At 42.0% G+C, this 72,089-nt stretch overlaps 1 protein-coding gene across 1 annotated transcript; it reads right to left on the reverse strand.

Moving 5' to 3' along the window:
* Positions 1 to 19,928: 19,928 nt before the first annotated feature.
* On the reverse strand, positions 19,929 to 47,076 carry NLRP4 (NLR family pyrin domain containing 4; the record flags this gene model as incomplete). The annotated part of the gene is made up of 9 exons (XM_080941762.1): positions 19,929 to 20,022; positions 24,417 to 24,587; positions 25,230 to 25,400; positions 34,800 to 34,970; positions 37,417 to 37,584; positions 40,072 to 40,236; positions 40,634 to 40,792; positions 43,519 to 45,091; positions 46,800 to 47,076. 9 exons carry the CDS (start codon positions 47,074 to 47,076, stop codon positions 19,929 to 19,931), a joined length of 2,949 nt encoding a protein of 982 aa, XP_080797888.1.
* Between the last annotated feature and the right edge of the window lie 25,013 nt (positions 47,077 to 72,089).

The raw sequence follows: 72,089 nt of genomic DNA on the forward strand, positions 1-72,089 counted from the left end.
CTCTCCCCTTAACCTTTTCCCTCAAGTCTTAACTTCTCATCTCATTCTTTGCTTTCTTGGAAAGCATGAAGAGGGTCTGGAGAGATAGCTTAGCAGTTAAGAGCACTGACTGCTTTTCCAAACTTCAATTCTTAGCAACCACATGGTGGCTCACAACCATTTGTGATAGGTTCTGATGCCCTTCTCTGGTATGTTTGAATAGAGCTACAGTATACTCATGCATAAAGAGAGAGAGAGAGAGAGAGAGAGAGAGAGAGAGAGAGAGAGAGAGAGAGAGAGAGAGAGAGAGCGAAATAGACAAAGATAGAGACAAAGGGAGGCAGAGAGATGAACAGAAAAGACATGAGAACAGAACCAGACACAAAGAGTCAGAGGCAGGGCAGAGAATGAGAGAAGTGGGGGGCACAGAAAAAGATAGGCTTGGGGCAGAGAGAGTTGGGGCAGGAGGTTAAGAGAGGGACAGGAGGAGGAAGAGGGGGACATGAAGGGGACCAAGGGGGTAGAGGGGAACAGAGAAGGGAAAAAAGGGTGGAAAGGGACAGAGAGGGGGGCCCCAGAGCGGGGCCCGGGGGGGCCGGGGGAGCCGCAGGGGGGGCCACAGGGGGGCCACAGGGGGACCGCAGGGGGGCCACAAGGGGGGCCGCAGGGGAGCCACAGGCGGGGAGCACAGGGGGGAGTGCAGCAGGGGAGCACGGGGGCCCGCAGAGAGGGGGGCCGCAGAGAGGGTGGCTGCAGAGAGGGGGGCCGCAGAGAGGTTTGGTTTCTCATCAGATCTAGCTCTGTTGGTGTACAGTCTTATACTTCCTCTCACAACCTCTCAATGCCTTTGATGACAGAATAGCATTCATAGGAGGTATGTCACCAACATCAGAAATTACCCTTAACTCTACAGGGTAACTGAGCCCATGCCCATGACACAAGGCTGCATCTTCTCTCCTGAATTGGAGATTGGAGCCCCACTTCTCTGAAGCCATCATAAGCAGTAATTGAAAATAACCAAAGGGGGGCTGCTGGGAGTCAGCACAGACTATTTTGAGACAAGAGTCTCACTATAATCTTAGCTGCTCTAGGACTTGCTGTGTACGCCAGGTTGGGCTCAAACTCACTAGATCTGCTCACCTCTGCCTCTCAGTTCAAGCATTAAGGGAAGTATGACCATACATGGCTCATCATGAGACTCTTGGAATCCTGCTACTCAAAAATAAAACAAACTAACGATACACTTAAGTTTGTTGCTGTGAGGACTTGGCCTGGGGGCCTTATAACTAACTACTCAGTGTCTGAAATGCAGCACAAAGGAGACTGACAACCAATAGAGTCAATTTATTAAACAATAATGAGTTCATTAAAAAGTCAAAAGTTTATAAGTGCCATTGAAGCCAGAGCCTCATGAACACACCATTACTAGAGTTGAACACATTACCCTTGCATGCTAAGCACACAAGCCTCCCAAAAGTGAACTCAGCGCCTAACACATGTGTAAATGCAACCCCGATACATTGAAGTCAGAATCTCACATGTGCAAGCACAACCCCTAGAAACTGAAGTCACGGTCTCACACATGTGCACACACAACCCCTAGAAACTGAAGTCAGGGTCTCACACATGTGCACACACATCCCCTAGAAACTGAAGTCAGGGTCTCACACATGTGCACACACAACCCCTAGAAACTGAAGTCAGGGTCTCACACATGTGTACACACAACCCCTAGAAACTGAAATCAGGGTCTCACACATGTGTACACACAACCCCTAGAAACTGAAGTCAGGGTCTCACACATGTGCACACACAACCCCTAGAAACTGAAGTCACAGTCTCACACATGTGCACACACAATTCCTGGAGATAGAAGCCAGGGTTCTGTGAATGCTAAGCAAATACTACAGCCATGAGAAGCTCACCTCCACACTGTGCACACACTAGCAGAGACTTAAGTCAGAGCCTTATGCAGGCTGCACATACAGAACCACTATGGATCACCAGTGTCTAGAAAGTGTAGAGTGGGGGACAGCAATGACACTCAGATGAAGAGCAGGTGGCACTTTTGAGTAACAGGTGTGGTGGTGCATGCCTTTTAATCCCACCATTCGGGAAGCAGAGGCAAGTGGATCTCTTAAAGAGTATGAAGCCAGCTGGATTACATAGCTAGATTCAGAACCACCGGAGATACACAGCTCTATTATAAAAATCAAAACAAATCTAGCTATTAAAATATCAAGTTGAAAGGGACACAGATTGAGGAGCCTCATGGGACATGGAGAGTGTTAGGATTCTTACAAATTATACCCCATAGGTGTAGTGCAATGGCCAAGTATGCTCTGTCCTAAAGTTATCTGGCACTATAAAGGGACTGCTTGCCCCTCCTCTCTTGTTCTTCTCTTGCCCTCCTGCCCTTACTTGCATTGTCCCTTCTCCCCCCTTTTCACGTGATCATGGCTGGCTTCTACTCCTCTACTCCTCCTCTCCCCAACTACTACCCTCTTAACTCCATCCCTGCCCTGGATAAACTTGATTCTATACTATACTGTCGTGTGGCTGGTCTTTCAGGGGGAAGGGATGCCCAACATGGGTCCATCAGAGACACCCTCTTCTCCCATACCTCAGAACACCTCCATAGAACATACCCTCCTCTTTTTTCTAACATTGGTGCCAAATCCCAGGTTGTATTTTTTTAATCTTTTTATATACAGAGATAGTGGGGGATAAATATGAACCAAAAACAGAGCAGACTTATGTAAAATATTCAAAGAATAAAATAATTAAGGAAAAAGTTGCTGTTTATAAGTTGAAGACAACAGATCTAAAACAGTGGTTCTCAACCTTCCTAATGCGGAGACTGTTTAATCTATTTCCACAAGTTCTTATGCCCCCCCAACCATAACATTTTTGTTGCTACCTATTAACGGTAATTTTGCTACTGTTCTAAATCCTAATGTAAATATCTGTGTTTTCCAGTCTTCATAGGCGATCCCTGTGACAGGGTTGAGCTCCAAAGGGTCACAACCCACAGGTTGACGACCACTGCACTAGAGTTTAAAATGTTTGTATTCCAAATTTCTATATATCTAACTCCAAAATAACTCAGATAAAATACAACATCAGAATTTTTCTTCTTTTTAAAAATATTTCTTTTATGTATAGGAATACGCTATAGCTATCTTCAGACACAGTGGAAGAGGGCATTAATCCCAGGACAAATGGTTGTGAGCCACCATATGGTTGCTGCAAATTGAAATCAAGACCTCTGGAAGAACAGACAGTATCTTTGACCACTGAGCCATCTTTCTAGCCCAGCATTTTTTAAATGGTACCTCATGTATTGAAAACTGGGTTTGAACTTGGTATGGAGCCAAGATTATATTTGAACTTCTGATCGTCCTGCTAAATGCTGGGATTATAAGCTAAGTGCTGGAGACAAACTCTCTACTCTTTGAATTGAATCACCAGTCTAACATCTCAATCTAATACAACAACAAGACAGTTTACATGAATCTAATTCACTCCCTTCATTCTGAAAATATGAAGTAATTAAGGGTCACTGAACTTTGAAGCTCCCTTGGAGTTGGGGGAATGAACAGAAGGGTAGGAGCTGGTGAGATGATTCAGCAGGTAAATGCTCTTGCCACCAAGTCAGATGAGCCTCATGGTGGAAGGAGAGAGAAAGCTGTCCTCTGACCTCAGTATGAACAATGTCTCTCATATGCCTACACATACCAATCCTTACACCATCTCCCATCCCACCCTGTACATTTCAGTAAATGCTACTAGAAATAAACACATTTACCTAGATAGTTTATCCATGCTCATCTATGAAGGAACAATCCAAAGCACTGATAACCGTGACCATCAAACCATGACTCTAGCTAATCAGAACTGAATGTCAGCTGAGGGTAGAAGCTCACACCTGTAACCCCCTTAAATTGGGAAAGAGGCAGGGTGGGTGCTGAGTTTCACACAACATTTTGTCTTTAAAAGCCAAACTCAGCACCTCACTTTGCCTTCTACAAAACTGACCATATAACTGGTCACAAAACAGGCCTCAAGAGATACCACAAGACTGAAATAATCCCATGCATCTTATCAGATAACTATGGCCTAATAATGGTCTTCAATAATAAAAATAGAAAGCCCACATACACATAGAAGATGAACAATGCTCTAATCAGTAATACCTTAGTAAAGGAAAACAAATTAAAGAATTTTTTAGAATGTAATGAAAATTACGGCACAACACACCCAAACTTAAGGGATACAATGAAAGCAGTGCTAAGAGGAAACCTCATAGTTCTAAGTAACTCCAAAAAGTAACTGGAGACGGCATACACTAACAGCTTGACAGCACACCTGAAAGCTCTAGAAAAAGAAGCAAATGTACCCAAGAGAAGTAGATGGCAGGAAATAAACTCAGAGCAGAAATCAACCAAATAGAAACAACAACAATAACAAAAAACTGTAGAAAGAGTCAACAAAAACAGAGGCTGGTTCTTTGAGAACATCAACAAGATAGATAAACCCTTAGCTGAACTACCCAGAAAGAACCAAGACAGTATTCAAACAAAATCAGAAACAAAAAGGGAGACAAAGACAGAAACTGAGGAAATTCAAAAACTCATCGGATCCTACTACAAAAGCCTATATCAGCAAACCTAGAAAATCTGGAGAGAATGAACCAATTTCTAGACAGATACCTGATACCAAAGCTAAATCAGGATCAGATAAACCATATAAACAGTCTTAGACCCAAAGTTATAGAAGCAGTCATTAAAATTTTCTAACCCAAATAAAGCCCAGGACAAGATGAGTTTAGAACAGAATTCTCTCAGAGCTTCATAGAAGACCTTATACCAATATTTCCCAAACTCTTCCACAAAATGGAAACAGATGGAAGACCACCCAACTCATTCTTCAAAACCACAAGTATGCTTGTGCCTAAAACACACAAAGTCTACAAAGAAAATTTCAGACCAATTTCCTCAAGAACATCAATACAAAGGTACTCAATGAAATTCTTGAGAACTGTATCTAAGAACACAACAAAACAATCATTCACCATGATCAAAAAGGCTTCATTCCAGGGATGCTTCAATATATAGAAATCCATTAACTTAATCCACTATATAAACAACCTCAAAGGAAAAAACCACACATGATCATCTCATTAGATGCTGAGAAATCATTTGCCAAAATTCAGCAACCCTTCATGATAAAAGTCTTGGAAAGATGTTTTACAGAGAATCAGGTTATCCTATTGAAAGACAGGGTGTAAAACTAAGCAAAGAATTCTCAATTAAGGAATATAGAATTGCTGAGAAACATAAAAATAATCAACATCCCTAGTCAGAGAAATATAACTCAAAACCACCTGGAGATCCACCTCACATCAGTCAGAATTACTAAGATCAAAAACAGAGGTGATGGCAGATGCCTGCAAGGATGTGGAGAAAGAGGAACACTCCTCCATTGTTGGTGGGTTTGCAAACTGGTACAACCACTTGAAATCAGTCTTTCAGTTCCTCAAAAAATTGGACATAGTATTTACTACCCGAGGATCCAGCTATTCCACTCCTGAGCATATACCCAAAAGACACTCCAACATTTAAGAAACTTGCTACACTATGTTCATCTCCCATCTCAGCCTTATTTATAATACCCAGAAGCTGGAAAGCACCTAGATGTACTTCAACAGAGAAATGGATACAGAAAATAGGGTACATTTACACAATGGACTACTACTGAGTTGTTAAAAACAATGAAATTCTGAGGTAAATGGATGCAACTAGGAGCTATCATCTTGAGTGTGGTAACCTGGTCACAAAGAACACACTCACTGAAAAGAGGATACTAGCCCCAAAACTTGGAATACCCCCCCAAAAAAAAAAACAATTCACAGACTTTATGAAGTCATAAAGAAGGAAGACCAAAATGTGATGTTTCAGCCCTTATTAGGTGGGAGCACAAACTACTCATAAGAGGAAATACAGGACACATAGTAGAGCTGGGACTGAAAAAAGTTGATCTAGAGACTGCCATATGTGGGGATACATGCCATATACAGCCACCAAACCCAGTCACTATTGCTAATGCCAAGAGGTGCTTACTGGCAGGAGCCTGACATGGATGTCTCCTGAGAGGCTCTGCCAGAGCCATACTAATACAGAGGAGGATGCTTGCAGCTAACCATCTGACTGAACCTGGGAACCCCAATGGAGGAGCTAGGGAAAGGACTGAATGAGTTAAAAGGGTTTGGTACCCCATGGCAAAAAACAGTGTTAGCAAACCACACCAACCAGAGCTCCCAGGGACTAAAACACAAACCAATGAGTGCACATGCAGAGACCCATGGCTCCGGCTGCATATGTAGCAGAGGATGACATTGTCTGGCATCAATGCGAGGAGAGGCCTTTGGTCCTGTGAAAGCTTATGTGGGATCTAAATACACAGAATATCCAATAAAAACGATACAAAGAAACCCCATGATAAAAAATAAAACAAAAACAAATAGAACAGATGAGACCAAAATAATCAGACAAAGGGAAACCTGATGAAAACCTGAAGGCTAGGAAGAAGTAAGCTTTTTTAATGCATCTCTCTGTAGAAACAATTTTCCAGATTGATATTAAGAAAAAATATTACCTGATTACAGTGGCTCGAGCCTTTATTCTCAGCGCCTGGGAGGGAAGGCAGGTGGATCTCGGTGAGTTCAAAGCCAGTGGGGCTACAGAGACATTGTTTGAACAACCTCCAGCATAAAACAAAACCAAAGTCCACTCAAAATATGAGTGCTTTCGAAGGGTTAGAATTTTCTAGAGATTTGTAAATATGGAGATTGAAAAGGCTAAACAGGAAAATAAATCTCTCAACCGCTGGGCTAAAGGACAAAATTCAGACTGAGCTCTAAACATTATATTCACGGGATGAAAGTCTAACATTCCATGTATCTTGCCCCAGTCGATTCCCCTGAAGGGCTGAAGAAGCTGGAGATTGAAGAGAAAATGCCCTTAGGCTAGCAATGTGGAGGGCAAGGGCTTTTTTCTCTTCTTTCAGAATAAAATGACCAACAATGTCTCCCAGAGAAGCAACTGTTGCTATTTCCTTTGTTTGTTGATTTTGAAGGGTAGGGGTGTTACAGCACCTCAATTTCACATTAAGCACTTAATAGAATTTGGTCCTACATTCAGTCCCCAAAGCTGATGTTCTGGGAAGTTAAAAACGTTGTCTTGGGCTGGAATACTTTAGGATATTCCCGATTCTCTAATCTATTAGAATGAAAGCATCAGCTCCCCAAAGCCAAGAGTCAGGAGGGAACAGACTCAGCTGAGAGCTGTTTAGCAAACATTAGGGTAGGAGGGGGTTGGGGAGGTGTAAACTGCCAGCAGCTGAGGACTGTTTTCTGAGAATCAAGTGTTTTACAAAAAATGCAGAGAGCAAACAAAAGCCCCAGCACTTTTTCCTTCTGCCTGTATTTCCACTGTCATTTCTGTCCCACATCCCACACACCATTTATCCTCAAGTATCTGGGCATAAAATATGCCCAAGTATCATATCCAAAGTATATTATACTTTTCATTATTTCTTGTCCTAAAGGAGCTTTCTCTCCCTTCTCTTCTACCAGTCCCCCTTCCAATGACCTTTACTCCTTAGCCCAGAGGAGGCCTCCCATGGGTATCAGTCTGCCCTGGAATATCATTGTAATAGGATGAGATGCATCTTCTACTGAGGCTAGACAAGGCTGTCCAGTTAAGAGAAAGGGATCTGAAGGCAGGCAACAGAGACAGCCCTTGCTCCCCATCAGAAGCAGAAGGATTTGATAGAAGCAGGAAAGACTGAAGGGCCTAGTGGGTAAAGGGACCTGCTACCAAGGCCCAGGACCCAGGTTTGATCCCCAGAGCCCACATGGTGCAAGGGGAGAAGTAACTCTTGCATGCTGTCTCCTAACCTCCACAAGGTGCTACACTGGGACCTGCACACAGAGGTAAAAGCAAATTGGACCCTCTTTCAAACTGGTAAATTTGCTCCCTGCTTCTTTACATAAATAAATGACCCCTGACTGTTTCCTCATTTGGCAACCACACCACACAATGTTGCAACTCCTATAGTGTCTCACTGACCATAGTCACAGTAATTAATGAGCCACCAATTAACTCAGCAATAGTCCACACTTCCTCAAAATGGTGCATCGGTTTTACCATTGTGTCCTCTGCTCCTGGTCTGCTAACATCCAAGTCTGGGATAGTGAGGGACCTTCCTTTTTTTTTTTTTTTTTTTAAAGTAGCAACAAAACTAATTTTATGATTTGGGGTCACCACAACATGAGGAGCTGTATTAAAGGGTGGAAGCAATGGGGTAGTTGAGAACCACTGTTCTAGAAGAAACACTTTTCCCAGGGTCTTCCAGTCCAGGGCACCCTTCCTCCAGGTCTCAGTTAGATCACCTAGACCCTGGAACGGTGCCTGGTACAGAGCATTGAACAAATGTTGATTCTGTCCAAGAATCATCCATGAATAGGCGAAACCACTAAAATAGGTAGTCCCCAAAACCTGTTAAACCCGTTTCTTTTTTTTTCTTTTTTCTTTTTTTTAAACAACTTTATTTGGAAAAACAAAGATAAATGTACAGATTTTAAGCATTTTTTGCATGAAACTATACGATACATTTTTGTCAGTACTTGTTATTTTTTTTTTAAAGGTTTGATAGTGTGATTAAGATCTTACTAGTTACAATGAGCATAAAGTACATGTAAAACAAGACGCAACCTGGAAATAGTCAAAGTTTTCTTGGTGTGTAAAGATTTTTTTTTTTTTTTTTTTTACAATGAGCAAACAGTACATGTAATACAGGGGGTAACCCAGAATGTCAATGTGTTCTTGGTGGGTAAAGATTGAGCAAAACTTTTTTTTTGTTGTTGTTGTTTTGTTTTGTTTTCTTTTTTTCTTGGACTTCACACAGTCTGTGAGTTATTTCTGGGGCAGTGCGAGCCTCTGGGGTTAGCATCCCACTATCAGTGACTGCATATTATGTCTGTTTTTGTGACTGGGTTATCTCACTCAGGATGATATTCTCTAGATGCAGCCATTTTCTTAAGAATTTGGTTAAGTCATTGTTTCTGGTGGCTGAGTAGTATTCCATTGTGTAAATGTTCCACAATTTTTGTATCCATTCATCTACTGAAGGACATCTGGGTTCTTTCCAGCTTCTGGCTATTATAAATAGAGCTGCTATGAACATTGTGGTGCATGTATCTTTGTTGTGTATTAAAGTGTCTCTGGGGTATATGCCCAGAAGTGGAATAGCTGGGTCTTCAGGTAGTACTATGTCCAATTTTCTGAGGTATCGCCAGACTGATTTCCAGAGTGGTCATATCAGTTTACAACCCCACCAACAGTGGAGAAGTGTTCCTCTTTCTCCGCAACCTCGCCAGCATCTGTTGTCATCTGTGTTTTGGATCTTGGTCAATCTGACTGGTGTGAGGTGGAATCTCAGGGTTGTTTTGATTTGCATTTCCCTGATGGCTAAGGATGTTGAGCACTTCCTCAGGTGTTTCTCAGCCATTAGATATTCCTCAATTGAGAATGTTTTGTTTAGCTCTGTACCTCATTTTTTAATAGGGTTGTTTGATTCTCTGGTGTCTAGCTTTTTGAGTTCTTTGTATACCTTGGATATTAGGCCTCTATCTGATGTGGTGTTGGTAAAGATCTTTTCCCATTCTGTTGGCTGCCGTTTTGTTTTCTTGACAATGTCCTTAGCCTTACAGAAACTTAGCAATCGCATTAAGTCCCATTTGTTAATCTTTGACCTTAGAGCTTGAGCCATTGGTGTTTTGTTCAGAAAATTTTCTCCTGTGCCTATGTGTTCTAAGGTTTTCCCTACTTTCTCCTCTAATAGTTTCAGTGTATCTGGTTTAATGTGGAGATCTTTGACCCACTTACACTTGAGCTTTGTACAGGGAGATAAAAAAGGGTCTATTTTCATTTTTCTGCATGCTGAGTGCCAGTTGGACCAGCACCATTTGTTGAATAGGCTGTCCTTTTTCCATTGAATGTTTACGGCTCCTTTGTCAAAAATCAGGTGACCATATACGTGAGGGCTCATTTCTGGATCTTCTATTCTATTCCATTGATCCACATGCCTATTTCTGTACCAGCACTATGCAGTTTTCAGCACAATTGCCTTGTAATATAGCTTGAGGTCAGGGATAGTGATTCCCGCAGATGTTTTCTTGTTGTTGAGGATGGATTTCGCTATTCTAAGTCTTTTGTTGTTCCATATGAAATTGGAATAGGTAGGGGGAGAGTGGGCAGCCTTGTCGAGTTGTGACGGACCTTCCTAAATGACCCCAGATACTTGCACACTCTGCAGGTTAACTTTTTAAAGAAATATTGGGGTGACTTTTTTCATAAGTATTTCTGCCCCTTTAGCTCTCACTGGTCTAAAGAAAAAGGGGGTGGTGGTGGGAGGCAGGGGTGGTGGTGACGGGATTGTCTTTCATATGAACTGGCTGGAAAAAGTGGTCCCTAGCTAGTGAAGAGAAGGCAACCAAGAGATCCGGCAGGGAATAAGAAAGAAGTTACCCATGAGCTCACCTCTAAGTGCAGGTAACCACTGCAAAAAGAGATCCAACTCTGCCTCTATTCCACACCAGACAGACAGCCTTTGAAGACTCTCAGACAAGCATGTGCTTAATGCCAATTGGCTGCAAGTTCTGAGGAGCTCTTCTCCAGTAGACAGGGAACAGCTGTGCCTGCCTGCTATTGGCAACTAGGCACAAACGGCCCTCAGGTGCACAGGGGAGTTTCACTCTCTTCTTGTCCCTCCCCCTAATTAGATTGGATTCTCAATATTTTTTTATTTAGAAAATTAAAATTATGTGTATATATATGTGTATATATGTGTGTATGTGTGTATGTGTGTATGTGCGTATGTGTGTATGCAGGCATGTACGTAAGGCAGCAGAGGGCATGGGACCCCTTGTGTTGTGTCAGGCTGCTGTGAGCTGCCCACTTTGGGTGCTGAGCATTAGTCCTCTGCTAGACTCTATGCTCATAGCCAGGGAGCCATCTTTCCAGCCAAAGGCCCATCTTCCTGTCACGTGTGGTAGGACCTAACACAACTTCTACCTGGAGATCCTGAGCAGTATAGATTCAGGGTCTTTACATTTAAAACAGTTAGCCAGGAAGTGGTAATTGGCATTTAATTTTTAAAAACTTTTACTAGGAGCTGACCCATCATAGTTCTGTGTATGTATGGCTTCCAAAATCAAAATTAAATAAAATCGCTGTGGAAGGGCTATGTTAAGGCATTTAAATATTTTGGGGGAGATTTGATATTTAGCAAATTTTAAAATCTTTTCTTTTGGGGGGTACAGGGGACATTCAAGACAGGGTTTCTCAGTGTAGTCCCGGCTGTCCTGGAACTAACTCCTTAGACCTGGGTGAACTTAAACACAGAGATCTGCCTGCCTCTAAAGTACTGAGATATAGTATTATTCGTGTGTGTGTGTGTGTGTGTGTGTGTGTGTGTGTGTTCCCAGTTGCTATTCACCTCTATGTTTTTGTTTGTTTGATTTTCTCTGTGGAGCCCTGACTGTTCTAGAAGTCAATCTGAAGATAAACTTGTTTTGGAAGTCAGAGCTCAGTCTGCCTCTGCCTCCTGATACTGGAACTAAAGGTATAGGTCACCATACCAGCTCTTATTTATTTTTTAAAATAATTTATTTGTTTTTATTTTATATGCATGAATGTATTCTGCCTGCATGTATGTCTATGTGTCCATGGGTGCCAGAGTGTGTCAAATAGAGTGTGGATAGTTGTGAGTTGCCTCATGGGTGATGGAAAACCAACCCAGGTCTACTGCATATATGTAATATATGTGCATAATATATATTTTTAAATATTATTATTTCTTTACAGTTCAGATGTTACACCTCCCAGTATGCCTTCCCCTAATTCCTCATTTCCTTCCTTCACCCCCTTTTTCCAAGACGATATCCACACGCACTACCAGCCAGAACTACCCATCCCTTGGGTCTTAAGCCTCTAGAATGTTAGGTGCACCTTTTCTCACTGAGGCCATGCCAGTCAGTCTTCTACTGCATATGTGTCTGGGGCTTCAGACCAGCTAGTGTATGCTGGTTAGTGGCTCAGTGTCTGAAAAAAATTATGGGTCTGGGCAGGTTGAGAAGCTGGTATTCCTATGGGGTTTCTGTCCTCCTCAGCTTCTTCTAGTCTTTTGCAAATTCAACAACGTGGTCCCGACTTCAGTCCAGTGGTTGGGTGTAAGTATCTGTCTCTGCCTCAGTCAGCTGCTTGTGGGGACTCTTGAAGGACAGCCATATTAGGCTCCTGTCTGTAAGCACATCATAGCATTGGTAACAGTATCAGACCTTGGAACCTCCCCTTGAGATGGACCTTAAAATGGGACAGTCTGTGAAACTTCTTTCCCTCAGTCTCATCTCCATTGTTCCCTGCAGTTCTTTTACACAGGGACAATTGTGAGTCTGAGATTTTGATTTGTAATGGCAACTCCTTCCCTCCACTTGGGAGTCCTGTCTTTCTACTGGAGGTGTACTGTATGAGTTCCCTCTCCCTACTGTTGAGCATTTGCCTAAGATCCTTCCCCTTGAGTCCTGAGGGTATCTCACCTCCCAGGTCTCTGGCACATTCTAGAGAATCCCTCGTCCTCCCACACCCCCAAGGTTGCACATTTCCATTCATTGTACTGGCCCTCAGGGCTTCACTCCTGTCCCCAATCCCATATCCCAATACTTGATCATGTACCCTTTCCCTTCTCTCTCCCATTTTCTGCCCTCTCTCTGCCCCCTGTGATGACTTTTTCTCTCTCCCAAGTGGGACTGAAGCATCCTAATTGGCCCTTTGGCTTGCTAACCTTCTTGAGTTCTGTGGGTTGTATCTTAGGTACGCTGCATTTTAAGCTAATATCCACTTACTAGTTGGTACATACCATGCATGTCCTTTTGGGTCTGAGTGGCTTCACTCAGGATGATCTTTTCTCGTCCCATCCATTTGCCTGCAACACTCATGTTGTCCTTGTTCTTAACAGCTGAGTAGTATTCCATTGTGCAAATGAACCAAGTTACTTCTTTTTAATTTATTTCTAATTTTTATTAAACATTCTGTTAATTTACTTCTCAAATATATCACACTTCCCTGTTACTCCTCCACAAGCCCCCCATTCTACACCTTCCTCCTCTCCTTTCCCTTTGCCCCTATGCCTCTTTGCTCCCCCACCCGCCTACCTTCTGCTGACCCACCCCTAAAGCATTTCCCTACTCTGGGGACTCAAATTCTACAGGACCAAGGTCCTCCTTCCAGCGGATATCAGAGAAGACCACCCTCCTTATGAATCTGGAGTCATGGATCCCTCCCTGTACATTCCGTGGTTGATGGTCTAGTACCTGGGAGCACTGGGTGGTTCAACCAGCTGATGTTGTTCTTCCTATGTGGTTGCAATCTTCCTCAGTGCTCTAGTTCTTCCACCAGCTCACTGACCAGCCTCCCTGAGCTCAGCCTAATTGATGGCTCTAAACACCCACACCTGCATTGGTCAAGTGCTGCCTGAACCACCCAAGGAGCAGCCACACCAGGGAACCACTTTTTCTGTATCTATTCATCCATGGTGGGAAATCTGGTTTGTTTCCAGCTTCTGGCTATCACAGATAGGGCTGCTATGAACATAGTGGAGCACATGCCCCAGTGATTGATGGGATATCATTGGGTATATGCCCAAGTATTATATACTTGGGTCTTCAGGTAGTACTATGTCCAATTTTTGAGGAGCCTCCACATTGATTGTCAGAGTGTTTATACCAGTTTGCAATCCCACCAGCAATGAATGTTCCTCTTCACATCCTCACTAATATGTGCTGTTACCTGAGGTTTAGATCTTAACCAATCTGATTGGTGTCAGGCAGAATCTCAGGGTTGTTTCGATTTGCACCTGCTGATGTCTAAGGAGTTTGAACCTTTAAGTGCTTCTCAGGAATTTGAGATTCCTCTGTTGTAAATTCTGTTTGGCTCTATACCCGATTTTGATTAGATGGTTTGTTTTTAGGAGGTTATCTACGTGAGATCTTTATATTTTGGATAGTGGCCAGACTTTTGATGCCTGGGCTCTCATAGCTGGAACTTAGAACTTTCTATGAAAAACAGGATGTTTTGAGAATCTAATAAGGATTTTATCCACAACTGTTGAGTTCAGAGCTCATACTCTGGCCTGTGTTTTGTATTTTCAATAGTGGCTGACAGGGCTGGTTAAACTCTCAGTGTAAGGAAATAATTGAGAAGATGATAAAATGGCATAGAGCACCCACCCTTGAAAGAAATCAGACTTCTCAGTTCCTCCCAGCAAAACCTATCTCCCAAAGCACACTGGTTCCTCCCCAATCCCTTATGGGTTCTGGGAGGCCAAGCCCATGACATCACCCCTCTCACTGGCTGGGGCTGGCTCACAATTCTCTACCATGGAGCAGCAACAATTGGAAAGTCTTCAAAGCCTGCTCTTAAAGGTGCCCTAAGCACTTACAACCCAGAACAAGCTATACAAAGTGACCTACTTGGAGAACTCCATCTACCCGAAATGTACTACCTACCCTTGCAGCCACCTCGAGGCACTCTCAAGGTGATCTTTCTTGCTTGCTTTTCCTTTGTCTTTATACAAAATAAAATTGTATTGGGTAGAAGGAGGGTTGACAGTCCTTCACAGAGCTGACAAGATGGATCATGGGTGAGGGTGCTTGCTACCAACCCTGACCCCTAGAGTTCCATACTTAAAGCCCACATGGTGGGAGAACACCCATTCTCAAATGCTGTCCTCTGGCCTCCCTCCACAGGAACACTGAGGCAGGCAGTGTCCCCAACAAACAAATCAGTGTAAGAGACATACATCATAATTATGTGCAAATAGATTCTACTTTATAATGCTGCTGCTTTTTCCAACCTTTTATGATATACCTTTTATATAGAAGGTACATTTGCATGGGTGTGGATAGATACATTAGTCATTTGGAGAAAGACACCTTTGCTCTCAAGGATTTCAGAGTGACTGACTCTAAGGGTAACAGAGAAAATACCTTATAAAAAATATTTGGTTTTCAGATCCTCCTACCTGCCATGCTGAAAGGAGATTAAGTGAGCTTAGAAAAGGGGATGGGGGAATAAATAAAATAATTAAAAAAAACTAAATTAGAAAATAAAACATTTAAAAATACAGTGAAAGAAAGAGAGGAAAGAAAGAGAAAGAAAGAAAGAAAATGAAGGCAGGAAGGAAGGCAGGAAGAAAGTAAGGAAAGAAGGAAGGAAGGAAGGAAGGAAACAAGCAAGCAGGATGGATATGAAATGAGTCTGAAATTCCAGCCCTTGGGAGGTTGAGGCAAGGAGATCTTGAATTTTAGCCAGTGTGTATTTTGGGGTGTAGCAAAACCCTATCTCAAAAATAATTTTGGAACCAGAAAGGAAAAATGGAGTTTTATAAAGGTAAGATGGGAAAAGCCCATGTTAGGATGAGGTGTTTAGTTTTAATTGGGCATGCTAATTTGGTGAACCAAAATGGTCTTTTGATGGCCGAACTTCTAAACTTCGATACCTGAACCTTGGTAGTCAGCTCAGGAAGAAGTTGCTTGCATTAGAAATAAATTCTAAGGGTTTTAGCAAGGCCAAAGGAACTGGGGAGAAGGCAAGGCCAAGCAGAGCCATGCTTCTCCTGCTCCAGCTGACCAGAGTCCCTTCATCAGGTTAGAAAGTAAGGGTTAGCACAGAGAGCAGCCCTTGAATATTTATTACTTCTTCCAATATTTTGCAGTGTGCTTTGTGATTAAAAATCTGCCACCTTAGAGAGAAACACCGTAAAACTCAGGATGTGAAAGTGAGCTGAAACAAGAGGATCTTTTAGGACAGGATTTTTACCAGGAAGTGACACAAGAGAGTGTCTATGAGGAGCTGAAACACCAGTCAGCAGCTCCTCGAGAGAAAGTAACTCACTCAAAATAGTTCCAGAAAGGCCCAGAAATTTACCAGATACAGTAGTGTCCCCTCCCCCAGTGAAGAGTAACAATAAAGACTATGCAGAGGCCAACCCCTGCCTGCCAACCTGCAAGCTTCAGAGACCAGCAGCTCGGGACAGACACCAGCAGGACTGCCTGGAAGAGACCAGCTGGCTGTCTGGGAAACACTCTAACCTATAGAGCTGCCTGCAGGCTGGCCATGTGATCCAGATCCCTAGCTTTGGGATGTGAGTTCTCACCCATGCTGGGATGGGCTTTGATGATGCAACAGGCTTTGTGTCATTTCTGCTCTTTTCAGTAACCCCATTAAAACTCACTGGCTCAGCCATATTGGACTCAAGTGGTACATTCTTGGTTCTGTCATTAGTCCCACTCTGGAGTGAGTAGGACTAGTTCATGTCTCTCTTAGAATGGTGTCACCTAACACTTTGCCACTAAACTGTATCCAGCTTTTGAATAGCCTTAAGTACAGTTTGTGCTGATTCCCCATACTTTTGGATGTTTGCCTTCTACTGGAGTAGGGTCAACTTACCAGTGGCCACACCTTTAAAGAAATTCTACTCTCAGGAGGTATCAGTTGCCAATAGATCCTTAGCTGGAGGGGGGAATTCATGCCTCCTCCTCTATGTTGGAATGTTGCTTGAGACAGGGTCTCATGTAGTCCAGGCCAACCTTAAACTCCTTATGAGTTCAAGGATAATCTCATAACATAACTCCCGAGCTGTGTGCTTCTTTCTCCAGAGCACTGGGATCACAGATGTGTGACACCGTACCTGGTCACATGAACTTATTTTTGCATGTTTATTTTGTGTGCATACTTGTATTTGTCTGTGGTCAGAGGCCTACTTTTGGGACCGAGTTTTCTCCTACCACGAGAATTCAAGAGATGGAGCTGAGGTGATCCATTTTGGTAGGAAACCCCACTGAGCCAGGTCACCAAGCCCACTTTAAAACATCATTGGGGCTGGAGAGATGGCTCAGTGGTTAAGAGCACTGACTGCTCTTCCAGAGGTCCTGAGTTCAAATCCCAGCAACCACATGGTGGCTCACAACCATCTGTAGTGCGATCTGACGCCCTCTTCTGGTGTGTCTGAAGACATCTGAAGTATATATATATAATCTTTAGTTTGTATTTGGTTCTCAGTCATTTCAAATGCTAAGCAATTTTATTTGGAGCTAGTTTTTGAGGCCCAACACCATGGAGTGTCTGTCAGAGAAAGTCAACCCAGTTGTGGATCCAGAAACTCCTCAAAGCTAACGGAACCCCAGCGCCAAGCGGCCAGCTTGTCACGCAGCCTCCATCGCCATATTGAAAGCAGACCTGCGGAGAACAAGTGAGACAATCTTGAGGGACGTTCAAAGCGCCTTTCCCAAGAGAAAGGTCTGCACACTGCTGTTGGTGCTGAAGGATTCCAGAGCTAGGATGAGAAGACTTGTTCGGATTGAGCAGAGACCAAAAAGGCTTGAAGGAAAGCAGTTGGAAGGGATCCCTGAACCATTCAGATGTCTCTGCACTTCCTGGCATTATCAAGGATGGGGTCCTTCTGAGAATGCTACAATCGGCAAGAATTTGGACTGTCATTCCTGTTAGTTATGCCACCCAGTAGATGTGGAAGCTTTTTTGTTTAAGATTAAACTTATCCTGGTGTTGGGGAATCTTCTAACTTGTTAATTAACCTTTAAATTATATAGGATGTGTGATGTTTGGATTCATGTAAATGACTTAAATTTACCCCCAAAATGGAGACTGAGTCAAAGCATCCTGTGGACTTTAGAAGCTTCAAGCCCAGGGCTGAGAATAATGTGAATAGAATTTGGAGTAGTTTGGTTTAGAAGATAATTGGAATAGATCTTTGGATTTTCTGGTTTGCAGAAATTTGTAATAAAGGCAATTTTGTTTAAAAAATCATCGAAAATGGCATTATCTGTGTACATATATTTATATTTACTTTTGCTTTTAGTCTGGCAACACAGGAATAGATATATGCACATGTGTGTATTACACATTTAAGCATGTTGTCTATGGTTTTCCCCACTCACTGTCTGTGCTGACAGGCACATACAAGCAGCTATAGGTCCAGACTAACAATGCAGACAACATAAAGATGTGGTTTCTTCTACATAACTGAAAAAAACCTCAATGCTTTATGTCATTGGAGGACTTGGTTAAGTATATATGAATGTAAGATCATCCATTTGTCTTATGTCAGGGTTAACAGGCTTATTCCCTCCCTCAGTAATTCAGATTCAGGCAGATGAGACCAAATGAAAGTAGATAAAGGCAGGTTCACTAGGAGGCAGCTCTTAGGTGGGTTCACTGTTCTCACACTCAGGCTACAGCAAGGGGGTTTTAGAGCTTAGGAGAGGGGTGATGATGAGCAGCTAGGAGCTGCTACTGTGTCCATACGTGGTCAGAACCTGAGCCCCTTGGAGGGCACTCTTAGGGTGGTTGCTGGAAAGCAGAGACAAGGACCAATGACAGGTTAGTATGGAGTTTTGGGGAAGGAGGGGAGGTGGAGCTTCCCAGCTTGTACAGGGTGAGCAGGGGTTCTAGCCAAACAAGGATTACCTGTGGAATTTAGAGAGAGGGGAATAAGATAGGGGATGATTAAAAAGAGTATTTGCCCATGTTTGTAGGGTTAGGTATAGGTGCTTTTTACAGGCACAAGACTTAGTTGTGCCCAAATAAAGACCAAATCCCAGCATGGAGAGTGGAGCTGAGCATGAAGTTCCACCCGTAGCTGAGGAGCTGTAACCATTAGCTACTGAAAGGAAGGGTCAGGTTTTGTCAGTGCAGCCCCTGGTCATGCTCCAGTAAAAGAGCTCAGATCCAAGAATGCTTGGATAACACATACTGGCGTTGATGTGAGAGATTGAGGGATGACACAAGCTCAGTGAAGAAGAAGGAGGATGGATCTGGGAAGAATCAGGAGGGAGGGCAGGGGATTATCAAAATGCATGGTATAAATTTCTCATAGATACAATAAAAACATAAAAATGTGCTTTTAAAATTGCTTCATCCAGAAAGAGAAAAGGAAAAGTCCTAATTAGGTTGCTAGTAGAAGTAAGAATCAAGTCAGATCAGCCTTTCTCAGGTGCTCAGTTTGGCCATTATCCTTCTAAACCGAAACAGATGGGAGGTTAGAGATGGCCCAGCAGTTAAGCTCACACACTGCTCTTGTTGGACATAAGTTCAGTTCCTAAAACCTGTGACAGACAGCTCATAAGTGCCAGAAACTCCAGCTCCAAGGGATCTGATCACACACACACACACACACACACACACACACACACACACACACACTGAGATGCACATATGTGCATGCACATGCACACACATGCATGTATGACTATGTATGCATTGACATTTGAAATTAGAAGTCAGTAAGTTTAGAATATGCCTAAATTATTATTTAATAAAAAACACAAAACAGCAACAGTTTCCATTGTTCTTCCCAACACCTTTCGAGGGTACCATTATTGGCTGGATCTATACTATAGGTCCAGTAATCCACCTGCAGGCAAATCTCATCTTAAGAGATTTCCAAAGCATTCAAAGATGCTTTTATCTTTAAAAGTAGAGAGACATTTAAAGCCTTTATTGGGTGCTTATGATACCAGTGTGGGGAAAAATGTCATCATAAGCCAGTCATTTTAGCATGAATGTCTTAGAATGGCCTGTCTGAAACTGCAGTTCAAACAAAAAAAAGCCACATCTATCTCGCAAGACACATCTGAATGGGGGGCAAAGAAACCATATCTCATTGGAATGTTAGTGCTCTGTAATTTTTGTATACAATGGGTCAAATCAAGAATCCTGATCTCCTTCTTTTATAGTTTGAGGTAGTTTTAGGTCAGAATACAGCCATGTTTCCTACACCAAATGTCCACCCTTGTTTTCTCCTTCTGCTTACACACTGCTAAGGATGCTCAAGTATGGATTTTTCTCTTCCTCAGCAATCAGGAACTCCTGGGTTTTCTTATCAAAGTCAGTAATTCGAAGTCTAGAAAGGAAAAAAAAACAGCTTTAGTTAATTCACTCTTAAGATTTAATTTTGTAAGATCATTTATGTATGTGCATGTGCCTGTGTGGATCTCCGGGTACCACGTGTGTGCAGGTGCCTGTGGGAGTCAGAAGTCACTGGACCTGCTGGAAGTAGGGTTATAGCAGTTGTGTTCTGCCTTGTTGGGTGATTCTGGGAACTGAAGTTGAGTCCTCTACAAGAACAGCAAATGCTCTTAATGGGAAAGACATTTCTCTAGACCTTCTGTTTGCTTTCTAATACCTGTTTCCCTCCATAAGTTTTCCCAAGGCCAAGTTTAGGTGACTCTGATGTTACCTCTAAATGGGGTGACATACCCATACTATGAGATGGTGTATTGATACATGTTTAGCATCCAGACTCTTCCATAAAATGTGATTTAGAGACTGGAGAGGTGGCTCAGTGGTTAAGAGCAGTGGCTGCTCTTGCAGAGGACCCAGGTTCAATTCCCCACATTGCAGCTCCCAACCATCTGTAACTTCAGTTCCAGGGGATCTGACACCAACTCTGGCCTCCAATCTAGAATATATATGCAGGTGAAATATCCATAAATAAAACGTGATGAAAAATTAATGAAATAAAAATAAAAATAAATGAAAAAATAAAATAAAAAATTAATTGATTTGTTGGTGTCCTATGCATGTATGTGTATATGTGTGTGCATGTCAGCCTACTAGAGGCCAATTTTGGGTGTCTTGAATTGTTTTCCACATTATCTTTGTGCGACAGGGTCTCTCACTGAACCTGCCATCGCTGGACTGGCTGACCAGTGAGCTTCGGGGAGCCTCCTATCTCCATCTTTCTCCTGGCCCTAAGGTAACAGACACATGAGCCACAATCACGTTATTAGGAGGATGGTGAAGATCTGGACCCAGGTCCTCTCACTTCTGCTGCAGGTGCTTTACCTGACTGGTCCTCTGCACAGCTCGGCTCTGACCATCTCTATGCTGTGAACTCTACAGCCAACTGAGGTTTATTTCAGTTTGGTGCCAACACCCAGAGTGGTGGTACTTTCAGTGCTTCCTGCAAGTACCAAGTCCTTCTGAGCCTTAGGGGTTTGCACAGAAGACTTGGAAAAGACTTGAAGGTTTTTTTAAGCTCCAACAATATCCTGACTGTCTGTTCTTAGCCTTCTGGCTAATTGTTCTTATGCATGTGTGCACGTGCTCGTGCGCGCGCGCACACACACACACACACACACACACACACACACACACATGCGGACACATATAGATGCACACACCCTGGTTTCTGTTTCTGTTTTTAGTCTATGTCAGTTACTTTTCTATTATTGTGATAAAACACCATGACCAAGGCAACTTCCAGGAGAAAAGGTCTTTTTGCCTAAAATCCCTACTGCAGAGTGTCTACAGGACCTGGAAGCTGAGTGCTCACACCTTGGACTCAAGCATGAAGCAGAGGAAGCTCACTGGGTAAGGTGTGAGGCTGTCCCAGTGACACACTTTCTCAAGCAAGGCCACACCTCCCAAACCTACAGAGAAACAATAACAACTGCAGACCAAATATTCAAACGTCTTAGCCTATGGGAGGCATTTCATTTAAACCCTCGTGTTATGTGTATTTTTGTTTAAGTAGGTTTGTCCTGTAGGAATGAACTGTACTCCTAGGGCATATATTAATTGCAGTATATGTCTTTCTGAGACTTCCATGGTAGAGTAGGAGGACATCATAGAAACTTAAGTTTCATAATACCATCACATTATCTGACACCTGTATATATATATTTTTAATTTCTCCTGTGAAATAACACCACTTACTTTGCAGATTAAATCACAGGGATGGATACCTTGCTCCAGAGAGTGAGTAAACATGGCTGAAGTGTAATCAGAGGCAGAGCTGGTGGCTCAGCAAATGACAGATAAGTCACCTCTTTCTGCTTTCTTGTGCATCCACCCTCACTTGGTACCCTCTCAACCTCTAGCCAACACCGTGTAAGAAAGAACCCTTGCAGGCACTCAACATTTTGATGGAGCAGGGGAATTTGCAAGAGTAAATCTTAAGGAACGGAGCCCCTGTCTTCTAGGAGAGACAACTAGAGTCAAACACACTTTATCCCAACATCTTGTAGGTATATTCAACCTCTGGCCCATGGGCCGCGTGGAGAATGGGGTAACTGTGAAAAGGTCCAGCACAAAAGTATAAGTTTACTCAAAATATGGGGGTTTTTGTCTTTTTTTTTTGGTAAACAAACTGGACAGTTTTTGAGTGTGAATTCTGTTTGTGCCACATTGTAATGTTGCAATGTCAACATGTTGGACACCTCGATAAGGTTTCAGCTTTCTAGAAATGTGTGGCTTAATAACTCCCTAAAATGACCCGATTTTGAGAGCTTGGAGAGTCAGTCCTCCCAGTGAGGTTTTTGCTACACACGGACCTGAGGGTAATTCCCAACACCCACATAAAAAGCTGGAAATAGTGGCATTATGAATGTGGCCCAAGAACCAGTGAAGTGAAGACTGACAGGTCCCTAGCACTTGGTGGCTCCCCAGCCTTACAGAATTCGTTAGTCCTGGGTTCCAGTGAGAGATCCCATCTCGGAATAACTGAGGTGGATGGCAGCTGATGACAGAGAGGCTGTTCTCTGGTCCTCCACTTGTGCACACAGTCCGTACACACATGTGCACCTGACTCACACACATTCACAGAAAGAACTTTGATCTCATATGGGTTTGATGACCATAGCAGGAAAAATGAACAACAGAGGTAAATGCTGAAGGTTTTAAACATAATGTTATATAGTAAATATTGTACTTATAAAATATCTTATGCTTATATAAAGTACTCTGAATCACATATTTATATGACAAATGCACACTATAAACCTTTAGCTCACTTAGCCTATTTACTTGTTTAATGTATGAGTGCTCTATCTGCATGGACACTTGTGTGCCAAAGAGGGTATCATATCTCATTACAGATGGTTGTGAGCCACCATGTGGTTGCTGGGAATTGAACTCAGGACCTCTGGAAGAACAGTCAGTGCTCTTAACCACTGAGCCATCTCTCCAGATTCCACTTATTCTATCATAAATGTTCTTGAGCATATTCACATTAGTCTTTAGGCGGGCAAAAACATCAAATCACCAAGCATAAAGACCATATTATATTAAAATATTGAAATGTTAAAAATGCTATATCATTAATGACTATTGTGTTGAAGAAAAAAGTGAATGACTAGGTATACGTTTATATTGTATACCTAAATAATCTTTTTTGCCATTCCTTATTATTATTATTATTTATTTAACATTCTGCCTGCATTTATGCCTGTAAGCCAGGAGAGGGCAGCATATGGTTGTGATGGGAACTGAACTCAGGACCTCTGCAAGGTCAGTCAGTGCTCTTAACCTCTGAGCCATCTCGCCAGTTCAATGACATCCACTACATAGATGGTTCCTGTGGTCTTTTTTCTTTTAGGATTTATTTATTTCATGGGAGTACACTGTAGCTGTTTCCAGACACTCCAGAAGAGGACATCTGATTCCCTTACAGATGGTTGTAAGCTATCATGTAGTTGCTGGGAATCGAACTCAGGACCTTTGAAAGAGCAGTCAGTGCTCTTAACCATGGCGTCATCTCTCCAGCCCCCAAACAAACTTAATTCAGGACTGTCTGCACAAATAAAGTGATGCTGATAAGCATATTTATGTCTTATCCTTATAACAGTACCAAGTATCACCCGTACCTGGGCACTGAGCAGTCAGAGGGCAGGGAAGGGCTTTATACTTAATGCTCCTGTTACAGCATCCACAAGAGAGAGAACATTACTTGAATGTATTTTAACTTTAATTTTAAAAATATTTTTGGTGCTCCTTCCCCAAACACCTGTCACCTGCCCATAGTCCCTCAGTGAGAGGTAGGGTTTCATGACAATATATACTTAATGGCAGGATTATTATTGGTATGATAATCTTATTATCGAGTTACTTGCATTGTGTGTGTGTGTGTGTGTGTGTGTGTGTGTGTAGGTAGGCAGAGGCCAACATCAGGTATCATCTGTGATTTCTGAGGTGGGGGTCCTCTCATTTGACCTGGAAATCACCAATTTGACCAGAATGGCTGACCAGTGAGTGGTAAGGATTCCCCCTGTCTTTACCTCTCCATTACTGAGATTGTAAATACAAACCCTAGGCCTGACTTTTTTCATGTAGTTTCTGGGGATCAAACTCTGGTTCCTTATGCTTGTGTGGCAAGAACTCCATGGCCTGAGTCATGTCCTCAGCTCTTATTTCTGTCTTAAATTATCATATTATTGGCAGCACATTTCAGATCTCAGTTTATCCCTTCTTATCCCCAAGGACTCTTCCCACCACGGAGAACAGAGGCCACCTCACCCAAGTACATGCAGGGTACACTTTTGCTGTTTCAGAGCCTCGAACAGCACAACCAACCCACTGTGGTCCAAGGTGTTCTCCAGCAGGTTGATCCCCCACAGGGTCTTACAGTGGGTAAAAGTAGAAGCAAGGTCCTCACAACAGCCACCAGTTAGCGCACAGGCTTCTAACCTGCAACCAGAAAAGAGTAGTTCTGTGTCATGGTGAGAAGGCATGTGGGCAGTGACTGAGCCATTTAGACTGTGCTCACTCCAGCCTCTGAGGACAGGCTCTGAAAGGCCCAGTGTTCACGACACCAAATTTTCCCTTTATTGGCAGATGTGGCCACAACTGCTCATTCTCAGTACCCATGTCTGTGGTGACCTAACAGTCCCACTAATGGCCTGCTGTCCCAGCCCTTGCAGCTGGGATGAAACTGAACCTCACACTAGACTAGCAACCAGCCAGCAGTAAAGGCTCACTGCTTTCAGACTTGATGTTTCGGAGAGGCGTATTAATATAAGTACTGCTAACTGCTATGTTGTCCTACGCAGTTTTAAAGATTGGTTTATTTTTACTTTATGTGTACTGGTATTTTGCTTGTATGAATGTCTGTTTGAGCATATCAGGTCCCCTGAAACTGGAGTTACAGGCAGTTGTGAGGTGTCATGTGGTTGTTTGGAATTGAACTTGGGTCCTCTTGAAGAGCAGCCAGTGCTTTTAACTGCTGAGCCATTATTACAGCCCCCCATGAAGTTTTAATTTACTTTCTGCACATTAATTGTCCACCTTTTGCTACCCTCAAAACACAGCTATGACCGCGGTGACACCCACCCAATATTCTCTAAGTGGCAGTTGGGACGTTTTAAAGCATCACACAGCAGCTTCACACCAGCATCTTCTATCTTATTGTTTGAAACCTGTAGGCTCCTCAGGTTCTGGTTAGTCCTCAAGACCTCAGCCAAGTCCTGACAACCACTAGTGGTGATGAGACAATATCTCACACTGTAAGAGAAAAATCACAATACAGCGGTTACTGATCTGAAAAGGACACATTTCACAAGGTCCAGTGATGTCTGCAGACAGCAATCAGTGATTCAAAAAACCTCATGTTCTCAGTGGTCTGTCGACAATGACACTGGAGTGAATCAGGCACACTAGAATATTAACAATGGTGTAGAAGATGAAGTGCAGTACATTGTAATGAAAGTTAAAACAAGGGCTGGAAAGGTGACTCAGTGGTTAAGAGCATAGTTCTCTTGCAGAAGAACCAGGTTTGTTTGCTAGAACCCATGCCAGGCAGCTCACAAGAACCTGTAATTGCAGGGTCAGGAGATCCAATTCCCTCTTGTAACTGTCCCAGGCACTTGCACACACAACACTCATAAACACACACACTCATAAACACACACACATGCACACACACACTCACGCATAAACACTAATAAACACATACACACACACTCATAAACACACACACACTCATAAACACACAAACACTTAACACACACTCATAAACACACACACACACACACTCATAAAACACTCTCCTTCTTTCTCTCTCGCCCCTTCTCTCTCCCTCACTCCCCACCCTCTTTCTCAGAAGCACACACATTAAGTGAAGCAAAACAAATCTTTTTAAAGGTTAAAACAATACTGTGTTAATAATACCTTTGAGAATGACTAACTATAGCGAACTCATATGAAAATGGATTGGGGTACTATGTATAACCCAAACTGTGGATGATGCAGGGGTTGGGGTGGCTACTGTTCACCTTTCAAGGTTTATGCTTTGCACGAAGGGAAGAAAGGTGACATGGGATCCTTCCACGTTCCGTCTGTGCCTGGAGCTGACCCTGTGCCACTGCTCTCTGTACCCAGATCCCACTGGGACAGAGCCGGTCCTCCAGTAGTACTGACACATAGGCCTACAGGAGGAACGAGCAACTGTCAGAGACAGCAAGACCAGCTGACACCAGAGATAACCAGATGTCTAGAAGCAAGCGCAAGAATCTAAGCAACAGAAGCCACAGTCACATGGTGTCATCAGAAACCAGTTCTCCCAGTACAGCAAGCTCTGGATACCCCAATACATCAGAAAAGCAAGATTCTGATTTAAAACCACATTGCATGGTGATGTTACAGGACTTTTAGAAGGACATAAATAACTCCTTTAAAAAAATAAAGGACAATACAGGTAAACATATAGAAGCCCTTAAAGAGGAAACACAAAACTCCCTTAAAGAATTATAGGAAAATACAACCAAACAAGTGAAGAAAATATACAAAACCATCCACAAACTAAAAGTAAAAATAGAAATAAAAAGAAATCACAAAGTAAGAGGACCCTAGAGATAGAAAACCTAGGAAAGAGACCAGGAGTCATAGACACAAGCATCACCAACAGAATACAAGAGATGGAAGAGAGACTCTCAGAAGTAGAAGATACCAAAGAAAACATTGACACAATAGTCAAAGAAAGTGCAAGACACAAAAAGCTCCAAATCTAAAACATTCAGAAAATTCAGGACACAGTGAGAAGATCAAACCTAAGGATAATATGTATAGAAGAGAGTGAAGATTCCCAACTTAAAGAGCCAGTAAATATCTTCAATAAAAATATAGAAGAAAACTTGCCTAACTTAAAGAAAGAGATGCCCATAAATATAAAGAGTCTTCAGAACTCCAAATAGTTTTGACTGGAAAAGAAATTCCTCCATTCACATATTAGTCAAAACACTAAATTTGCAAAACAAAGAAAGAATACTAAAAGCAGTAAAGGAAAAAGGTCAAGTAACACATAAAAGCAGACCTATCAGAATCACACCAGATTTCCCAACAGAGACTATGAAAGCTGGAAGATCCTGGGCAGGTGTCAGATATACCCTAAGAGAACACAAATGCCAGCCTCGACTAATATATCCAGCAAAACTCTCAATTACTATAGATAGAAAAACCAAGATATTCCATGACAAAAATAAATTTACATAGTATGTGTCCACAAATCCAGCCCTATAAAGAATTATAGATGGAAAAAATCCAACACAAGGAGGGAAACTACACTCTAGAAAAATCAAGAAAATAATCTTCTTTTAACTAACCCAGAAGAAGATAGACACACAAACATAATTCTAACAACAAAAATAACAGGAAACAACAATCATTGGTCCCTAATATCTCTCAACATCAATGGCCTCAATTCTCCAATTAAAAGACACAGACTAACAGACTGGATATGTGAAGAGGACCCAGCATTTTGCTGCATACAGGAAACATATACATCAGTGACAAAGACAGACACTACCTCAGAGTAAAAGGCTAGAAAAAAGTTTTCCAAGAACATGGTCCCAAGTAACAAGATGAAGTAGTAATTCTAATATCTAATAAAATTGACTTTGAACCAAAAGTTATCAAAAATGATAAGGAAGAACACTCCTTACTTATCAAAGGAAAAACCCACCAAGATGAACTCTCAATTCAGAGTATCTATCCTCCAAATGCACGAGTATTTACATTCAAAAAAGAAACCTCACTAACTCTCAAAGCACACATTGCGCCTCACACAAATATACTGGGAGACTTCCACATCCAACTCTCATCAATGGAGAGGTCATGGAAAGAGAAACTAAACAGAAACAGTGAAACCAATAAAAGTTATTAACCAAATGGATTTAACAGATATCTAAAGAACATTTTATCCCAAAACAAAAGAATATACTTTCATGTCAGCGTTTAATGGTACTTTCTCCATAATCAGTCTCAAAACAAGCCTCAACAGATACAAGAAGACTGAAATAATCCCATGCATTTTATCAGATCACCATGGTCTAAGGCTACTCTTAAATAACACCAAAAAAAAAAAAAAAAAAAAAAAAACAAAAAACCAACAGAAAGCCCACATACACATGGAAGCGAAACAATGCTCTACTCAATGATAACTCGGTCAAGGAAGAAATAAAACAATTAAAGACATTTTAAATTTTAATGAAAATGAAGCACAACATATAAAACTTATGGAACACAATAAAAGAGAACTCAAAGCTCTGAATGCCTCCAAAAAAAGAGAGAGCATACACTAACAGCTTGACAGAACACCTGAAAGCTCTATAACAAAAAGAAGCAAATTCACCCAAGAGGAGTAGATGGCAGAAAATATTCAAAATTAAGGCTGAATCAACCAAATAAAAACAAAAGAACTATACAAAGACAACAAAACAAGGAGCTGGTTCTTTGAGAAAATCAACAAGATTGATAAACCCTTAGCCAGATTAACCAAAGGGCACAGGGACAGTATTCAAATTAACAAAATCAGAAATGAAGAAGGAGACATAACAAAAGAAACTGAGGAATTTTAAAAAAGAATCACATCCTACTATAAAACCCTATACTCAAGCAAACTGGAAAATCTGGAAAAAATGGACAATTTTCTAGACAGATACCAGGAACCAAAGTTAAATAAAATCAAATAAACCATCCAAACAGCCCCATAATCCCTAAAGAAACAGAAACAGTCTTCGAAAGTCTTCCAACCAAAAAAAAAAAAAAAAAAAAAAAAAAAAAAAGCCCAGAGAGGTTTAGTGCAGAATTTTATCAGACTTTCATAGAAGACCTAATACCAATACTCTTCAAACTATTCTACAAAATAGAAACAGAGGGAACACTACCCAACTCATTCTTTGAAGCTAAACTATGCTCATTATTAAACCACACAAAGACCTTACAAAGAAAGAGAACTTCAGACCAATCTCCCTCATGAACATTGATGCAAAAATACTCAACAAAATTCTTGCAACTGAACCCAAGAACACATTAAAATGATCATTCACCATGATCAAGTAGGTTTCATTCCAGGGATATAAGGATAGTTCACTATATGGAAATATATCAATGTAATCCAATATATAAACTACATCAAAGGGAAAAAACATATGATCATCTCTTTAGATGCTGATAAAGCATTTGATAAAATTCAATACCCCTTTATGTTCGAAGTCTTGGAAAGATCAGGAATTCAAGGCCCATACTTAAACATAGTAAAAGCAATACTCAGCAAACCAGTAGCCAACATCAAACTAAATTGTGAGAAACTTTAAGCAAGCCCACTAAATCAGGGACTAGACAAGGCTGCCCACTGTCCCCTTACCTATTCAATATAGTACTGAAAGTACTAGCCAGAGAAATTAGACCACAAAAAGAGGTCAAAGGGGTACAAATTGAAAAGGAAGAAGTAAAAATATCACTATTTGCAGATGATATGATAGTATACTTAAATGACCCCCAAAATTCCACCAGGAAACTTTTAACTTCAGCAAAATGGCTGGATATAAAATTAAATCCAACAAATCAGTAGCCTTTTTTTTACTTAAAGGATAAACAGGCTGAGAAAGAAATTGGAGAGTGACACTCTTCTCAATAGTCACAAATAATATAAAATACCTTGGTGTGACCCTAAACAAGCAAGTAAAGTATCTGTATGACAAGAACTTCCAAGTCTCTAAAGAAGGAAATTGAAGAAGACCTCAGAAGGTGGAAAGATCTCCCATGCTCATGGACTGGAAGGATAAACATAGTACAAATGGCCATCTTGCCTAAAGCAATCTACAGATTCAATGCAATCCCCATCAAAATTCCAACTCAATTCTTCAAAGTGTTAGAAAGAGCAATTTGCAAATTCATTTGTGGTAACAAAAAACCCAGGATAGCAACTATTTTCAACAATAAAGAATGTTCTGGGTGAATCACAACCCCTGACCTCAAGTTGTATTACAGATCAACTGTGATAAAAACTGCATGGTACTGGTACAGAGACAGGCAGGTAGATCAGTGGAATAGAATTGAAGACCCAGAAATGAACCCACATACCTACGGTTACTTGATCTTTGACAAAGGAGCTAAAAACATTCAATGAAAAAAAGAACAGCCTCTTCAACTAATGGTTCAGTATCAACTGGCACTCAGCATGTAGAAGAATGCAAATTGATCCTTTCTTATCTCCTTGTACAAAGCTCAAGTCCAACTGGATCAAAGACCTCAACATAAAACCAGGTACAGTGAATCTAAAAGAACAGAAAGTGAAGAAGAGCTTAGAACACATAGGCGTAGGGAAATATTTCCTAAACTGAACACCAATGGCTTATGCTCTAAGTTCAAGAATGGGCAAATGGGACCTCATGAAACTGCAAGGCAAAGGACACTGTCAAAAGGACAAACTGGCAACCAACAGATTGTGAAAAATCTTTTACAAATCCTACTTCTGATCGAGGGCTAATATCCAATATATATAAAGAACTCAAGAAGTTAGACTCCAGAGAATCAAACAATCCTATTAAAATGGGGTACAGAACTAAACAAAGAATTTTCAACTGAGGAATATCGAATGCCCTCACTGATAAGTGGATATTAGCCCCAAAACTTGGATTACCCAAGATACAATTCACAGACCACATGAAGGTCAAGAAGAATGAAGATCAAAGTGTGGATGCTCCAGTCCTTCTTCAAAAGGGAACAAAAATATTCTCAGGAGAAAATATGGAGACAAAGTTTGGAGCAGAAATTGCAGGAAAGGTCATCCAGAGACTGCCCCAAATGGGGATCCAGCCCATATAGAGCCACCAAGCCCAGACAATAAATTCTTGGGGATACCAAGAAGTGCATGTTGATAGGAGCCTGATACAGCTGTCTCTCGGGAACCTGATAAACACAGAGGTGGATCCTCATATCCAGGCACTGAACTGATAATGGAGTCCTTAGTGGAGGAGTTAGAGAAAGGACTGAAGGAACTGAATGGGTTTGAAATCACATAAAAACAACAATACCGACCAACCAGAGCTCTCAGGTACTAAACCACTATTCAGAGAGTGCACATGGACAGACCCATGGCTCCAGCTGCACATGTAGTAGAGGATGGCCTTGTTGGGCATCAGTGGGAGGAGAAGCCCTTGGTTCTGCCAATGCTCCATTTCCCAGTATAGGGGAATGTCAGGAAGGGGAGTTGGGAGGGGGTGGGTGGGTGGGGGAGCACCCTCATAGAGGCATGGCAATGGGGGATGAAGAGGGGTTTTTGGAGGGGAAACTGGGAAAGACCATAACATTTGAAATGTAAATAAAAATATTTAATAAAAAATAAGAAAGAAACAAAAACAAAGACACGGTTTCACAGACTTAGCACATGGATGGTGGCTGACTGGGAATGCTTTTTTAAATGAGCTCTTTTCTTGAACTGTCTTGGATTAATTTGCATTATATGAACATCAGCAGATGGGCTTGTTTTCGAGGATCCCATTCTGTTTCCGGTTCCTCAAATTCTGGTGTGAATCTGACACTGCTTTAAAAAAAGGGTAAGTTCTTGTGTCTGTGCCTACCACTTGGAAGTAGCTGCCTACAAAGGCCAGAAGAAATGATCAGGTTTCTCAGAACTGCAGTTACAGAAGTGTCCTAGGTTTCATTGCTGTGCAGAAACATGGCCTAGGCTAAAGGCAAACACCCAACTGGGGCTGGCTCACAGTTTCAGAGGTTCAGTCCATTGTTACCATGGCAGGAAGCATGGCGCCAGGTAGGCAGACAGAGTACTCTGGAAGAGCCAAGAGTTCTACATCCTGATAGTAAAGAGAGCTAACCACTTTACTTACATAAATTTAAAAACTTTGTAAGGAATCATTTTAATTTTAGTTGTGTCTCATTTTTCTGTTTTGACATGAGAGTAGTTACTAAAGACCCCTGCCTGCTGTACAGGAAACCACAAGAGCTGTACCCAGCTGCCCGCGAAGACTCCAAGTGCTTACTCAATCAGCCATGTGCTCTTTACTTTTTTTAAAGGTAGGGTCTCATTCTCACCCAGGTTGGCAAAAAAGCCCATAAAATATGGAGTTTAATTTGTGATGACCAACTACTCTTGAGTATGGGGCCTGCCCTAGAGTGTAGGTGACACACCCAGTGTCATCTCAGAGAAAACCTTTGCTCTTCCAACAGATTTTTAAATATAAACTCAGTATTTTTAGGGACCTCAAATGGTTTATACTTTTAAAATACTTTTCCTCCATTCTTTATAGTTCTGGTGAATTCACATACTTTTAATATTTTCAAATATATCATCTATATGACATCTTAGTGGGCTCTAGAAAGCCATTCTAAGAGAGAACAGCACACTACACCATGTGTTTTCATTTTGTTCCTATCTCCTTTATAGAGAGGACAAAAATGTTGTGACTCTAAGATTTCACAACAGGTTAGGTAACAGTATTTTCCCAAGCCCTACACATCTGAATTTCTCACCAGAAGACATTTGGTCATGGAATACTAATCCACTTGGTGTGATCAAAACAACAACCATTAAGTCACTCAAATACCACTCAATTTTACAGTTTGACATCAAGAATTTTGTTGTGTCTCTTCCCCTTACTGTTACACGGCTGTTTATTCTTTCCAAGGCAGAGTTTTTATATATACTAATTAATTCACACACATATTTCTAGGTTCCCTCATCCTCATCTTATTCTTTCTTTGGATCTGAAGTGTCTCCTACAAGCTCATGTGTTAAAACACTTAGTCCCCACATGGGGACACCATTTTGGGAAGCTGTGGGACCTCTGGAACATTGGTATCTAACAGGTAGATGTGAGCCACCGTGTGTTTGGTTCCACACTCTGCCTTCTGATCCACAAAGATGAGAAGGTTTTGTATACACACTGCTGCCACCGTAAGGCCGTCCATCATGCTTTATCCCAACAGGAAAGATCCTACCACTCCATACCGTGACTATACCATTCCATACCGTGACTATTCCATTCCATACCGTGACTATACCATTCCATACCGTGACTATTCCATTCCATACCGTGACTATTCCATTCCATACCGTGACTATACCATTCCATACCGTGACTATTCTATTCCATACCGTGACTATACCATTCCATACCGTGACTATTCCACTCCTTACCGTGACTATACCACTCCATACTGTGACTATACCACTCCATACCGTGACTATACCATTCCATACCGTGACTATACCATTCCATACCGTGACTATACCATTCCATACCGTGACTATACCACTCCATACCGTGACTATACCATTCCATACCGTGACTATACCATTCCATACCGTGACTATACCACTCCATACCGTGACTATACCACTCCATACCGTGACTATACCACTCCATACCGTGACTATACCACTCCATACCGTGACTATACCATTCCATACCGTGACTATACCATTCCATACCGTGACTATACCATTCCATACCGTGACTATACCACTCCATACCGTGACTATACCATTCCATACCGTGACTATTCCATTCCATACTGTGACTATTCCATTCCATACCGTGACTATACCACTCCATACCGTGACTATACCACTCCATACCGTGACTATACCATTCCATACCGTGACTATACCATTCCATACCGTGACTATTCCATTCCATACTGTGACTATTCCATTCCATACCGTGACTATTCCATTCCATACCGTGACTATACCATTGCATACCGTGACTATACCATTCCATACTGTGACTATTCCATTCCATACCGTGACTATTCCATTCCATACCGTGACTATACCATTCCATACCGTGACTATACCATTCCACACCGTGACTATTCCATTCCATACCGTGACTATACCATTCCATACCGTGACTATACCATTGCATACCGTGACTATTCCATTCCATACCGTGACTATACCATTCCATACTGTGACTATTCCATTCCATACTGTGACTATTCCATTCCATACCGTGACTATACCACTCCATACCGTGACTATACCATTCCATACCGTGACTATTCCATTCCATACCGTGACTATTCCATTCCATACCGTGACTATACCACTCCATACCGTGACTATTCCATTCCATACCGTGACTATTCCATTCCATACCGTGACTATACCATTCCATACCGTGACTATACCATTCCACACTGTGACTATTCCATTCCATACCGTGACTATACCATTCCATACCGTGACTATACCACTGCATACCGTGACTATTCCATTCCATACCGTGACTATACCATTCCATACCGTGACTATTCCATTCCATACCGTGACTATACCATTCCATACCGTGACTATACCATTCCATACCGTGACTATACCATTCCATACAGTGACTATTCCATTCCATACCGTGACTTGCTTAAGCATCCCTTGGGCTCAGGTCATAACGCCTCTCCTCCTCTCAGTCCCTTGTGTACATATTCTGAGTTGCTTCCCACCAGATGCCAAAACTGCAGCACAGAGGTCAAGGCACAGATCTGTCCTCAGAAAAGGATCTTCAGGAACCTGAGGTGAGTCACTCTACCCTGCATACTCTCAGGGATATTCATTAAAGATTCCTAAACATGGCCTCAAAGGTCAAGCTCAAAGAAACCTACCTTAGTGATATCAGTACAGAGTCTGGGAGAGTGAGAGCCCCACAGAGAATCTTCAGTCCTTCATCCTTCAGGTCATTGGAGCTGATGTCTAGGTGGCTCAGGGTTTTGTTTCGCCTAAGAACTTCTGAAAGATAGTCCCAACATTGCTCACCGAGGGAACAGTTGGATAACCTGTAGGAGGGAAAGAAAGGCATGAAAGGAGGGAAAATATAATGTTTCTATAACTTTATAAGTAGCAGTGACAAAATATTCAAGCAAAATATTCAAGCTCAAGAGACTTCTGGCTTATCAGGAACACATCTATCTCCATTTCTTTTGATTTCGCATCAGATCCAGCATTGAAACTGAGTAAATTCATTGACAATGCTAATGTTTTAAGACCTTACCTGAATCCTTTATATTAGCCATGCCTCAATCATATTTCTTATAACTATATGATTATTGTAATATAGGCAACCATCTTAATTTCTTGTATAATAAACAGTATGAAAATATATTTTAAAAATAATGTGTATGTGATATAGTTTCATTTCTGTTGTTGTGATAAATATATCCTTAAAAAATCAATTTTGGGGAGAGGGCTCTAAATTAGCTCACTATTCCAGATTGTACTCTCTCCTTGTGTGATGTCAGGGGGCAGAGACTTCAAACAGCTGGCCACATCACATCAGAAGTCAAGGGCACAGAGAATTCATACACGCATGGCTATATTTCCAATTCTTCAGTAATCCAGGCACCAGACCCAGAGTGATGGTGTTACCCACTGTGAGCGCAGTCTTCACAGAGCAGTTAGTACAGTGAAGACAATCCCCCACCGACACGTTCATGGTCCCTCTAGACCTGGGCACTCGAGCCAGGGTGACAGCTAACACTAACCATATAATATGAAATATACAGGAGTACATGACATGAAAAAAATCAAAATCACTTGGACCCATCCAAAACACCAAACCATCTGCCTTTCTCTCCCGGGTTCTAAAGTCCTTAATTTTCTTCCTTGTTGACAAATTCATTTATTCCATCCACAATTACAAGAGAGGCTCATTCTGTATGAGATGACGTCAAGGGGTTCTGTGACTGTCCCATTCTATGTGCCAAATCCAAGTAATTGACACAGTTCTATGTGCCTGTTACAGGCACTTTAATCTAGTCATACAGCTTTTGAAGTTTAGCGCATTAATCCCTTGGTATCTAAGTGAAGCAGGGATGAGTGTGCATGTGGGGTCAGGGTCACTGTGGGTGTAAAACTCTGCAGGTACTCAAGAGCTGTGTGGACTGTGGCTCAGCATGTGTCCAACCTGTTCTTACTGTCCATATACCAGTTCCAACCCCCTCTAGTCTCCTTATGATAGAATACAATATAATTTAAACACCAACTAACTGTTGTCCCAGGTTCCCTGGGGAACAACAACAAAAGATACTTATAGTAGTTTCTAAATGATTGTGGCTGTGTAAATGTGTATATGATGTTTGCAGGCACATGCCACAGTATGCATGTGGAGGTCAGAGAACAGATCTGTGGGCTGGTTCTCTCCTTCCACATTTACACGGGTTGTTTTGAAGTCTGTCCTTGACCTTGCCATCCTCCTACCTCGGCCTCCTGCAGGGCTGGTACTCAGATGTGCCTGAGCGTGTGCTTTAATCATATGTGCTTGTGCCTGTCATGTGTGGTCTGTCCGTGTGAGAGAGGGTGACTCTGAGGGCCAGAGGAGGAAGTTTGATTTCTCGGACTTAAAGCTACAAGTGGATGTTAAGTTTCCTAACGCGGTGCTAGGAGAGGAATGGGTCCTCAGGAAGAGCAATGTGTGTGCTCTTAACCACTGAGCCATCTCTCCAGCCCCGCGTGCCTGTTCATGTTTCTTAGGCTTACACTTTGAAACTTCTGCCACGGGACTAAATCAATGGGGAGATATTACAATGAATTAATTTGTGTGGTGTCTGAGAGAAAGCTGTGGTTCCTGGACAGGATTCCTATAGATGGTCTCCCTCCAGTCAGCAGGTAAACACAGAAACTATAGCAGTTCAAGGAAAGAAAGAATGCAGACCCGCCAAAGTACCCCATGGCTGCATTATAAACCCAAGGCAAGAGAGACTGGGAACTGTCCTAGTCCCTTATGGATGCAAACAGTACCCTCACATCCCCCCTAGCAAGAGGCACAGCCAGTTTCCCCCACACAGGCATTCCTTCCCCACAGGAAACACTCTGTCCTTTTCTGTTTCGGGATAAATAGTCCAGTCTGCTGAGATCAGGCTCTAGTCCTTTTCTTTCTGCCTCCTGCATCTCTATGTTGCCTTGGAACTCTAACAATGTGTGTACGGCAGGTGTGCTCCTGTGTTTGGAGGCTGAAGCTGATGTATTCCTCAGTTGCTCTCTGCCTTGCTTTGAGACTGGGACTCACCAATATGGCTGATCCTTGCTCTAGGACCCACCTATTTTCAGTGCTCAGCTCTGGGATTGCAGATATTGAGTGTTACTACTCTCAGCATAGGAAGCACTCCTACCCACTGAGCCTTTTTCCAGCCACGGAACTGGAAGATTTTTAGTAAAATGACTCTGCATTCAAAGTCTTTGCACATTTCTCCCCAGTGCACTCCCCCAGCCCCCAGGGCCACTTACACTAAGTGCTTCAGAATGCAGTGTGGGTGGCACAGAGCCTTGTGCAGTGAGGAAATCCCTTTGTTCAAGTTGTTGGATGACAAATTAAGATGCTTCAGCACCTTGCTGCTGATCAGGATGGAGGCAAAGACCTTGCAGTCATCAGGCGACAGGTTACAGGCGGCTATCCTGCAGGACAAAGATAACGTCATTCTCCTCTGTTTTCATGACATTTCCCTTGACATCCCTGTGAAGGTTTGGGACTTCTCAGAATAGGACATTGTCCTTTATTTAAAAAAAAAGATTTATTTTCAGTGTGTATGAGTGTTTGCCTACGTGTATCTATGTATATCACATGTGCGTCTAGTGCCTAGAACTAGAGGTACTGGTGGTTGTGAGCCATTCAGTTTGAGTTCTGGGACAGGACTTAAACCCGGGTCCTCTGCATGAGCAACAAGTACTCTTAAACCTCTGAGACAACTTTCAAGCCCAGTTCTAAAACATTCCATTTATTGATTTATTGATTGATTCATTGTTGGTGGTGGTGGTGGTATGTCTGTATGTGTGAGATGCCCTTGAGTTACCAGATGTAATGTATGTTGTACTAGGAAATCGTGATGTACTGTTTCAGCTTGCTGAAACAACTCTGAGAATAAAGGGCTTTCCTGTCCCAGACTCCAGCATGTTTACTGCAAATGTCTTGTAAGTCTCCTCATCCAGGGAAGGCCTGACCCGTGGGTCTGCGATAGGGAGAGGAGAGAGCAGTCACAGTGCCCAAAAGTAAAAACACTGTGTTCCTCAGAACAGAAGGAAAGCCAGTGACAACCAAAGTAACTATTGTTTACCCCTACAATGGCCCATAGCTGTTATTATGAGGGAAAGAGAAGGAAGGGCCTCAGGTGGGGACAATGCTCTGCTCTGCCTGGAACTCGCACTGGAGAACGCCAGCAGGGCTGGGTCAGGCCTCCCAGGTCATTTCTGCTGGATGCGCTGAAGCGCCTGTCTTGCCCATGTTATTTATAGACATTACCATCTGTCCTTTCACTTGGTGGCACAAAACAGATACCCTGTTCCTCCCCCAGGACAGGTGATGAGGATTTCCCTCTGACTGCTTCTGGGAGGTGTCCTCAGTCAATTTCTGCTTTAGTTCTCTCTCTCTTTGGGCTATCCTGGTCTCCTCTGATGACGTGTCAGATCTGAGGATAATTTGCTATTCGTGACTTCCTTCTGTCACTTGCTACTTAATCGTTTTTAGATTTTCTTTCTATATAACTCAATAAACTCAATAAATCAAAACCAAAAGCATGTCTGTAATAGAACCACACAGAATTCCATCTCCATGGCAGAAAATAGGATAAGGTGCACACGTCAACAACTGTCATCATCCATGTCCATTCTCCCCTTCTGTCACTAGCTGCAAACCAGGAACCACTCTCCTTGCCTCTAATACCTAGTCCTGTCCATCTTTGAACTTAATACATGAATCACATGGCATCTTTTTGAATCAGATCCGTGCCACCAACAATATCTGAGAACCATCTGAATACGATCAATAGCTATGGGGTTTTTACGTAGCCTACTATGAGTCAGAATTTCAAATTTCAGGTATGAACACAGGCCACGCGTGGTTCAGGAAGCAAATGGAGTCACGTACCTTTAAACATATGCTCAGTGGTAAGAGTTCTGAGTTCTAAGGTATGTCGGAAGCTGTGAAATCTGAACAGAAGCTGTGATTTCCGAAGTGGATATACCTATCTAGAAATGAACGTTTACATTCCGTAATCAGCTCAATTTCTAAGAAGTTAGACTCACTTGTTTTTAATTTTACATATGAGTGTGTCACCTACATGTGTCTGTGTACCACGTGCATACCTGGTGCCTGTGATGGTTATGAACCACCCTGTGGGTACCAAAGATTGAGCTCTGGTCCCCTGGAAGAACCACGATAACTCATAACTTGGTGTTTTAAATTATTACGAATTACATTTCTTTGTTTATTTGCATGTCTGAGCACATATGCTACAGCATGTGAAGGGGGTATGTGGACAATGTACAACAAAAGAGGACACCTTGTGAAAGTTGGTTCTTTCCTTTTTCCATGTGGGTCCTGGGGTAGAACTCAGGTTATAGGTGGGCAGCAAGTGCCTTATCCCACTGATCCATGTCACTGACTAGCTGTGATCATGTTTTAAAGTGACAAAGTCTGTGCATGAACAACAGAAAAATAGGACACATGTGTACAAATTAAAACTGTTGTCTTGTGATGTTAACTTGACACAACCTAGAATCACTCAGGAAGGGAGTCTCAGTGATGAGCTCTCCGGGTAGGGACGACCTGTGGCAAAGTTAATGGAGGTGGTAAGACCTGTCCACCGTGGGTGACACCATTCCTCAGGAAGCAGGATCTTGACCTGTATAGGAGTGGAGGAAGCTAGTTGAGCACTAGCATGCACACATTAATCCACTCTTGAGTGTGCATGACACGTCACCATGCTTCCAGTGTTTTGCTCCCCTGGCTTCCCACAGCAATGGCCCATAAGCTGAAAATTTGAATCCAGTAAACTTTTTTTTCCGCTATCATTGCTTAGGTCAGGGCATTTTGTCACAGCAAGTGGATGAAAATGAAGGGGCAGCCTTTGACTGAAATCACTGACCTAGGAGAACACACAAACTTACTCCAGTTTTTCTATGTTGCACTGTGCCTGGTTCAAGACATCACACAAAAGTTTCACATCACCGTGCGAGAGGAACGTGAGGCTGAGGTTCAAGTGCTGCAAACACTGGTTCTGAATCAACTGAAAGAATAGGTGGTTATCACACAGGAAGGTCACATTATTTACCCTGTGGAACAAAGAGAGGAGTCCATCAGTTTCCCCTGAGCTCTCATCTTTGGCGAGATCCTATATCCCACAATGACCACATAACTAATTCTGTAACCCAGTGACAGCTCCCCAGGCGGTTTTCTCTTCCATGTGGAACTCTGAGAAAGGTTTGAGGGCAAAGTCGGCTGTCCCACGAGGAAGCTACTGGCATCTAGAAAGCAGAGCCCCGCATATGCTTTCATCATTGTACAATTCATGGCACAACCCTCAATAAAGAATGGTTAGTGCTGCCAAGCCAGTGAGATTCTACTCTGGACTGTGTAAGTCTCCATTTATGCAGTTAGCCAAGAGATGGTGGGAAGGCTAGTCTGTCACCTCTGTGATGTATCAGAAATCAAAGTTGGCCTCTAACTTACACAAGTACTTTAAGGGTGCAGCTGGGGTACTTCAGATGATTATACAAGACCAGAAAGGCTGTTTCATTGAGATTAGTGTCTTTCACTTGGAGTACGTGGATGTCCTTACTGCTTGTGAGCACAGAGCACAAATGATGCCAACAAACGAGAAGCTTTTCCCTGTAACAGAGGACAAAGAAATGCATTCCACTGTCAGAAAGTTAATTCTAGGCACTAGAGAGATGACTAGAGGTTAGGTGCACACATTACACATGCACACATGTAGGTAGGCAAAACATCTGTACATACACTAAAAACAAACAAAGGATAAAACCTGACAGCACCTTTGGATTCTACTCATTCACAAAAACTTAAGTCAAGCCATTCACAGCACAGAAGTGTGGCGAATGACTCCCCGGGCAGATGAAGGGTAGCCAGCTAAGGTAATTTCATGTTTGCAGCTCTTAGCCAGACATGTGGCAAGGTCTGTGGGATTCTGTTCTTATAGCTTGAGGGTAGAGATGCAGTTAATGACTACTGGGAAAAGACCAGAGGATTCTACATAGTGGCGCCCAGAACTGTCCGGGGCTTTCACCTGCCCTCTCCATTCCCACAACAGATAACCCAGATAGCTTGGTGGTGTTGAACTTGAGAAATCATCCCTTACAGTTAACCTTGGTGGTTTTAGAATGAAAATGAGGCAGGGTTCCAGAGCCAGGATCTCCTGACTCAAGCTTCAGGTGCCAGTACTTACTCAGTGTGTATCTTACTCAGTGTGTATCTTGGATGATATATGTGACTTCTCTGCCTACTTTCCTCACATCTAACAGGATAATCAGATTTGCCTTGTAACATTTCACACTGTGTGTGTGCTACACAGTGTGTGTGCTACATGGTGTGAGAGCAGGTCAAAGGACAACTTGCAGGAATCAGTTTCTACCTTGTGGTTTAATGAACTGAACTTAGGTCCTCAGAGGGCGGCACCTCTTATCTGCTGAGCCATCTTGGAAACTCACCTTACATGGTTCTGAGTATGAAATGAATCCATTTAGTAAATGTTGCTGGGTGTATATGTTTGTGAATGCACGTACATGTGCATGTGCGTGCATGTATATGCTTGCATATGGAAGCCATGCCTCTGTCTCTCTAGTGCTGAGATTATAGGTACATGCTGCCAGGCAAAGCCTTTAAAAACTGTATATCCAGGGGATGAAACTGAAGTTCTCATACCTGTGCAGCAACTGAGTCACCCCCATGCTCTCCACCACAATTACTGTTTACAAGGCAGTTTGCATCTAGGAGATCAAGAGACAGTTCGAGTGTCTTGATCTCAGAATCTACTATCTCAGAAGGGCAGAAAACACACACTCCATTCTCACATGGTGAGGATAATATATCATAATATGGTGGGTTAATATCATTGCTGCTCTGATCACAAGGCTACTATGACTAAGAAAAGGAAAGTCTCAAGGATAAATGGCAACTTATTCTATTGCTATAGAAATACCAGAAGTTCAAGGCCAGCCTTGATTACAGAATGAATGGAAGGCTAAACCACATCTTAAGAAAATGATCTGGGGCTGAAATTTCTGGTAAAGTGCTAGGCCTAGTATATATGATGCTCTAGATTCTATTCTCAGGATGGAAAAAAATGTGTCAAGAGATCATAAATCATACACATGTATTTTCGTTGTTTGTTGGGTTTTTGTGTACAAAAGTCTCACTCTTTAGATCAGACTCACCTGGAACCCAGGTGAGTAGTTGTATGTAGCCCAGACTACTCTTGCCTTAGTTCCCTGAGTGCTGGGGTCACAAGCATGAGCCCCATACCTGGTTCCATTTAGAATTCTGTATTCCTTATGTATACTGTCATACGTATTGTAGGCCTGTCCTAAACTTGCTATATAAACAATGATGACCCCGAGTTTCTGATCTGGGTCCACCATCTTGAGAACCTGGATTATAGGCATGACCATCATATTCTGTCTTATATGATGCTGGTGAACAAATGCAGGATGTCTCAAGTATAGCAGGCAACACTCTGTGAACTGAACCATTTCCTGGACTCCTGTACATACGAACTGATACAGTCTATATATGCATATGTATGCATAACTAATAATTAAGAAACATACTCAGGTGTGGAGGCACATGCCTTTAGTTCCAGTACTCTGGAGACAGGCAGATGAATATGAGATTACAGGCTTGACACAGTTACATAGTGAGATTCTGTCCCAAATCAGTTATAAAAAATAAATATTAATAAAATCAAATAGTGTATCCTTCAAAGAGATGATTCAGGGCTCAAAATGAAGCCTGTTGGACTGGAGACAGTTCAGTGTTGAAAGTGTTCATGTTTCTTTAGAAAATAAGAATTTGGATTGCAGAACCCACATCTGGCAGTTGGCTATTGTTCAGGAAGATCAGATGTCACTGAGGCCAGCTCCACACGTGTGCAAAATGACATGCAGCCACATACACATAAACTATACCCGTGCATAATGACATACACATAAAATAAAAATCACTCTTAAAATAAGTGGAAACTGTTGACCAAAAAAAGGTAAATTTGTTGTTTTTCCCCCTTAAAAGCTCTACTTTGTTTTTAAATTTATTTTTAAAAATGTTTAATTGAAATAGAATTGTATCACTTTTTCTTCCTTGTTCTCTCAACTCTCAAGGTGACAACCTTTTTCATTGTTTTATATGTACATGTTTATGTACACACACACACACACACACACACACACACACACACATACCTGTTGAGTCTGGTTTTGTTGTTTGTGTGTATGTGGTTTATAGGCCTAGCATTTGATATGAGTTATGAGTTTTGAATTTGTCTTTGTAAATCCCAACACACAGCAATGGACTCTGAGAGGGGACAGAGAGAGTGAGGGACTCACGTATAGCTGTGTTCGTGCTCTTCACTCAGGACATTCTGGGTGGAGAAGGACAGTTTCTTCAGTGTGGAACAGCGTTTTAGGCAGTAGGCAGCGACAATAACATCAGAATAATCCTTAGCCGTGAAGTTAACCTGCTCCATACAGTTCATTGCTCGCAGTAGGAAGGCTTCATCATCCATCTCAAACAGACAGTAAAACAGCTTCAAGCCATCTATCTGCTCTTGAAGCTCTGCATTGCCACTTACGGTTTCCAGGAACTGACACAACTGATGATTAATTTCCTGGGACAACTGGTGTCCAAAAAACACCTCTAGCTTTTTTAGTTCCGATTTATGTAAAAGGCCAAAGATGAAACAGCCTAAAAAGATCCACTGTACTTTTACTTTCTTTAGAAATGTAAACAAGAGTGCCTGTACACTTTTAACATCCTGACAAGGGTGGTCCACATGTCTCTTTAGCAGATAAAAGATGGCTGCACACACCTCCTGGACAGATGGGTGGAGGAAGATGTAAGAATTTTCAGATTCCTTGCTCTTTTCAAGGATCCTTATCTCCAGCAGTGTGGGGATGTCAGAGTCCGTGATCCCGTTTTTCTCGAGAGCCTCCTCACTAAACACAAAGGTGTCAGTCCACATGCCCTCAGCAGCCAGAGAACATAAGCTCTGCAGCTGCTCTTGGCTTTTCTTACTTGGATATTGGGCACCTTTGGGAATGAACAAACTGTAGATGTGAGTGGTGTAGAGGGAGGTGGTGCGTCTGCAGATGGAGACTGGGTCTCCCCCCATCTCTATCTCCTTTTTTAGACAGGTAGCCACCATCCAGCAGAGCAGAGGGACTTGACATAAAGTGAACAGCTGGTTGTTTTCTCTCACCAGGCTGAAGATTTCCTGGGTTCTGTTCCTATCTTGGAACAAGTTGCGGAAATACATCTTAATATTGCTCTCATTGAAGCCCGTTATTACTTTCACATTTGTGCACTCAATCCTGTCCTCCATTTTCTCAAAAGTCTCTGGGGTAGCGGAGATGAGGAAAGAGGATTCAGGGAGCATCTTCCTCCTGAGCAAACTGCTTAGCACTATATTCACTGGTTGCTTCTCCATGCAGTTACCACACAGCTCCGACTCCCGCTCAGACAAATCCAACTCCATTGCTTCCAAGCTGTCGATGATAAATAAGAGTTTCTCAGGTTCGGAGAGGATCTCTGCTATGGGAGCAGAGATGTTGGGCCACTCTCTGGAGATCAGTTCCGCCAGACTAGCTGCCTTCAGCTTCTTCACATCTTGACAGCAGAAGTAGAAGATGTAGGAGAATTTGTTCTGAAACACCATGCCTTCTGACCAGGCCAGCATTAGCTTTGTCAACATCAGTGACTTGCCAATCCCTGCCACTCCTTGTAGGAACATCATGTGTGGCTTCTTTCCAGTTGCCTTTGATATAAGAAGGTTCTCAAAACGATCACAGTCATCCTGGGTAAATTTCTGCTTAAGTAAATCCTGAACTTTGATGTTAAACTTTCTGGAATAATCACGGGTCAGCTTCTTCTGCAAATGAGCTTGATAAGACTTTGTGTGTCCTGAGTCAGTGGGTACAAAGGAAAAAAATCCACAACACATCAAAGTTAAACATTCGCCCAGATCTAGTCTGACTGAGATGATTCCTGTGGAGGTCAGAAGTATTAAATCCACTCCTCTCTGAGCTGGATCTACAGCTGTCCACAAGTAGTCCCCCATAGGTGATGGGGATTGAACTTAGGTGGTGGACAGTAAAACCATGCCAGGAAGTTTGGTAAGGTAGAGTGGTTGAGACCCATAGAGTCAGTGGGCAAACACCTGAGTCTCCGCTCCCTGCCCAACACCTGGCCTGGGATACATGCTATGCTCCCCACAATAAAAGAGACATGTCCTATGGTCATGAAGACCCAGAACAGATGAGGTATCTAGAGGGCCAAGCTAATAAGCTTCTCTTTCCCTTCCCCACCCAGACATTCCTTCCTGCAAAAGGTATTTAACCTCAGGTCTAGCCTGAGAAGTTGGTATGGTATGTTATGCACCCATTTTCCATCATGAACAACCAATAAACTATTTAAAACCATGGACTTTCTCTTTCATCAAGGTCCACTGTGGGGAGCCATGAAGAAGGTCACAGTTGTTTCAAATACATACATATGTGGGAGGGCGAGCGGGGGAGGGGTACAGGTTGACACTGGTGTCTTCAACTGCTCTGCTCTCTGCTGTTTTAAATGATTTGTTTTTTTTTAAATGAAAGCCTCAGTTCTTCTTAGGAAAAAAATAAATGTATAGCACCCTCTCAGTGTGGTATACCTGGACCTTAAATCATTAATAATCCAAGAGCTAAGATACTAGCCTTGTGGCAATTTTTGGTATTCACAGATAATTATGCTTAATCTATACTCAACAAGAAATCTGTTTCCATGTTACATTCTGTCCTACATGTACTTTATGCTTATGGTAACCAGTGGGATTTCAATGCATGCTATCAAACCTCTAGAAGAATTAAGTACCAACAAAAATATTCATATAATGTTATACCAAAATGCCTTTAAAATCTGTATATGTATCCCTCTTTTGTTAAAAAATAAAGTTGTAAGAAAAAAAGATTTGTTTTTTAATTTTATGTGCATGAGTGGTTTTTCCTGTGTGCATGTATGTGCACCAGATGTGTGCAGAGCCCTCAGAGGATAGAAGAAGGCATTGGTTCCCTGAACCTGGAGTTACAGATTATTATGAACCATAAAAGCAGGTGTTCTTAACCACCGAGCCATCTCTCCAGGCCCTCCATCTCATTTGAGACATTTTTTTTTAAGTTGGCTTAAAACTTGCCAAACTGACTTGCCACTTGCTACCATGCCTTGCTATTATGTGGTTTCTGAGATCCAAAGTCAGACTGTCCTGTTTACATAGCAGGCACCTTGCAGACCGAGCCATCTTCCCAGACCCTATAAATATGATTTCTTACAGCTGTCTTCTCCTGTTGCTGCTCTAAATCCTCAGGGCTACCATTTCACTCTAGAGGTAAGGCTCCAGTTTAGATTCGAAGGGAACATTAATAATGTCCTGTGTAGTAGTTTAATCATCTGGGTAAGGTATGCTACCCTATAATACACAGACCAGACCTAATGTGTCTACATGAAGCTGCCTGCTCACTCGAGGAGAAGAATACCCCATGACACCCAGTGTTCCTAGGGTAGATGGGCATGAAGAGCAGTTATCAAAACTATGACTCGATTCTCACTCATTGTAAAGCAGCTCTGACCAACTCACCAGCAATCTCTCTTCCTGCCTTCTCAATGAGATCCTTCCTGTTCATCTTTTGGAAGATTTTGAAGGTCATATCCCAGGCTTGCTTCTCCTCATAATGTTTCAACAGTAAATTAGCAAGGTCTTCTCGAGATGCCTTCTTCACTTCGGCCCAAGAAATCTGTTTCAGCCTCAACTGCAAATTCTCCTGTTTGAGGAATTCCTTAAACTTTATGAATTCTTTCCTGTTTAGCTCTTCCAAGTACCACATAAGGCCAAAATCAGAAAAGAAAGATGCCATTGTGTCTTAAGAAAGATAGACGTCTTCAGAGAGATGAGTACTACGAGTAAGAACCAGGCGGGATCTGTGGGAAAATCAGACAAGCAGCTGAGTTATTAAACACAAAGCAAAAAGGGGAGGTGTCATTGTGATGGGGGGAGATGGTAGAGCTGAGCTGAAGTATAGGGACAGAAGCTGGGTCCTCAGCATTTATATAAGAAGTAGGGTGTACAGACAGAACCTTCAACCCACTACATGTCTTCCTTGTAAGATGTGCTGAGGTAATGATCACCAGAACCTGTGGGAGCAGCCAACCGGTGGCTAGTCCAACCTGAGGCGCACACCACGAGAGGGAGCCCATGTCTGACACTGTGTTGACAGCCAGGAACCAGAGGCTCGGCAGCACTGAGATCAAGGGACGGAACCAAACACGACTGGCAAAAAGTCAATGAAATGATTCCTAATGATTTTTCTGCTATTTTCATAGATCAGAGTCTAGCTTGATTGTCATCAGGGGCACCACCCAGCAACTGAGAGGAGCAGATGCAGAGCCAAACACTAGGCGAAGTCAGGGGAACCCACAGAAGAAGGGAGGAAGGCCTGTAGAAGCCAGAGAGGTCAAGGATACCTTGAGAACACATCCCACAGAATCAACTAGGCAGGGCTCCCAGAAGCTCAAAGAGACTCAAAGACAATCATGAAGCCTGCATGGATCTGCACTAGGTCCTCTGCATATATGCTATGGTTGTGTAGCTTGTTGATTTTTTGGGACCCCACCCCCCAACAGCAGGAGTGGAGGGTGTCCCTAACTCATTCGCCTGCACTTGAGATCCTTTTCTCCCTACCGGGTTGTCTCATCCCATTTTGATATGATGGTTTGTGCCTGGTCTTAGCATAATTTGCTTTGCAGTGTTAAGCTGATATCCCTGGGAGGCTTGTTCTTTTTCTGAAGGGAAATGAAGTAGAGGATCCAGGGGTCAGATGTGTCTGTGAGGGGGACTGGGAGAAATGGAATTAGGGGAAACTATGGCTGGGATAGAATGTATGTTAAGCAAAAAGAAGAGAGGAGGAGGGGCCAGCAGGTGATGGCACGGCCCTATACCCCTAGCACCAAGAAGGCAGACACAGGAGGATCTCTGCAGCCTGCTGGACAGCTTGTCTAGCCAAATTTGGTGAGTTCCAGGTTTACTAAGAGACCCTGTGTCAACAATCAGGCAGCGAGTAACTGAGGAAGACACTTGATGTCAACATCTGGTTTCCGCACAAATACCCCTCCGTATCTCCACACACAATGTGGTCACTCACTCACAGTCTCTGCTCATTGTGGGTGATAAATGAGGGCAGGGAGCTTTTCAGTATGGCTCATTTGAACTCATCCCATTGAAAGGATTATCACGGTTAACATAGCGCTTCTCAACCTTCCAAACTCTGAAACCATTTCATACAGTTCCTCATGTTTTGGTGACCCTCAACCATAAAGTTTGTTGATTCTTCTTAACTACAATTTTCCTACTTTGTGAATAGTGATGAAAATATCTGTGTTTTCACACTTGTGAAACAGTGATTCACCCCTCAAAGGGGTCGTGACCCAGAGCTTCAGAACCACCACAACAACACTTGGAAAACAACAAAGTGAGATTTGTTACTCCAAAGAATTACGAATGGGGCTGGAGTGATGGACCAGCAAATAAGAACATTAGTGCCCCCGCAGATCCACATTTGGTTTGCGGTACCCACACTAGGGGTCTCACTGCTGGCTAGAACTCTAGATTCAGGGGATCTGACACCCCCCCCCCTTTTGTGAGGAATACAACAAACGATTCTATTTGAAGTTGCTAACCCTCTCTTTGCTCCCCCCCCCAAAAAAAACTGTACGAGTTTACAAACATATTAACATACAAATAATGAGGGAAGTCCTAGGAGCCTCCCCGCTGTCTCTGTGAAGGTGACAGCTGGAGGGCACTGTCCCCACAGGCTGCTGTTGCTGTGAGGTCTGATGGCAGCTGCTCTGGATCCACTGCTGGCTTCTTTGGCACCTCCAGGTTCACCTGCCAGTCTGTCTTCCATGTGCTCACGAGGAGCTGGAGACTTTGAACCTGCGGCACTGGCGGCTCTTCAGTCCGCCATCGCTCTGGCTCAAGCTCATGCTGGAAGGGACGCTTCCTCTCCCGACAGTGCTTCTTGTAGGCAGCCCCGTTCTTCTGCTGGCACTGAGAGTATTGAGCTACCCGGAAACGCCCACAGATGTTGAACTCTTGAAGCTGCTTTTCAATCACCACACAAGGAGGATAATGACGCTCACAGTAGGTACAGGACTTTTCCTCCTCTTCCACCACATCCCCACTGGCATTACAATACCGGGTCACATTCAAGACAGAGAGTTGTTCTGCTATAGGGTCTGTGGGAAGCTGCTGGACTGAGAGCCAGTATAAGCTTTGCTCCCTTTGTTTGCTGGAAGTCACTTCAGCTTTGGGTAGCCAGTCCCATGGTACCAGCTGCAGGTTGTCTAGCTGACTGTCCACAGCCACAGCACTGAGATGTACCACCTGAAACCCGGAAGCCACACTTCCTCTGTCTGACACCCTCTTATGCAGGCAGGGCACACATGTGGTGCTCCTATATACACTCAGGCACACACATGCCCATAAATGTTAAAAGAATTACTAGTACCTCTACTTCTGGGATACCAGGTGGAAGGCTAATATGGAAAGTACTTATGATACCATTATAAAAACAGTATTGTGGTTATAATACAGGATACACTCTGGCATAATACAGCTGTAAATACAATCAGGTAGCTAGGTCCAGGGGCATGGCCTGGGATCCCAGCTACTTCAGAGGCTGAGGCAGGAGTATTTCAAACTCAGGGTCTGTCTACAAACAGAAGGAAGGCAAGCCTGGGCAATTTAGTGAAACCTTGTCTTAAAGAAAAAGTGGGGCTGAAGAGATGGCTGAGTGGTGAGGAGCTCTGGGTGCTCTTCCAGAGAATCTGGGTTTATTTCTCAGTACCCACATGGTGGTTTTCAACAACGGTGGGGGGAACTTGGGGTTAAGAGTATCTGCTGATTTTGAACTTGCAGAGGACCTGAGTTTAGTTACCAGCATTTATATCAGATGGCTTACAACTACCTGTAACTTTTGTTCAAGGGCACCTGAAATAATCTTCTGGTCTCCCTAGGCCCTAGGTATGCATGCAATGCACAGAAAAAGGAAAATACATACTAAAAATAATGTTGCTCCCAGAGCTAGGGCCCTCCCACTGCCATTGGGACACAAAACATGCCTGCAGGGAGCTGATCTCCCAGGAGGCTCTCACTCCTACGCACACAGGTGAGACCCCACTTTCCACTGACTGTCCAAAGAGAGACCCTTCAGGAATTCACAGGGCACAGGAATCGCAGGGCTTCCTGGAACTGGACCCTTCAGGACACAGAACCTTCCCACAGAGAGCTGAGCACACAGGAGTGCTCTCACTCCCAAGCCCACAGACCCACAGGAGGGGCGAGCTCCAGTCACAGACAACAAGACCAACTAGCATCACAGATTACAAGGTAGCAAGAGGTAGGTGCAAGAACCTAAGCAACAGAAACCAAGATGACCTGGCAACATCAGAACCCTGTTCTCCCACCACAGCAAGTAGTGGACATCCCAACAGAATGGAAAAGCAAGATTTGGATTTAAAATCATACCCCATGATGACGAGAGAGGACTTTAAGAAGGACACGAATAAGTCCCTTAGAGAAATACAGGAGAACATAGGTAAACAAGTAAAAGCCCTTAAACAGGAAACACAAAAAGCCCTTATAGAGCTACAGGAAAATATAACCAAACAGGTGAAGGATCTGAACAAAACCATCCAGAATCTAAAAATGTAAATAGAAACAATAAAGAAATCACAGAATGTCACAACCCTGAGGATAGAAAACCTAGAAGAGAGATCAGGAGTCGTAGATGCAAGCATCACCAATAGAATACAAGAAATAGATGAGAAAATCAGAAGATAACATAGAAAACACTGACAAAACAGTCAAAGAAAATTCAAAAAGCAAAAAAGCTAACCCAAAACACCCAGGAAATCCAGGACATAATGAGAAGATCAAAACTAAGGATAATGGGTATAGAAAACCGAAGATTCCCAACTAAAAGGACTAATAAATATCTTCAACAAAATCATAGAAGAAAACTTCCCTAACATAAAGAAAGAGATGCCCATAGATATGAAAGAAGCCTACAGAATTCTAAATAGACTAGACCAGAAAAGAAAATCCTCCTGTCACATAACAGTCAAAACACAAAATGCACAAAACAAAGAATATGTACAAAAGCAGTAAGGGAAAAGGTCAAGTAACATATAAAGGCAGACTTCAGAAATTACACTAGACTTCTCAACAGAGACTATGAAAGCTAGAAGATCCTGGGCAGATGTCATGCAGACCCTATGAGAACACAAATGCCAGCCCAGGTTACTATATCAGCAAAACTCTCAACTAACATAGATGGAAAAAAAATAAGATATTCCAAGACAAAACCAGTATTTTCCACAAATACAGGTCTACAAAGGATAATAGATGGAAAATTCCAACACAAGGAGGGAAACTACACACTATGAAAATTAAGAAAGGAATCTTGCAAAAAACCCAAAAAAGAATATCTACACAAATATAATTCTACCTCTAACAACAAAAATAACAGGAAACAACAATCACTATTTCTTAATATCTTTTAATATCAATAGACTCAATTTCCAAATAAAAAATAGATTAACAGACTGGATACATAAACAGGATCTAGCATTTTGCTATATACAGGAAACTCATCTCAGTGACAAAGACAAACACTACCTTAGAGTAAGAGGCTGGAAAACATTTTTCCAAGCAAATGGTCCCAAGAAACAAACTGGAGTAGCCATTTTAATATAGAATAAAATTGACTTTCAACCAAAAGTTATTTAAAAAAAGATACTTCATACTCATCAAAGGAAAAAAAATCAATCACAATGAACTCTTAATTCTGATCACATATGCTTCAAATGCAAGGGCACCCACATTCATAAAAGAAACTTTACTATAGCTCAAAGCATATATTGCACCACACACAATAATAGTGGAGACTTCAACACCCCACTCTCATCAATGGACACATCATGGAAACAGAAACTGAACAGAGACACAGTGAAACTAACAGAAGTTATGAACCAAATGGATTTAACAGACATTTAACATTTCATCCTAAAACTAAAGAATATTCTTTTTCTCACTACCTCACAGTACCTTCTCCAAAACTGACTATATAATCAGCCACAAAACAGGCCTCAACAGATACAAGAAGATTGAAATAATCCCATGCATCATATCAGATCACCATGGACTAAGACTGGTCTTCAATAACAACAAAAACAATAGAAAGCCCACTAAACATCGAAGCTGAACAATGCTCTAATCAATACCAACTTGGTTAAGAAAGAAATAAAGAAAAATTAAAGACTTTTTAGGATTTAATGAAACTGAAGGCACAACATACCCAACCTAAGGAAATACAATGAAAACAGTGCCAAGAGGAAAACTCATAGCTCTGAGTGCCTCCAAAAAGAAACTGGAGAAAGCATACACTAGCAGCTTGACAGCACACGTGAAAACTCTACAACAAAAAGAAGCAAATATACCCAAGAGGAGTAGATGGCAAGAAATAATTAAACTCAGGGTTGAAATCAATAAAGTAGAAGCAAAAAGAACTATACAAAAACAAAACAAAACAAAACAAAAAAACCAAAAAAACCAAAATGAGGAGTTGGGTCTTTGAAAAAATCAACAAGATAGATTAACCCTTAGCCAGACAGCATAGAGACAGGATTCAAATTAAGAAAATCAGAAATGCAAAGGGAGATATAAAAAAAGAAACTGAGGAAAGTAAGAAAAAAATCAGATCCTACTACAAAAGCTTATACCCAACAAAACTGGAAAATCTGGAGAAAACAGACAATTTTCTAGACAGACACCAGATATCAAAGTTAAATCAGGATCAGATAAACCATCCAAAAAGTCATGATCCATAAAGAAATAGAAGCAGTCATCAAAAGTCTCCCAAACAAAAAAGCCTAGGTCCAGATGGGTTCAGTGCAGAATTCTATCAGACATTTATTGACGACCTAATACCAATACTCTCTAAACTATTTCACAAAATAGAAAAAAAAAAGCTACCAAATTCATTCTTTGAAGCCACAATTATGCTTATACCTGAACCACACAAAGGCCCTACAAAGAAAAAGAACTTCAGACCAATTTCCCTCTTGAGAATTGATGAAAAAATACTCAATAAAATCTTTGCAAACCAAATCCAAGAACACATCAAAATGATCATTCACCATGATCAAGTAGGCTTTATCCCAGGGATGCAGGGATGGTTCAATATATGAAAATCCATCAATGTAATCCACTATATAAACCAACTCAAAGAAAAAAAAACCAGTATGATCATCTCTAGATGATGAGAAAGTATTTGACAAAATTCAACACCCCTTCATGTTAAAAGTCTTGGAAAGAGCAGGAATTCAAGGCCCATACTTAAACATAGTAAAAGCAATATACAGCAAACAAGTAGCAAACATTAAACTAAGTGGTGAGAAAGTTGAAGCAATTCCACTAAAATCAGGGACTAGACAAGGCTGCCCACGCTCCCCCTACCTATTCAATATAATACTGGAAGACCTAGTCAGAGCAATTAGACAGCAAAAGGAAGTCAAAAGGATATACATTTGAAAGCAAGAAGTCAAAATATCACCATTTGCAGATGGTATGACAGTATACTTATGTGACACCAAAATTCCACCAGGAAACTATAGCTGATAAAAAATTCAGCAAAGAGGCTGGATAAAAATTAAATCAGTAGCCTTCCTCTACTCAAAGGATAAATTGTCTGAGAAAGAAATTAGGGAAAGGACACCCTTCACAATAGTCAAACATAATATAAATTACCTTAGTGTGACTCTAATCAAGCAAGTGAAGGACCTGTATGACAAGAACTTCAAGTCTCTGAAGAAGAAAATTAAAGAAGACCTCAGAAGATGGAAAGATCTCCCATGCTCATGGACTGCAGGATTAATATAGTAAAAATGGCCATCTCGCTAAAAGTAACCTACAGATTCAATGCAATTCTCATCAAATTTCCAACTCAGTTCTTCATAATCAGAAAGAGCAATTTGCAAATTCATTTGGAATAACAAAAAAATCCAAGATAGCAAAAACTATTCTCAACAATAAAAGAACTTCTGGTGAATCACCATCCCTGATCTCAAGCTGTATCACAGAGCAATCATGATAAAAACTGCATGGTATTTGTACAGAGACAGGTAGGCAGATCAATGGAATAGAACTGAAGACCCAGATATGAACCCACACTCCTACGGTCACTTGATCTTTGACAAAGGAGCTAAAAATATTCAATGGAAAAAGGACAGCCTCTTCAACAAATGGTGCTGGTTCAACTGAAGGTCAGCATGTAGAAGAATGCAAATTGATCCATTGTTATCTCCTTGTACAAAGCTCAAGTGCAAGGGGATCAAAGACCTTCACATAAAACCAGGTACACTGAAACTAATAGAAGAGAAAGTGGGGGAAGAACATAGAAGACATAGGCACAGGGGAAAATTTCCTGAAATGGATTATGCTCTAAGATCAAGAATCCACAAATGGGACCTCATGAAATTGCAAAGCTCTGTAAGGCTAAGGACACTGTCAAAAGGAGAAAATGGCAGCCAACAGATTGAAAAAAGATCTTTACCAATCCTACATCTGATAGAGGACTAATATCCCATATATACAAAGAACTCAAGAAATTAGACTCCAGAGAATCAAATAATTCTATTAAAATGGAATACAGAGCTAAACAAAGAATTCTCAACTGAGGAATATCAAATGGCTAAGAAACACCTCAAGAAACAGTCAACATCCCTAGTCATCAGGGAAATGAAAATCAGAACAACCCTGAGGTTTCCCCTTACACCAGTCAGAATGGCTAAGATCAAAAACTCAGATGACAGCAGATGCTGGTGAGGATGTGGAGAAAGAAAGAAAGTCTTCTACTGGTGGTGGGAGTGCACTCTAGAAATCAGTCTGTTGGTTTCCCAGACAATTGGACATAGTACTACCTTAGGACCCAGCTATACCACTCTTGGGCATATACTCAAAAGATGCTGTGATATACAATACGGACACACGCTCCACTATGTTCATAGTAGCCTTATTTATAATAATCAAAGGTAGAAATGGATACAGAAAATATGGCAAATTCATACAGAGGAGTAGTACTCAGCTATCAGTAATAATGACTACATAAAATTTTTAGGCAAATGGATGGGACTAGAAACTATCATCCTGAGATAGGTAACCCAGTCACAAAAGTAGACACCCAGTAGTCACTCACTGATAACTGGATACTAGCCCAAAAGCTCAGAATACCTAAGAAACAATTCACAGACAATATGAAGTTCAAGAAGGAAGACCAAAATGTGGATTCTTTAGTCCTTATTAGAAGGGGGAACACAATACTCATGGGAGGAAGTGCAGGGACAAATTGTAGAGCATGGATCATCCTGAGACTGCACTATTGGTGATTCTAAGAAGTGCTTACTGGCAGAAGCCTGACATAAATGTCTGTCTTCAGAGGCTCTGTTAGAGCCATACTGATACAGATGAGGATGCTCACAGCCAACCACCAGACTGAGCATAGGGATCTCAATGAAGGAGCTATAGAAAGGAACGACGGATCTGAAAGGTGCACAACTCCATGGTAAGAACAACAAAGACCAACAAACCAACCCCCACAGAACTCCCAGGGACTAAAACACCAACCAATTGGCACACATGGAGAGACCCATGGCTCCAGATGCCTACATAGCAGTGGACGGCATTATCTGGCATCAGTTCGAAAAGAGGCCTTCCCCAGTGTAGGGAAATGCCAAAGCAATGAGGTGGGAGTTGGTGGCTGGCAGTGGGAGCATCTTCATGGAAGCAAGCAGACGGGGAGGGAGATGGGCAAGGGCATGGAAAGGGGATAATCTGAAATGTAAACACACAGAATATCCAATAAAAAGGATAAAAAATAAATAAATTAAAAATTAAAATAGTAATAATAACTAAGATGAAATTTGAGAAGTACATTAGAATAAAAAATAAAAAGGGTCAATTTTTGGGTCAGTGTTTGTTTAGTTTTTCCAGTGTACCAGGTTTAGTCTTCAGTACTGAAATAAAAATCCCATAAAAATAGATATGCAGAAACTGTCCCTAGGTATGCTTAACATAATTAAGATGTTCAAGAATCTTAACTCTAAGATAAAAACAGAAAAGAGGACCCTCACCAGATATTAGATGCAGGAACAATCAAAATCATACAAAAATGTGAAAATCTTAACCTACAGCCACCCAGCACATGTACAATGAATGTAGTGGGTAAGGACAGGAAGAATTGTCTTTAGAGCAACACACACTCTACATGCAAATGAACAAAAACTGGCTCCCGAGGAGTGACACCTGAGGTTGTGTTCTGGTCCCCACATACATGTGTGCACGTACCTGCATTCACACTCATCAAAAGATGCTAAACATTATTCATCATTAATATGAAAATAAAAACAATGAGATATCCTCATATACCTAAGGAAATGGGCACGGGGCTGTGGATGTGGCTCAGATGGAAGAAAGCTTGTCTACTAAGCAGGCAGCTCTGGTTCTGTTCTAGCACCATAAGCACATGAATGGATGAATGGATGAATGAATGAATGAATGAATGAATGAATGAAGAGCCTACTCCTGGGTGGCTTTAGGATTCAGGTGTCAGTACAGGCTGGAAAGAGAAAACCAACTCTTAGAAGCAGACCTCTGGTGCCAGAGATGCTTCCAGGCACATGCACACCCCTTTGTGTACATGGAAATAAAATAAATGTAATAAAAAGTAGAAGTACACATGTATGTTCAATGTATCATACTTTGAATCCCCACAGCGCTCGCTCCCGCCTTGGACTGGTAGGCTGCCACTCGCCCAAGCCCTAAAGCCTTCAACTTTTAACATTACAAAATAATATTCATTTAAAAGTATTTTAAAATCCACCCCAGTGCCTCTCTCTTGCTCTGTGTATGTGTGATGTATGATGTACAGCATGTGTGATGTATGTGAAGAGGCCAGAATAAGGCATCAGTAGCCTGGAGCTGAAGTCACGGGCAGCTGTGAGCCATTCATCTGAGACCCAAACATGGGTCCTCTGGAAGCAGTCTCTCCAGCACCACAAATGACATTCTTGAGTGATAAATTGTGTGTGTGTGTGTGTGTGTCTGGTAGTTCTTAGCAACCTTAGAAGTGTAACCTGACAGCTCTTAAGATCCTATGTATACCCACGGCCAAGAAAGAAACTGAGTCTCTCCCGAAAAGCCCATCTCTTCTCAGTGTGCGCTCTCTTCTCCCCCCTACCTCCGGAAGCACCTTTCTATATTTTTCTTTTAAAGAATCCACCTTGGCCTCACATATGGCTTGCTCTGAAATTAATTTTGTTGTTGAAGCCTCAAATCCTGGTTTCACCTGGGTGTGTGGGTGAGCAGAGGGTCTGAAAAGAATTCCCCAGGCAGCTGTCAGTGTGGTGTGGGTCTGTGTCCCTATTATTAGTGACATCCCAACTGGATCAGACACCACAGGAAGAGGGAAGGTGTTAGGACCCATAACAGATTTCTGCTCAGGCCATGACACCTGCAGCAGCCCCTCCTCTCTCACGACCATTGTGGGAAATATGTTGTCATCCATTTTTAGTGAGCTCTGAACTCAGAGATCAAAGAATTACAGATAGAAAGCAGGAGTCACTAGGCCCCCCTCTGCTCTAACTGGTGGCTGCCAGTTTTCCGAGCTGCTGCACACACAAACTCACAGTGGCTGGGGTTGCCTGAGCAAGATCAAACTAGTCAAATTCTAGTATGGATGGAAGAGGGGTGACAAGGCCCCACTCCTAATTGAGGAGCTGTTGAGAGCTACTGAGAAGAACCATTCTTCCATGAGAGGGGACACCGTGGTCATTGCCAGTGTTCAAGTGAGTGACCCCACAACTGCAGGTTAGGACAGCACTAAAGGGACTATATTTGGCTTGAAATTTCATGAGCAAATTATATACTTTCCAAGAGAAGCAACAAGGAGACCAACACAAAAGAAGAAAATGATAATCAATGAAAGAGAGATGGGGGGACTCAAAGTCAGCAGAATCGTTGAGAACCCCTAACAGTTCTAATTAAAAGAATAAACTATGCCAGGCAGTGGTGACACACCCTTGATCCTGGCCCTCAGAAGGCACGGACGGGGAATCTCTGTGTTCAAGGCCAGCATGTTCTACAGAGTAAGTTACAGTTCAGCTAGAGCTGCACCGAAAATCTGCATCTTGAAAAACAGTAACAGAAAATTCACCAGGTGGTACGTGCCTTTAATCCTAGCACTCAGGAGGCAGAGGTAGTTGTACCTCTGTGAGTTTGAAGCAGGCCAAGGCTACAAAGTCAGACCTTGTCTCAAAACAAAAACGAAACAAATAAACCCAACCCAACCAACAACTAACCAAACCAAGGAAAGAGGGTAGAATATGGAGGAGGCGGAGAATTAGCCTCAAGCACCTCATTCCACACCCTGCAGCCATTAAAAGCAGGGGCGGTCACAACTCTCAACCCAATCAAACTGATGGCTTAGATCATACACTGGTCCTACAAAATGACATTCTCCACTTTCCATTTGTTTTTACCTAAAGGGTTTTTTGGTCCCAGCTTTGGAGATCAAACAGCTTTGTTACTGTTCATTTCCTGGCTTTGATATACTGTGGTTCTGAAAAACATCATTTACATTTTCAGAACATAAGCCCCAAGTTATTTGTGGTAAAATATTACAGGTAATTTGTAGGGGCCTCTGTTGAGAATTTCCAGGGCTTTGAGCATGTTAAACAAGTGTGCTGGCCACCCACCTAAATTTTCAACCCCTAAGGGAAATGCTGAAGGCTAACGTTACTGGGGAAACAGAGTCCTCTGTCTTCATCAGTAAGTTGGGTCAAAAAAAGGTCATTTTGACTCTCTAGAAATTATTTACACGTTTACACACACACACACACACACACACACACACACACACACACACCCTTTCATAGGGGTTGGAAGGATGAGCAAGCCCATAAATTTGTGCCAGAAGCCACACTGTTTGAGGCACAGGCTGAATGCTGGAAGTGGTAACAAATATTTAATATAAAAACTCTTATGAAAACACACCCAAATATTTAAAAACAATACACTAGAAGCATTAAGGAGTTTTTGTTGTTGTTTCTGGTTTTGTGAGACAGGGTCTCTCTGTGTAGCCCAGACTGCTCTGAAACTCGCTCTGTAGAGACCAGGCTGGCCTTGAACTCAGAGATGCCCTGCCGTTTCCTCCTGAGCACTGAGAGTAAATGCATAGTCTACCACCCCCAGGCTTCCTTAGCTTCTTGTTGTTTTGTGAGACAGGGTTTCCTCTGTGTAGCCATGGCTGTTCTGAAACCTGCTGTGTTGACCAGACTGGCCTTGAACTCACAAAGCCTGCCTCTGCCTCCTGAGTGCTGACATAATGTTCCTTCTGTGACACCATCACTATTTTCTTGGTTGTGTGTATATATATATAAATAAATTGGGGCCTCTCAAAGAATGAGACTGTCTCTTCTCATTTGCTAGTTACTTTACTCAGTTTTGGTGCGGGATCAAGGGCATATGACATCACCTCAGGGTAAATATTAAATTTTTTATATTGGCCAACAGTATCCCACTACTGTTACTTTCCTGTCTTTGATATACTGTGGTTCTGAAAAACATCATTTATATTTTCAGAACATAAACCCTGAGTTACTTGTGGTAAAATATTACAGGTAATTTGCAGGGGTCTCTGTTACAAAATGACCTAAGCTAAGTGAATTAAAACTACAGAAATCCTGTTAGGGATGTTGGTTGGCTAGGAGCATGCTTGCTTAGCATATACACCGCCCTGGGTTCCATCCTAGCAACATAGAAAATACCAGAACCTGGGAGGTGAAATCAGGGGCACTATAAGTTCAAGGTCATCCTTAGCTACACAGTGATTTTTCAGCTAGTCCACAGTCCTTGAGAGACTGTCTCAAAAAACCGACCAAGTTCAGTAACATCCAAACCTCTAAGAATTGTACTGCCTCACACTTTTTGAGGTAGGGGCCAGAGGCTTCACGCTCTCCATCAGGAAACCCGTGGCCTGCCCCTCTGAAGCCCCTGGTTTGCTAAAAATCTGTGCCTTTTCTTAGTAGCCATTTATCTCAATGTCTGCCTTGATTATCACACCCTTCTCCCTTGTTCTGGTCGCCACAGTTACCCTTAGAACAACTAAACTCAATCTACAGCAATCTCTTCTTGCCATCTTTTGAGGTATTAGAGGTCAGGACTTTGAAATATCTGTTTAGCCCGGGAGCCACAACTCAATGCTCTAGCGAACAGTAAAGACCCCTTTTACTGAGATGCAAGGGTAGCCTTTGCCCATGCATTTACCTAACAGCCAAGGAAAAAGGAAAAAAGGCGAGTCTTCATGGAAACACCAAAGATCTCTCCACTCTAGGCGGTGAACTCACAAGAAGGGCTTCGACACAAATACTCCGTGTGTCCATATCTGCCTGCTTCTCTATGGGTTCTCCTGATTCTCGGCCTCATAAACATGAATTAAATTTACAAATATATTTCTACCCTCCACATTCTCCGGTATCCAACCCTCATGATGCCTACACGTTATTTATTTTCTCCTTCTTTCTGGGAGGCCTCATGTCACCCACTCCTCCGAGGTATCCAGCTAACAATCTCTTGTGGTCCCTCTACTTACTTCGAAGTCGGAAAAAAACGGATAAAATCAGCAGGATTGTCTGTGGATCCAGCCGGAGCAAGTGTTAGACGACTCAGTGTACTAGTAATTTTTGTTTTCCTTAAAAAAAAAAAAAGTTAAATAGTTAAATAGTTAAATATAAGTACCGAACAAACGTCTCAGCACTCTGCCAAAAATTAAGCCCAAACAGCCATGACACAGGATGCAAACTGGTTCTGGTGTGTCAAGGCATGAGGGAGGAAAAAGAAGAAATATGAAGCAGGCATACATCCTCCTTAAATTAAGAAAACAAATGCATACAAGAGGAAAAAAAAAAAAAAAAGCGGAAGATTTGCTGACTCACCGCCCTGGGGCTTCCAGGTTAGCCCTTAACACGTGGCAGCTGGAACTGGGCAGAAAAGTCTGTGGTGCCATGTGATTGGCCAGTGCGTCACTTCCTCTCATTGGTGGAGGGGGCGCTTTTGGGGAAAGGAAGAAGGATGTGATTGATGGCGGAGGTTGGGTGTGGCTTTAAGTCCTCAGTTCCTGGTAGTCTCCAGACAGCGGATGTTGCCCTGAGTCTTGGTGTAGGATTCCGGATGAACTCCGGACACCGGATCTTAGAGGTGACTGTACGGAATCCCCCAGCACCTCCCTGATGAGATGGATCGGTAGCTGAGATGTACCCCGTCATCCTTTTTCGTGTTATTTTATTTGTTCCATCACTATCTAGCATTTAAGAGGACCGTATAAATGAGGCAGGCAGTCTCTTTGTCTCTGTAGGCCCCACTATAAAGTCCAGGCTGGCCCTGAACTCGGGCCCTTCCTGCCTCAGCCTTCTGAGTGCTAGGACTACAGGCGTGTACACTTGTGGCGAAATTTCAAGTTCTAACTATGATTACCAAGGCTCTTCTTTTTCCTGGCTGAGGCTGCCCACTGTCAAAAGTTGGCAACATTTGAAAATATTAAGTGGGGGAGGGGCCAGCAGCCAGACGGCTCAGCTAGTTGTACCTGACATCAAGCCTTGAAGATCCTAGTTCAATTCCTAAGACTCCTGCAAGTTGTCCTCTGATCCAGTCACGCACAATTTATAGATGAGTAAATAAATGTAATACATTTTATTTATTATGTAATAAAATATTATTTATAACTTGTTATAGATCAAACTTCTGTAGGTGTATATATGGAAACATTATATAAGGTTCCATCTTATTTGAGTCTCACCCATTCACTGGGCAGCTTCAAACAAACATGGAAGATCAGATGGAAGATGGTCAGATTTTTATATTAACTTTATATTAGCCAAAGCTGCCATACCCGTATATATATTTACTTAATTAAAAAACTTTTTTAAAGTATGGCTGGCTGGGCGTGGAACACGGCATGGTCCTTAAGCATGTCACACAACTGCTCCACCATGGTTAGACTCCACCCTATCCCCTGTCTAGTCTGGTGTAGTGTCATTGTTGTGGCATGCCCCCATCCCCCACCCCCGAAAAAAGTTGCTGCAAAGCCTGAGAGCCTGAGTCTGACCCTGGGGACTCACTTGGTGGACGGAGAGAACTGTCAAGTTGTTCTCTGACAGCCACACATAGACATGGGGATGCACGCATGAACACATGCACGAACACACACATACAAAACAGAAAAGGTATCATTTTAAATGATCTCTTCTTTCAGAATGAGGTTTTTGGTGCTTTGCTTTTGCACCTCTTGGTTTATTTTTTCTACTTTATAAAGACCGGGAAATACGGAGAGATATTACATCTTTTGTATTTCCCTCCTTTGAGTCTACTGAGAGGACCATCGTTTTTCCTTTGTGCTGCATGGCGGGAGGAGTCATAGTTGTCAAGTGTACCCAGAACACTTGGCAGATTTCAGCAGACTGTGGCAGGTGGGAACACGTCTTCAGTGATGGTTAGAGATGCCAGGTGATTCTAGAATGCTGAATCCTGGGTTAAGGATGTAGACCAGTGCTCTCAGCCCTCCTGATGCTGCTGTCCCCTCACACAGTTCTTCATGGTGTGGTGTCCCCAACCATAAGATGGCTTTTATTTCTACTTCATAACTGCAAGTTTGCTACTGTTCTTAATTATCATGTAAATATATGATGGGCTGGATATTTGATATCTGATCCCTGTGAATATGTCATTCAACCTCCCAAAGGGGTTAACACAGGTCTAGGAAGTATGACTATACCTCCTCTACTGGTGTGATTTCACACATTCCACAGCTATTTATTTACTTTAAGAAATCATTTATTTCTTTATGCAGTGTGTAAGAGAGTAGTTTTCACTAGTCAGTGCTCCTTCCAAGAGTTGGTCCCAGGAACTAAATTCAGGTCACTAGGCTTCATGTCAAGCACATTTACCAAAGGAGCATCTCGCTGGCCTCCACAGCGTTTGTGACCTCTCAGACTCACATGGAACCTTGTTAGGTGAAGACATAGCTTACTCCCTAATGTAGTTTAGTGGCATCTCTAGGTATAAGAAATTGAGATTGTGTGTGGATGCTCCTTGTGCCCTCCAGATCTCTTGCTGTGAGGTTATTGCCTGATGCCTCTGGAGTTCTGATGTTATCAGTCAGTGTGGACCATTTATCAATCAGGAGATGCTGTGAAAACCAACACTCAGCAAGACTTCTGGCTGCCCAGTCTAGCTCAGAGGTGTACAGGTGTGACAGTGTTCTTTTCTATTCCATTCTCTGTGAGGAGAGTTTGTGGCCGTGGAGGTGTGTCTAGCCTGTGGCCTGAAGACAGCTTGCATGTAGAGATGACTGTGAATGTGACCCATTACAAAATTGTGAACTTAACATGCTTCACACACACACACACACACACACACACACACACAAACACATGCACTTGTGTGTGCACAAACACAAAATTAAAATAAAAAGTGAATGCAGAGGAAAATAGAAAAATAAAGCAGCACCAGGAATAGCAGAGACCCAGAGACACAGGCCTGGTGAGAAGGGGTTCCGACTAGCCAGAGGGCAGAGAGATCTCTGCCGAGTGCACACAGAAAGTGCGCCCCTGCCTGCCTGACCCAGGGACCAGAAACCCAGCATTGGGACCTCTGTTCCCACCCGGTGGCTCTGGGGCGCAGAACAGGCTCAGACCATCCACCACCTGGATCAAGGGGACCCAGGGACATAGACCAGGTACAAGGGAAAGGCAAGAACATATCACTGACAACAAGATGGCAAGAGGAAAGCGAAAGAGCATATCCCAGGGAATTCAAGACAACCTGGCAACACCAGTGCCCAACTCTGCCATCACAGCAAACATTGGAATGCCAACCACTCCAGAAAAAGAAGACGCAAACCTAAAACCATACCTCGAGACGCTGATAGAGATCCTTAAACAAGAATGGGAGGAAAAGCAAAAAGAATCAGAAGCTTTTAAAGAGGAAACAAGAAAAACACTCAAAGAATTCAAAGAACTAGAGGAAAACAGAATCAAAGAGATGAAGGAATGGAAGAAGGAATTTAAAACGGAAATTGACACAATAAAGAAAACACTAAAAGAGATAACCCTAGAGGTAGAAATCCTAAAAAAGAAAACAGGAGTCAAAGACACAAGCATCTCCAACGAACTACAAGAGATGGAAGAGAGAACCACGGGGGCTGAAGACAACATTGAAAACAGACAAAACAGTCAGAGAAGATGCAAAACCAAAAAGCTCCCAACCCAAAATGTCCAGGAGATCCAGGACACAATGAGCAGACCAAACCTAAGGATAATAGGAATAGAAGAGGGAGAAGAATATCAAATAAGAGACACAGTAAATATCTTCAACAAAATCATAGAAGAAAATATCATTACCCTTAAAAACGAGATGACCAGGAGCATAAAAGAAGCCTAGAAAACTCCAAATAGATTGGACGAGAAATGAAATTACCCCAACACTTAATAGTCAAAAAAAAAAAAAAAAAAAAAAAAAAAAAAAAAAAAAAAAAGGTTCCCAAAGCAAAGAAGGAATACTAAAAGCAGTAAGGGAAAAAGGTCATGTAACATATAAAGTCAGACCAATCAGAATCACACCCGATTTCTCAACAGAGACTATGAAAGCTTAGAAGAGCCTGGACAGACATCATGCAGACCCTAAGAGAGCACAAGTGCCAGCCAAAGCTGCTATACCCAGCAAAACTATCAATCACCATATGTGGAGAGACCAAGATATTCCAAGACAAAACTAAATTTACATAATATCTGACCACAAACCCAGCACTACAACGAATTATAGGTGGAAACCCAATACAATGAGGGGAAGTACATCCTAGTAAAAACAAGAAAACTCCTAAGCAAGAAAACCAAAAGAAGAAAGAGAAACAGACACAATTTAACCTACAAAAACAATTATAGCAGGAAACAGCAACCACTACTTCATGATATCTGTTAACATAAATGGACTCAACTCTCCAATAAAAAGACATAGGCTATCAGACTGGATACATAAAGAAAATCCAGCATTTTGCTGCATACAGGAAACTCATCTCAGAGACAAAGACAGACACCATCTCAGAGTAAAAGGTTGGGGAAAAAAAACTTCCAAGCAAATGGCCCCAAGAAGCAAGCTAAATTGGCTATTCTAATATTGAATTGAATAAATTTCCAACCAAAAGTTATCAAAAAAGATAAGGAAGGACACTTTTTACTCATTATAGGGGAAATCTGTCAGGAGGAACTCTCAATCCTTTACATATATGCTCCAAATACAAAAGCACCCATATTGATAAAAGAAACCCTACTAAAGCTCAAAAAATACATTTCACCCCACACAATAATAGTTCGAGACTTTAATATCCCATTCTCTCCAATGGACAGATCATGGAAACAGAAACTGAACAAGGACACTGTAAAACTAGCAGAGACTATTTACCAACTTGAATTAATAGAAATCTACAAAACATATCATTCTAAAACAAAATAATACACCTTCTTCTCAGCACCCCATGGCACCTTCTCAAAAATTGACCACATAATTGGACACAGAATGAGCATCAGTCGATATAGTAAGATTGAAATCTTCCCATGCATCCTTTCAGATCACCATGGTCTAAGGCTGTTCTTTAATAACAAAAAAGACAACAAAAAGCTTATATACACATGGAAACTAAACAATGCTCTATTAAACTATAGCAGGGTCAAAGAAGAAATAAAGAAATTAAGGATATTCTAGAATTCAATGAAAATGTAAACACAACATACCCAAACCTATTTGTTGGAATGAAAGCAGTACGCCAAACCAACAGCCAACATCAAACATAATGGTGGGGCACTTAATGCAATCCCACTAAAATCAGGGAAACAACAGGCTTCCCAATCTCCCCCTACCTATTCAACATAGTACTGGAAGACCTGGCTGGAGCAATTAGACAGCAAAAGGAAATCAAAGAAATACAAATTGGAAAAAAGAAGTAAACATATCACTATTTGCAGATGACATGATAGTGTACTTAATCTACCCCACATATTCCACCAGAGAATACCTACAGCTGATAAACCAGTTCAGCAATGTGGCTGGATACAAAATTAACAAAAACAAATCAGTAGCCTTCCTATATTCAAAGAACAAACATGTGGAGAAAAAAATTAGGGAAAAGATACCCTTCACAATAGTCACAAAAACTATGAAATACCTTGGTGTGACCCTAACTAAGCAAGTGAAGGACCTGTATGACAAGAACTTCAAACCTCTAAAGAAGGAAATCGAGGAAGATCTCAGAAAATGGAAAGATTTCCCATGCTCATGGATTGGAAGGATCAACATTTTAAAACTGGCCATTTTACCAAAAGCAATGTAGATATTCAATGCAGTCCCCATCAAAATTCCAACTCAATTCTTCATTGAGTTGGAAAGAGCAATGTGCAATTTCATATGGATTAACAAAAAACCTAGAATAGGGAAATCCATCCTCAACAACAAGAAAACATCTGTGGGAATTACTATCCCAGACCTCAAGCTATATTATAAGGCAATTGTGCTAAAAACTGCATGGTACTGGTAAAGAAATAGGCACACGGATCAATGGAATAGAATAGAAGATCCAGAAATGAGCCCACACATATATGGTCACCTGATTTTTGACAAAGAAGCTGTAACATTAAATGGAAAAATGACAGCCTATTCAACAAATGGTGTTGGTCCAACTGGCACTCAGCATGCAGAAGAATGAAAATAGACCCTTTCTTATCTCCCTGTACAAAGCCCAAGTGTAAGTGGATCAAAGATCTCCACATTAAATCAGGTACACTGAAACTATCAGATGAGTATGTAAGTAAATCCTTAGAACACATGGGCACAGGAGAAAATTTTCTGAACAAAACACCAGTGGCTTGTGCTCTAAGGTCAAAGATTGTCAAATGGCACTTTATGAGATTGCAAAGTTTCTGTAAGGCTAAGGACACTGTCAAGAAAACAAAATGGCAGCCAACAGAGTCAGAAAAGGTTTTTACCAACCCCATATTGGATAGAGGACTAATATCCAAGGTGTACAAAAAACTCAAAAAGCTAGACACCAGAGAATCAAACAACTCTATTAAAAATTGGGGTACAAAGCTAAACAAAATGTTCTCAATTGAGGAATATGGAATGGCTGAGAAACATCTAAGGAAGTGCTCGACATTCTTAGCCATCAGGGAAATGCAAATCAAGACAACCCTGAGATTCCACCTCACACCAGTCAGATTGGCCAAGATCCAAAACTCACATAATAGCTGATGCTTGGTAGGATTTGGAGAAAGAGGAACACTGTTCCACTGTTGGTGTGGTTGTAAACTGATAAAACCACTCTGGAAATCAGTCTGTTGATTCCTTAGAAAATTGGACATAGTACTACCTGAAGATCCAGCTATTCCACTTCTGGGCATATACCCCAGAGACACTTTAGTACACAACAAAGATATATGCATCACAATGTTCATAGCAGCTCTATTTATAATAGCCAGAAGCTGGAAAGAACCCAGATGTCCTTCAGTGCATGAATGGATTCAAAAATTGTGGTAAATTTACAGAATGTAATACTACTCAGCTATCAGAAACAATGACTTAACAAAATTCTTTGTATTTTTTATTGAAAAACTATTTTAAAAACAAAGATAAATGTACAAATTTTTAAGCATTTTTGCATAAAAGTATACAAATATATTTTTTAAGGTTGTAATTAAATATTTGTGGGTATATATACATACACATATTTATATATGTAACAATAATATTGGAAAAGATGTTATTAATTTGAGGAGATAGGAGAGAACTTGGAGGTTCTGTAGGAAGGAAAGGGGGATGTGATACAGTTCTATTTTAATTAAAATATTTTCTTTTTTTTTCTTGAACTTCACAGAGTCTGTGAGTTGTTTCTGGAGTGTTCAGAGCTTTCTGAGGTTAGTATCCCATTATCAGTGACTGCATATTATGTCTGTTCATTGTGACTGTGTTATCTCACTCAGGATGATATTCTCTAGATGCAACCATTTTTAAGAATTTCATTAAGTCATTGTTTCTGATAGCTGAGTAGTACTCTACTGTGTAAATGTACCACAATTTTTGTATCCATTCATCTACTTAAGGACATCTGGGTTCTTTCCAGCTTCTGGCTATTATAATTAGAGCTGCAATGAATATTGTGGTGCATGTGTCTTTGTTGTATGTTGGAGCATCTCTGGGGTAAATGCCCAGAAGTGGAATAACTGGGTCTTCAAGTAGTACTATGTCCATTTTTCTGAGGAACCACCAGCCTGATTTCCAGAGGGTTGAAATTCTTAAGAAAATGGTTGTATCTAGAGAATATCGTCCTGAGTGAGATAACCCAGTCACAAAAGAACAGCCATAGTAGGCAGTCACTGATAATGGGATACCAACCCCTGAAAGCTCTGAACACCCCAGAAACAACTCACAGACTGTGTGAGGTTCAAGAAAATAAATAAATAAAGTAAGAAACATAAAGAAGTACAGTCTGAAAAGTTTCTCTATCAGGAAAATTTTATCCAAATGATTATCAACACCGAGTGGGAAAAATGAAGATAACACTTTCATATGTGGGCTAATGGAGTCCAAAGGGAACGGGAAAATCTATAATGTTGCTTTATAAACATGATGTTTACAGAAGATCAGAATACTTTTTCTAAAAATTATTTCCTAAGATCCCACTATCAGCCCCTCCCTCCTCCCAGGCCTCTTCCCTCATACTGTTTCTATCCCCATTGCCCCCCTTCTCCTCTTCGAAGTGGGAGCCTCCCACACCCCGGGTATCTGAATTTATAAAATCAAACAACCCTGGCTGAAGGGATCCTGATGGTCAAAGGTCGAACCTGGGTCTTCAACAGAAACAACTCCACTCTAGCTGTCTAATTCTCTGATGTTTAGAAACTGTTTCTTTCTTTTTTATTTTACACGCATTGGTATTTTGCTTACATGCATGTCTGTGAGAGGAGATCCCGTTACCCAGAACTTCAGTTACAGAAAGATGTGAGCTGCCCTGGGGTGCTGGGAATGGGACCCAGGTTTATATTTTTTTCAAGAGTGCTCTTACCTGCTGCCCCGTCCATCTCTCTCCCTAATATTTGGATGTAAATCTTCATCTCTTTACGTTATTCCATCACTTTCCATAGTTTCCTTTCATTTTAGTTTACCTAGATTTATAACATTGATTTTAAAAAATATTTTGGATTTCTGTTTGTTCATTTCCAGTGTTATTTACTTAAAAATTGTTTTAAGAAAGCTTCTCATGTGGCTGAGGTTGATGTTGAGCTCTCCGTACAGCTGAAGGTGACTTTGAACTCACGATTCCCCTTCTCATTAAGTGCTGGCATGGCAGCAGGAAGAGATGAGTTTGACTGTGCTTTCCCCACGCCATTGCTCGGTGGGTATTGGGCTACAGAACTCCATTTGGGGTGAGAAAGTGCAGTCTGAGGCATGGCAGCTGGAGTCTGGGCCTTCAAAGAGAGTTCCCAGACTCTTGGACACCCAGGTGCCTCTGGAAGTAGCAGAAGAGCTGAGAACAGAGTCTGGGCCCGAGGGCTGGATTTAACTTTGGGTTGGGGGTGGGAGGTGGAGAAGGGGGAAGCTCTGGCTTGTCCCATAGGGAAAGTTCTTGGCTTGACAATAGCAGACTTGTCTTGGTGACAGTTGTGGCTGGGAGTGCAGAGAGGCCTTCTACAGGAGATTAGACAGTAGCTCTGTAGGCAAAGTCCATCTCTGTGGCTTCCCACAGCAGATACTGATGAAAAGGGACAGCCCATGGCTTTAAGTCATTTATTGTCATGGCAGAAAGTGGATGTGTAAAACCATATTCCACTTCTCAGGGTGAGCCTGAGGTTAAATACCTTTGCAGGGAGGAATGTCTGGGAAGGAAAGCTTATTGGATAATCCCTCATTAGAATGGAGCCCTGTCTTGAGTGACAGTCATGTCTTTTTTTCCTATTGGTCTGATATGTTAGGGCTACATGTGGAGGGGTTTGGGGCATTGTCTTTACTTGACAGATGGACACATATCTATGGGGCCTGTGGCTAGTGACACAGGCCTGGTGCCTGGAAGCAGTCAAAGTTCCTACTCTCCCTTCAGAGTCTCCGGGGATTCTAGCTTTAGCCCAACTGAGGGCCAGGCTACCTTTCATAGTCTACTTCTTCAAAATAGAGGATCTAGAGACTGCTGACTGGGAGTAACCAGCTTCTTCAGATCTCCATTGCCCCATAAACCAGCATTTTACCTCTGACCTCAGAAGGAACCATTGTGAGGTCATTGACCTGACCATACATAATAGCTCTACTAAGGCTTGCTTCCTGTGCTCACAGTGAGTGCAGTTGTTGTTGGTTGGTTGTGGAATATCTGGATTTCTAGGTTGGTGATCCACTGCACTTGAATCTTTGTGAAATGTTGAATCTAAACACAGTGAGCTTTCTTCTATATTCCTATGTTTCAGTTTAGAGGTTTCTGTTTTATGCTTAAATTTGTTTTCTATTTTTACTGGATATTTTATGTATTTACATTTAAAATGTCATTCCCTTACCTGGATAACCTCTCTCCTATCCCAGTTCCCCCTGCTTCAGTGAGGATGCTTCCCCTCCCATCCACCCACTCACATCTCACCACCATGCTAAACCCTACATAGGGAAATGAGCATTCACAGGAACAAGGGCTTCTCCTGCTATAGGTTCCAGACAATGGCATCCTTTGCTATATATGAGGATGGAGCCATGGGTCCCTCTATGTGTACTCATTGGTTGGTGTTTTCATCCTTGGGAGCTCTGGGGAATTTGGTTGGTTGATAAGGTGGTTCTTCTTACAGTGTTGCAAACCCCTTCAACTCCTTCACTCCTTTCTCTAGCTCCTCTATTAGGGTCCCTGTGCTTAGTCTGATGGTTAGCTGCAAGAATCTTCATCTGTATCAATAAGGCTCTGACAGACTTTCTCAGGAGACATCAATATCAGGCTCCTGCCAGTAAGCACTTCCGGGAATCAACAATAGTAGCTGGGTTTGATGGCTGCATGTGGGATGGATCCCCAGGTGGGGCAGTCTCAGGATGACACCTCCCTCCCCCCCCCCCTCCACTCTTTGTCCCTGTATTTCCTCCAAAGAGTATTCTCCCTTCTAAGAAGGCCTGAAACATGCACATTTTGGTCTTCTTTCTTCACGAGCTTCATATTGTCTGTGAATAGTTTCTTGGGTATTCTGAGCTTTTTGGATACTCTCCACTTATCTGTGAGTAAATACCATGTGTGTACTTTTGTAACTGGGTTACCTCACTCAGGATGATAGTTTCTAGTTCCATCCATTTGCCCCAAAATTTTATGTACTCATTGTTTTTAATAGCTGAGTAGTACTCCACTGTGTAAATAAATGTGCCACATTTTCTGTATAATTTCCTCTGTTGAAGGACATCTGGATTCTTTACAGCTTCTGGTTATTATGAATAAAGCTGCTATGAACATAGTGGAACATGTGACCTTGTTATATGTTGGAGTTTCTTTTGGGTTTATGCCCAGGAGTGGTATAGCTGGGTCCTCAGGTAATACTATGTCCAATTTTCTGAGGAACTGCCAGACTGATTTTCAGAGTGGTTGGACTAGCCTGAAATCCTGCCAGCAGTGGAGGAATGTTCCTCTTTCTCCACATCCTCCATAGTATCTGCTGTGATCTGAGTTTTGGATCTTGGCCGTTCTGACTGGTGTGAGGTGGAATC

This window comes from Micromys minutus (assembly GCF_963924665.1).
Source record: "Micromys minutus genome assembly, chromosome: 30".
Classification (NCBI taxonomy): domain Eukaryota; kingdom Metazoa; phylum Chordata; class Mammalia; order Rodentia; family Muridae; genus Micromys; species Micromys minutus.